At 34.2% G+C, this 72,089-nt stretch overlaps 5 protein-coding genes across 5 annotated transcripts; 3 read left to right on the top strand and 2 right to left on the bottom strand.

Annotated features, from left to right (window-relative positions):
- The first annotated feature begins 17,302 nt into the window (after window positions 1-17,302).
- On the top strand, window positions 17,303-18,794 carry LOC141664423 (putative F-box protein At1g47790). Its single transcript, XM_074470374.1, has 2 exons — window positions 17,303-18,365; window positions 18,452-18,794. The coding sequence occupies exons 1-2, from the start codon at window positions 17,303-17,305 to the stop codon at window positions 18,619-18,621; spliced, it is 1,233 nt and encodes a 410-aa protein (XP_074326475.1). The 3' UTR covers window positions 18,622-18,794.
- An 8,856-nt stretch (window positions 18,795-27,650) lies between these two features.
- LOC141668198 (protein ACCELERATED CELL DEATH 6-like) lies at window positions 27,651-30,982 on the bottom strand. Its single transcript, XM_074474972.1, has 3 exons — window positions 30,239-30,982; window positions 28,613-29,175; window positions 27,651-28,289 (listed from the first exon to the last, which is right to left on the bottom strand). Exons 1-3 carry the CDS (start codon window positions 30,837-30,839, stop codon window positions 27,675-27,677), a joined length of 1,779 nt encoding a protein of 592 aa, XP_074331073.1. The 5' UTR covers window positions 30,840-30,982; the 3' UTR covers window positions 27,651-27,674.
- Window positions 30,983-37,069: 6,087 nt separating this feature from the next.
- On the top strand, window positions 37,070-38,962 carry LOC141664422 (uncharacterized). The gene has a single exon (XM_074470373.1). It carries the CDS (start codon window positions 37,070-37,072, stop codon window positions 38,960-38,962), a length of 1,893 nt encoding a protein of 630 aa, XP_074326474.1.
- Window positions 38,963-49,315: 10,353 nt separating this feature from the next.
- On the bottom strand, window positions 49,316-49,702 carry LOC141663961 (uncharacterized). The gene has a single exon (XM_074469807.1). It carries the CDS (start codon window positions 49,700-49,702, stop codon window positions 49,316-49,318), a length of 387 nt encoding a protein of 128 aa, XP_074325908.1.
- A 20,850-nt stretch (window positions 49,703-70,552) lies between these two features.
- Window positions 70,553-71,884, top strand: LOC141663944 (putative F-box protein At1g47790). Its single transcript, XM_074469791.1, has 2 exons — window positions 70,553-71,315; window positions 71,697-71,884. The coding sequence occupies exons 1-2, from the start codon at window positions 70,553-70,555 to the stop codon at window positions 71,882-71,884; spliced, it is 951 nt and encodes a 316-aa protein (XP_074325892.1).
- The last annotated feature ends 205 nt before the right edge of the window (window positions 71,885-72,089 follow it).

The following is a 72,089-nucleotide window of genomic DNA, read 5'->3' as shown; positions in this document are numbered from 1 at the left end:
ATAAGCTTGCTTAGTTCATTGTTCTACTTGCTATACTTGGTTTATATATCACCAAGTTACATGACAGTAAGACAAGATAATAAAATAAAACTATATCTAGTCTAACTCCATGCTACTTCATTACTCTATTCCAGCATCTTTGAATATCTTAACATTTGCATGGAAATGGTAATGCTTCTTTCTTCTCAAAATCCTGCTTAACAGGCTGCCACATTTCTTTTACAAACACCCAACACATGTGACTGTGTTGTCACTATCAACAGCTATTTTGAATATGAACATCCTTCGGGAGTAAGTTGAACATTCGTTAGGAATATGTTGATCATCCATCGGGAGCCTTGTAGATCATCCGTCGGGAGTCTATCTGTCACTTGACTCTATTTTACTTATACAGAATTACAAGACATCTCATATTTACAATTGGCCAACCTATTCTACATATCTATCTAGTAGTCAACATGACTTAGAGAATCCTACATAATCTACTAGATTAAAACATGTTGTTTGCAGAATTGTGCTACATTTCTTATTTATTACATAAGTTACACTCTCGATGGATGTCAAATTGTCATCCATCGGGACTATAAAGTTCATCCGTCGGGACTATATAAGAACATCCGTCGAGAGCTACAAAATTCACTAAGTTAAATCTACTAAGGTGTTTTGTTTAACTTATCATCAAGTTCACAACATATTCCTAACAATCTCCCCCAATATATGTCTACTGGAATTGTAGCCAAAAATTAAGAGAAACTTGATGATAACAAAACACCCCAAAAGTACAGATTAAAATATAGTAGATAAAACTGATAAGTGCTACAAATTTATTGAAAATTGAACAAAGCAAAGTTTTCAAAGAGTTCTCACAATCATTATCAAGGTACTCCTCTAGACTGAGTAGATGATTCTATTTCCTTGATTGTCTGGATTTCTTCCCAAGCTTCCTGTTGTTTTCTTCTATTTGATTCTGGAGTTATCTGTGGAATTCAAGTTCATCAGCTTCAGATAGATCCAGCTTTTCTTGCATTTCCAATAGAGTCTCATTGCTAGAGATAATCAATTGGTCATTCAGTCTGAAGAATCTTCTAACTCCCTTATCATCCATGAATTCCATCAGCCAATGAGGCCTCAAATGCACTCTACTTCCTGTGAAGGGAATTGTTAGAGTTCTTGGAAGTGTATTCTTGGCTTTATCACTTTTTAGATCTTCTATCTTCTTTAGGACCAATTTCCTTGCAGTTACATTGAAACCAAAGTTTTTCTTGCAGGATGAGAAGATCTTTATTAGTACAGAGCAGCTTTCCTGAAGAATCATGTGAAGTGGCCATGTGATTTCTCTCCCTCCCTTGTACTTAAACACCAGTCTTTCAGGAAGATGTTTGTGAGCATCAATCGCTCTTACTTCTTCCAATTCATCCAAGGAGGTTTATATCTGAAAACTCCTTGATGTCACGGATATATAAAAGATCTCCCTTGTTGACTGTAGATTGAGATTTGGTTAGAGTCTTGTATCTGAGAGTCACAGGCTTGACCTTCTTGATTGCTTTAGTCTTTGTTTTCTTTGGCTTGTTGAAGATAGGTAAGTTGAGTTCAGGAACTGGCAAACTTTCCCAGTCTATTGGCTCATCCTTGGGAATTATAAGCTCACCATGAAAATTCTTTGTTGGATCCACCTTGAATTCCTCATGTACCACTGAGGGCTTGGATGTTTGAGTTAAAGTTGTAGACTGTTTGGGAATGTAGTCTTCCAGTTTCTCATCACTAAAGTCCAATTTTCTCTTGATTCTTTGCCTATATCTTGGTTTCTTTGTCTGTTGAGGTTCATTCTGCACTTTTTGATCCTGAGTTTCAGTTTCTACAGTTGGTTTTTCAGAGATATCAGTTGCAGCTTTCACAGCTTGGAGCTTGGCTACTATAGCAACTCGCTCTTTCTTTTGTTTGAGCTTCTTAGCATCTAAAGCAACTTGCCTCTTTTCTTACTTAATTCTTACTTTTTCTTCCCTTTTTGCTGCTATAAACTGAGGGTGTCCAGCCACCACACAAATCTCTTTTCCATTCCTGTAAATTTTGGCAATTCTCTTATTTTGTACTGAATCAGATGGATCTTTAAAAAATGTTATGGACCTTGCCAACAGCTTCTTTTCATCTGGCTTTAGAGTCTCAAACATGAGATCCAAGGGATTCTTGTCTGATGACTTTGGATAGTTCTTTTTAGGCTTCAAAATCAGACTGGCTTTTGGAGATTTGATGCATGAAGTTTGGCCTTTTTCCAAGCTACCTAGACTCATTTCATTCACTAAGATTTGCTTGACTTGAGAGTAGTGAAGAAAGATCTTGTCTAGTTTCTTTATCTGACCAAATTTCTTCTGAATTTTTTCATCAATTTGCTTCCATTTATCATCCAGCTCCTTCTCAATTGCTGCTACATCAATCTTTTTCAACTTATCATTTGATTCCAGCTTTGCTGCTTCTAGATTGATTAGATCAATACTATCCATAGCTGGTGGCTTAGTGAAAGCAATTGTTGGCACAATTACTTTACTGACTTGGATGTTGAGCACTTTCTCCCCCTCACTTGTTGAGTCCCCTTGACTAACTGGGATGAGTGAGTTTTTCTCCTCCTTTTTGTTAGCATCAAATTGATGATAAGTAGGGAGTTGTGCAGCCACCAACTGTTGAAGCAAGCTGGTTTGAGCCTCCTGATTTTCAAGAAGTTTGGCCACTGACTTCTCCACATTTGTCAGCCTAGAGTCCATGGCTTCAACCTTCCTGTTCAAATCAGCTTATTTTCTCAATTTCTGTGTTATCTCAGTCATAGTGGTTCCAGGAAGTCTAGCATTTAACCTTACTATAAAATCTTGTTTGACTTCTGAAACTTCTTGCTTAATTTCATCCACACTTTGACTATGTTGGAGAACCTGAATTTTATGCATCTGTAGAGCTTCCAGATGTGCTGTGAGTAACCTTTTTGTGTTGGCATTTGTGGATGCTTGAATGGCTGTTTGGGTGTCATGAATAAGCTTGAACAAGGTGGATTGGAGATGTGAATATAAACATTCTTTGGTTAGCATCCAGGAGGGAATATCGGCATCTCCCCCTATGCTCATGCTATCATCCCCATCATCCTCACCATCATCCCCAAAAGATTCTTCAGCCAATTTAAACTCACTACCAGTTGTGGATGACATAGCAGTGATGGCATCCTTTGCCCTTTGTATTGAGGCAGTTGTATGCACCTGGTTTAGCATCCTCTCAGCATCCTCTTTGCCCTGTCTAGCTAGAGTTTGATAAGCTGGAACATGATGAGTCAATGTCTCAGCATCCAAAGAGATATAATCTATAACAGCTTGATATTCTTGCTGAAATGGTCTCTCTTTTTCTGCTTCACTGACATCCATTGACTCACTAGCAATGGTTTCCACCCTTATACCTCTTGTCCCTGCATTTATCTCATTTTCTCTCTTTTGTTGCATCAAGGGCTCCCCTTGGCTTACCACCCTCACACTCTCACCTTCACCTACTAAGGTGGAACTCCTCTCACTCTCTTTTACCAGGCTGGAAGAAATAGCCTGCATTTGTTCACTCCTTTCCTCTCCTTTTACCTGAGAGCAACTCAGCCTCTCACTCAATTCACTCCCTTCCATCAGTCCTAAGAGTGATTGTACAACTACTAACTCATCTACACTTGTAACAATTGCTAAAATTTCAGTGTGTATAATGAGTACCGACGGATGAGGAACATCCATCGGGGTAGTAGTTAGGCTAGCCGACGGATGACTGCTGTTAGGCACATCCGTCGGGAGACAATCACTAACCGACAGATGAACAATATCCACCGGAATAGAAGAAATGAATGAGTTTGGAGTGGAGACTATTGTAGACTCTGTGCAGATTGATGAAAATTTGGGCACAGATGTCTCAATAGTTCCTGAAAGAATTGGCAAGTGAGCCAACAAATCATCCAAAAGATGATGCTCACTTGCACTAGATTTTGGCTTCCCCAAAAGAGTTAAAGAATGGAAATCAGGAATTGATGTGCTGATCATATCCACATCCATAGAATTTGTGGGAGAGTTTGGTGTTTGTGGTGATTCTATGATTAAGGATTTTGGATGTGACTCCATATTTATTAGAGCCACATCAAACTGAATTTGTGATGATGCATATACTGAGTCTTTGACTGTAGTAGGCACTGTGTGTGCACCCTGTGTATCTCCAGTTGGTTTGGATTTCTTCTTTCTGGCATATGTTTGAGGTGAGCTAGTGTCCCTTACCCTATTGGCCTGTGCTCTTGGCTGAGAGTTTTGTTCAATAGCTACATCCTTTTGGGAGGATGCAACTAGTAATGAGCTTAAGTCCTTTTTAAGCATTGTAGTTTGTTAGGAAACTGCAGTGTGGATAGGCTGGGAAACAGTCACCTCTCCAACCTTATCCTTAGGGTCTCTTTGATGTTCACCCTGTCCCTCACCTAACTCACTCACCTTCACACTCCCCTCTTGGTGTTTGGTAGATTTTGCAACTGGTTTCTTTTGAGAGAACCCATAGGGGGTTTTCTTTGATTTGGTTTTTGAAATTTTTGTTTTGGTGACTTGGGTAGGCATCTGTTTGGTCATTGACAAAGATGCCATGGCCACACTCAAAGGCAAAGAAATTTGAGAGGTTGAAATAGTAGGGACATTGGTGTTTACCTCACTTACCTGAGGGCCCTCCATGATTGGAAAATAAACCAATGGCATCTCCTTGTGGTGATCAGCTCTATTCAAGTCTGCAATTACCCTTCTTTCTTGAACCCAACAATCTAATTTGTTGGTTGGGTTCTCAATTACAAGATCTTCACAGATATGGTTAGCAATAATCATAAGGAATCTAGCATAATAGATATGTTTAGATTTCTTATTAACCTCTCCTAACTTATATCCTAACTCAAACATAACAACATCACTAAAATTGAAGTACTTATCAGTAAGAAGCATGTAAAGCATATTAATCATAATAATATTGACAGAATCAAAGTTACTCATCTTACCAGAAAACACTTTGGTAACTACTTCACACAAGAAACTCCACTATTTCCTAAGACCTAGCCTCATAATCTAACTTAATTTAGTAGTAGGAAGTGCATAGCCCATGGAGTTAAGCAAATTAACTATATCAGCATCCGTGTGTGGATTAGTGGTGGTGTTATCTGGAATCTTAAAGCATGCTTTGATAATATCACAGTTAATGTAGTATTCCTTACCTTTGATGGAGAGCGTGATGGTTTTGTCACTAGCATGATAAACAGCAATTGTCCACATCTCCTCCACAACTTCACAGTAGATTGTGGGTGATTCCAGCATGGCATAATTAAGCTTGCATCCCTTCATAAATTCCATCATTTTGTGATAATCTTCAGATGCTGGAATCCCTTTGTTCACAAGTGCCACAAAATTGTTCTTCTCATAAATAAATCCTGACTGAGACATGATTTTGACTACTGGTGCCATTGTTAGAGCAAGATAAGTTGCAAAAAGAGAGTAGTTAATTGCAGTAGAGAAAGATAAAAGAAATATATGAAAATGAATTTAGCTTTTATACTATCTCAGAAATAAACTGTCAAAAGTAATAAAGTAAAATAAAGTAATCAATCAAAATTGCCTAAAATAGCTGTTTAAAATAAAATAAACTGTCAAAATTCTGTCAATTATCCGTCGTGATATACTTACAGACTGTAAGTATATCCGATGGATAATGTTCAGTACTTTTAACGGCTAAGATGTAGACAATTTGACGGATGAGGATAATACAGTTATCCATAGGGTATAAAATAATCCAGAAAAGTAATTGATTTTTATTATGATATTCTATTTCGATGGATGATCAAACTCGATGGATAATGAGCATCCGTCGAGATGTAAATTTTGACTTAGCCAAAATTTCATCTAAAACAGAAAAATCAATTAAGTTTCTGGCTGCATCATAGCTTGTAAAATTATCAGAAAGGATTCAAGAATAATTAAGCATACCTAACTCACTTACCAACCTAGAAAAGGTGGATTCATCAAGTGGCTTGGTAAATATATTTGCAAGTTGCTTTTCACTTGGAACAAAATGAAGTTCCACAGTACCATTCATCACATGTTTCCTAATGAAGTGGCACTTGATGTCTATGTGCTTTGTTCTTAAATGTTGTACTGGATTTTCAGTGATGGCAATTGCACTTATGTTATCACAGAAAATAGGAATTTTGTCCACTTGTAGACCATAGTCCAATAATTAGTTTTTCATCCATAAAATCTGTGCACAGCAACTACCAGCAGCAATATATTCAACTACCAGGATACAAGCTTGTTTCCTAGAAATTGACAGGTTCATGTTGTACTTTTTCTATCTATTTTACAACCTGCATAATCTACATCTGAATAACCAGTTAGATCAAAACCAGAATCTCTAGGGTACCGAATGCCAAGTTTTGGTGTTCCCTTGAGATATCTGAAAATTCTCTTAATAGCTACTAAGTGGGATTCTCTAGGATCAGCCTGAAATCTAGCACAAAGACAAGTAGCAAACATTATATCTGGCCTACTAGCTGTTAAGTACAAAAGTGAGCCAACCATGCCTCTATAGCTTGAAATATCCACAGACTTTTCAGTAGTATTTAATTCAAGCTTAGTTGTAGTGGTCATGGGAGTTTTTATAGATGTGCAATCCATTATATCAAACTTCTTTAAAAGATCATAAATATATTTGGTTTGACTAATGAATATTCCATCACTAACTTGCTTAACTTGTAAACCAAGAAAGTAAGTTAGTTCTCCTATCATGCTCATTTCATACTTACTTTGCATCAATTTGGCAAACTTTTTGCAAAGTTTCTCATTTGTAGAGCCAAATATAATATCATCTATATAAATTTGAACAAGTATACTAGAGCCATTAACATTTCTAAAGAATAGAGTTTTGTCAACAGTACCTCTTGTGAAGTGATTTTCTAAGAGAAACTTTGACAAAGTATCATACCAGGCTCTGGGTGCTTCCTTCAATCCATAAAGTGCTTTCAAAAGATAGTAGACATATTCTGGAAAATTTGGATCTTCAAAACCAGGAGGCTGACTGACATAGACTTCGTCCTCCAAATCTTCATTCAAAAAGGCACTTTTGACATCCATTTGATAGACTTTGAAATTGGCATATGCTGCATAGGCTAAGAAAATTCTGATGGATTCAAGTCTTGTAACAGGAGCAAAAGTTTCATCAAAAACTTTTCCTTCTTGTTGACAGTAGCCCTTAGCAACCAATCTAGTTTTGTTCCTGACAACTATGCTATTTTCATCCATCTTGTTTCTGAATACCCACTTGGTGTCAATTGAATTCTTTCCTTTGGTTTGGGTACCAGCTTCCATACTTTGTTTCTTTCAAATTGGTTTAGCTATTCCTGCATAGCTAAGACCTAATCAGGATCTAACAGAGCTTCTTTTACTTTCTTTGGTTCTTCCTTAGAAAGAAAGCTTCTATATAGACATTCTTCTTGAGTTGCTTTCCTTGTTTGAACTCTATAGGATACATCACCAATAATGAGCTCAAAAGGGTGATCTCTAGTCCATTTTCTCTGTTGTGGTAGATTAACTCTAGATGAAGATGCCTCATTGTTGTCTTGATGTGTGACCGAGTTTTGATTATAAGAAACTCCCCCTGAGTTTGTGGATCTTTGACTTAAAGATGGGGTTCTTTCAGTAAGTGATCTTTTTTGACTTTCAGATTCTCTTATTGTTCCGAAGGATGATGCACTTTGTATCTTGATGGATGAAGCTGATTGTCTACCGACGGATGAAGCATTATTTAACTCGACGGATGTTGAGCTATGTGCTTCATTAGATGTAGAATTTTCTATATTTTCCTTAGCCACTATTTCTTGATCACTTTCATCATCACTGTCATCACTAACCATCTCAACATTATCGAATTTGAGGCTTTCATGGAAATCTCCATCTTGCAATCCTTCAATCGTTTTATCATCAAACACAACATGTATAGATTCCATAACAATGTTGGTTCTCAGATTGTAGACTCTATATGCTTTTCCCACAACATATCCAACAAAAATTCCTTCATCTACTTTGGCATCAAACTTTCCATGTTGATCAGTTTGATTCCTTAAGATATAGCATTTACAGCCAAAGACATGTAAGAAATTTAGATTTGACTTCCTATTCTTGAACAATTGATAGGGTGTCATGCATTTTGCTTGATTAACCAAAGAAATATTCTGAGTGTAGCATGCAGTATTCACAGCTTCAGCCCAAAAATATGTTGGTAATTTTGATTCTTCTAGCATTGTTCTTGTAGCTTCAATAAGAGATATATTTTTCCTTTCCACCACTCCATTTTGTTGTGGAGTTCTAGCTGCAGAAAACTCATGCATAATCCCATTTTATTCACAAATTGATCTCATCACAGAATTCTTGAACTCAGTTCCATTGTCACTCCTGATTCTTCTTACTTTGAAGTCAGGATGATTGTTGACTTGCCTTATGTGATTGATGATGATTTCACTAGCTTCATCTTTGGACTTTAGAAAATATGTCTAAGAGAACTTTGAGAAATCATCTACAATTACTAGGCAATATCTTTTCCTTGAGATGGACAACACATTGACTGGTCCAAACAAATCCATGTGCAACAGTTGCAAAGGTTCTTCAATTGTTGAATCAAGCTTCTTTCTGAATGATGTTTTAATCTGCTTTCCTTTCTGACAGGCATCCCACAATCCATCCTTGGTAAACTCCACTTGAGGAATACCTCTAACCAATTCTTTCTTCACTAGCTCATTCATGGTCTTGAAGTTTAGATGGGACAGCTTCTTGTGCCATAGCCAACTTTCATCTTGACTTGCTTTACTGAGAAGACAAGTTACTGGTTCTGCATTTGATGAGTTGAAATTAGCTAGGTACTCATTTCCTCTTCTCACTCCAGTGAGAACCACTTTGTTGCTTTTTTTGTTTGTCACAACACATGCTTCTGATTTGAAAGTAACTGAGTTGCCCTTATTACAAAGCTGGCAGATACTCAACAAATTGTGCTTGAGTCCATCCACTAAGGCAACCTCTTTAATGATGACATTATCCTTTGAAATCAAGCCATATCCCACATTATAACCCTTGCTGTCATCTCCAAAAGTAATACTTGGGCCAGCTCTTTCCTTGAACTCAGTGAGCAGGGTAGAATCTCCAGTCATGTGCCTTGAGCAACCACTGTCTAGATACCAAAGATTCTTTCTGTTTCCTTGCACACATCAAAACCAAATCAAGTTGATTTTGGTACCCAAGTTTCCTTGGGTCCTGCCTTGTTAGCATTTTTCTTTGGTTTCTTAGGTTTGATCTCATTTGACTTGGGGATCTCAGATTCATCCTTAGTCATTTGAGTTGGACCTTTGAAACCAGTCATTGAAACAAAATTATCATGCACATTTTGGTTTACATGAAAAGGCATGTTATTTGCAAACATGTTATTCTAGTAAGGCATGCTAAATGACATTTGTGGCATACTAAATGCAGCATAATAAGGATTAGGTGCAAATGACATATTAGCAAATTGTGCATTCATATTCTGAGCAGACATAGCATTCATAGGCATTATAGACATGGCAGTCATGTTGGTAAAAGAAGAAAGTGTAGTCATGGGAGTAGGCATAGCAAACTTGCAATTAACAGACAAGTGATTAACACTACCACACTTAACATAGATTTTTCTTGGTGCATATTTATCAGGTGTGTAGTTGTTATGTTTGTTAATCCCTACCTTCCCATTTCTATTGTTTTTCCTTTTAGCTTCTGTTTTAACCTCAATCTTTTCCAGTCTGTCATTCAATTGCTTGATAGATATATGACCAACATTAACTTTCTTTTCTTTTCTAACTTGACTTGATTCTCCTGGAACAAAGTTTTTAGAAACTGATCCATATTTCTCATTCAATTTAACTAACTTAGCTTTGCTAACTGTTTTACTCACAGCCGACAGATGTGGCTCCTTGTCTCTCGACGGATAATCCTTTTGATTATCCGACGGATGATTTTCATCATCCGTCGAGTCCACATCTGTAAAGAGTCCTTCAACCAGATTGGAATCAAGCTTCTCTTTGCTCTTTTTCCAGGCTGTATCACAAAAGGATTCTATACCTTGAACTTTAGTAATTTGAGCATGAACATCTCTAGATGATTTCCATGCTTTAATTACTTCATTTTCTCGTTCAAGTTGTTTTCTTAAAATCTCTTCTTTCTTCAAGGACTCAGTTAATTCATCCTTAGCAATTTTACACTCAATTCTCAATTTTTCAAGTTCAATAAATTGAGACTCTAGCACATTATTCCTCTCACTTAAAAACAAATTGTTTTTTTTAATTTTGGCATTTTCTTTAGTGAGGGATTTAAGTGTAACACACAAGTGATATAATTCAGTAGACATGTCATTTATTGCATCATTACACTCAGCTTTAGATAAATGTGCTAGGTTAGTGGTAATTACCTAATTGATTGATGAACTGGTCTCTGTTTCATCTGATTTGGCCATTAGGGCTAGATTGACATAGTTGATTTCTTCATCTTCATCCAATACATCTACAGCCCAGTCATTCCCCTCAGTTATGAAAGCCCTTTCCTTTTGCTTGAGTAACTCAAAGTATTTCTGCTTATAATCAACAGGCTCAAACTTCATTTTACTGGAATCAGACTTTCTACACTCACTAGCAAAATGACCTGCCAAGCCACATTTGAAACACTTGAATTTTGACTTATCAACCATGTTTCTATTTTTCTTGAATTTGAGCTTGGCAAACCTCGTGGATAAGAATGCTAGATGCTCATCAATATCATCCATGTCATCTTGACTCAACTGTTCTTCACTTTCAGCTACCAGCCCTTTACCTTTGCTTTCACAGACCTTTGATGTAGACTCAACAGCTTCCACCTTAATCTTTTTCTCCTTCTCTAACTCAACAACTAGTGCTATGGATCCTCCTTTCTTCCTTCATTTCTCCATCCTTTCATCTTGCAATCCTGTGAATTGTAATCCTTGTAATCCTGTGAATTTTTCAATGAGACGGTCATTGGTCTCCACTCCTTTGGGAGAGATCTAAGGAACTTAAGGTTAGAGTCTTTTGTTTGATAGACTCTTCCATGCAGCTTCAGAGCATTTAGTAGCTTTTGAAATCTACTAAATATGTCAGTGAGTGACTCACTTTCTTCACAGTGGAAATGCTCATATTGCTGAATCAGGAGCTGCATCTCATTTTCTCTTACTTGTTCAGTACCTTCACAAATAATCTGTATTGTATCCCAAACCTCTTTGGCTATTTTACAGTTAATGATGTCGTCAAACATATCACCATTAACACCATTAAGAAGTATGTTCATGGCTTTCTTATCTTTCCTGACTTGTTCAATGTCTAGATCAGACCATTCATGCCTAGGCTTTGGAACTGATGGTTCATTCCCTGTAGCAGCTCTCATAGGGACATGAGGACCTCTTTCAATGCAATCCACATAAGCTTCATCTTGAGAAAGAAGATGTAGGTGCATCTTCACCTTCCAGTGGTGATAGTTATCTTTGTCCAGAAATGGAATTTTAACTCCAACTTCCTTTTTGTTCATCTTGTTGATTGTTGTGATCTTTAAACTCTTTGTACTTCAAGAGCTTGCTCTGATACCAATTGTTATTCCCTAAACAACACAACAAGAATTACAGAAGGGGGGTTGAATGTAATTCTAGCTACTTTTTGAGATTTTAAAATTGTTCTAACCTAATATATATAACAGTGTTTGATTTGCAATAGTGCGGAATGAAAGAGTAATAGAAATCAAATCACTAAATAATAAAACACAAGCTTTAAAACTTTCTGGTGGATTTGAAAGTATCCACCAGAGATATATATATATATATATATATATATTAGATTGAGAACTCTGTGAAGCTTTGAATAGCTCATAGCTGCTTTACAAGTTGAACAAACAGAACTATAGAGAAATTCTTACAGAATACATCTTGATATGTTTCTCTGAAAATAAGCTTGCTTAGTTCATTGTTCTACTTGCTACACTTGGTTTATATATCACCAAGTTACATGACAGTAAGACAAGATAATAAAACAAAACTATATCTAGTCTAACTTCATGCTACTTCATTACTCTATTCCAGCATCTTTGAATATCTTCACATTTGCATGGAAATCGTAATGCTTCTTTGTTCTCAAAATCCTGCTTAACAGGATGCCACATTCCTTTTGCAAACACCCAACGCATGTGACTGTGTTGTCACTATCAACAGCTATTTTGAATATGATCATCCGTCGGGAGTAAGTTGGACATCCGTCAGGAATATGTTGATCATCCGTCGGGAGCCTTGTAGATCATCCGTTGGGAGTTTGTCAGTCACTTGACTCTATTTCACTTATACAGAATTACAAGACATCTCATTTTTACAATTGGCCAACCTATTCTGCATATCTATCTAGTAGTCAACATGACTTAGAGAATCCTACAGAATCTAATAGATTAAAACATGTTATTTGCAGAATTGTTCTACAGTTCTTATTTGTTACATAAGCTACACTCTCGATGGATGTCAAATTGTCATCCGTCGGGACTATATAAGAACATCCGTCGAGAGCTACAAAATTCACTAAGTTAAATCTACTAAGGTGTTTTGTTTAACTTATCATCAAGTTCACAACATATTCCTAACAGATACATATGAACGTGTTTTCTTATTTCAATTCTCTTACTGATTTAACAAATTCATACCCTGGTTCGCATTAATCTTAACAAATACAGATATTATTGTTTTATTTTGATAAGCATGTGTCTTTCATCCTTTATGATCACTTGACGCATCATAAATGAGCGAGAGAATCAGGGTTCGTGTAACTCACATGTGTCCTTCAACAATCAATGGCGGTTTAGAGTTAGCATGAATGAATATGATTTTGCTTGATGAACATGTAATAATTCAATAAATTTTGAACTCTCGACATTGTCATCAGTTCCATTATGTTTCGAACATTAAACTTACTTTGTTGATTTCATAGACATGTCAAAATTATGATCTTCATGCTTTTGCACAAACTCCAGTTTGAAGATTCTTTAAGAATGTTGTGGAAGAAGGAAGTCTATTAGACATGGTAGATTACACGACAGTAAAAGCAAGAGGATCTTTAATGTCCGTTTCAACGGATGTAAAATTTTTTATTTACAGACGAAACCATATTACAAATCATCATTAATCGAGCGTAAATATTCCATAACAGAAATTTGAACCGAAGAATATTGATAAATTAGGCGAGTATGTGTTTTCATATGCTCCCGAACAAGTTCTCACATTGGCACCAGGTAAGTAGTTATTGGCATTAAATGGTTTCAATTCATATATCGTTTAATGTATCTGTTGTTTTATAATTTTATAGATGTTGTTGTTATTGTTTCTGAAATCTAGCAACGAGATGTATACACAAAGTGGGGTCTAAAAGAATATGTTCATTTTAATGTTCATGATGAAAGGTAATGATAATTATTGATCAATTTTTATATTTATGCGAGGAGTTTTACATAATACGTTCGTGGTTATTAAAATTTATGTATCTTGGTTGACTAATATAAACATGTAAGAGTTCTGTAAAAAGTTACGATTTAGGGTTCATTGATTTCTGATATAGAACCTCTCATCAATGGAAATGTACCAACACCTGCTATAATTATTTTTGCAAGTGTCCATGTGAAACATTTGCGCCATAAGATTCTTTATTTGTTTCACTTAATAGATATGTGTTATGTAAATATTTTTGTACTGTGTTATGTAAATATTTTTCATTGTCCAACATACTAACACGAATGGTTTTAGATATCGTAACTTTATCAGGAGGCCCGTGGCCTAGGATATATATAATCCTTTACATGATAAGGTGGCAAGTTTCAGGGAGAGGTATTTTTCTATATATAAATTTATAAAAATATAATTGGATGATTTTTAAAATATGTTTGTTTTGTTTCATTATACGGTAAAATAAATTATGTAAAATAAATTAATATGTAAAATTTCAATAAAGTTAAACAATTTTATGAAAAGTGGAAGTTGATCAAGCTATGTTCTATAGCTCAATTCAGAATCTTTTTTTGAGGGAAAATGTTGATCACCATCTCACAGTTTTAGTTCATCTAATAGGTAACTATTTCCCATCTTTGTTCAATTATATTTTTTTTAAAGCTATTTTTAGAGGTCTTGAAAGAAGGAAGACTTTCCAGGAGATGATTGAATTGCTCAACAGAACTAATATAAGGTTGAAGCTATTAGAAATAATTACGTTGTACGTAGATATGTAAGCTTACATTACATACAGAGACTATCTTCTACATGTATACAAGTTTTTCCCAAACACACAAAATTTAGACCCAGTATACCAGTTAGAGGGTCATTCTTATGAAGAAGAATTGTGGCTATCACTTTGCTCTAAGACTGTTGAGTCCGACTTTCACATTGAGGGTGAATTTATACCAAAATTTTGAAGACGGCTCATATGTGGAAGAGTGATTGTGTGCATTGTGCTACACAACTCATTCTCTACAAGATTCCCCTGAGTAGTTTCAGAGATTAAGCATGTTAGATATAAATGTACTTTGGCAGTTGTAGTTTTGAATTAAATGTGTTAGCATGCACAATGGATGGACATGTTAATGAATTTTGGATTATAACAAGATGTTCAGATATTTCCAATGCTGATATTTATTTTGATATAAAGGTTGGTTTTTATAACAATCTCAAACCTATTGCTTTTAAATTGTTTTGTATTATTAGTTACAATATTACGCATCTCGGCTAAGTGTATTCTTTGACAAATATTTATCAAAGTTCAAATAATATGCCTTTTTTTATTCATCAATATTGCCCAGTATTCTAATGTTAATAACACCTTAATATGTCTTAGTAGCATCATTGTGTCCTAATGTGACATAAGTATCCTACTAGATTGAACAGGTGAAGAATGCAATGTTTTCTCACTCTTTCTTAAATTTGAACTTCTCATGAATGCGGTACATTGTCATGCCAATTATATTTAAGAACAGAATATACAAATATTTTCAATAAGTTCTTGCATTGCTCAAAGAATTCATCATCTGAAATCACCTGCAAACTAATATGTACTTGAAAATCCCAGTGTCATAGTAAAATCAATAGTTCAAGCGTAAAAAAAAAGATTAAAACAATATATTCGTTTATAATGTACAGTGTGTTAAATTGTAAACATATAAAGGTTCAATTCTCCTCTTATCTCTTACACGATAGACTTTATAGCTACCATTTTTTTAGTCTAATTTTTGTTTCCTTAGTCCATATGTTCACATTAAAATGTCATCAAACAAATCAACTTCAATCCAGCGCTTGCAGTCTGCAAGTGGAAGTTTGAGGCACCAGATTAAGGCCAAATTTTGGAGACATATATAAGTTAAAATCTGAGGCTTCAAGCGTCATTCGGTTAAGCACTACTCCATGATTATTAATTCTTCATGTTGTACCTTCTCATTAGTCTACTGAATTAAACTATATTAGCCAGTTATTGGGCCTCTACTAGAACACACACATGCTCTTCTGCATCTTTGGACATCTTTGGCATTGTCAAACATTTACAAAATGACCACTGACCATCAAACTCTGCATATTAAAGAGAGTATATCAAATTATTATGGCTCATTCAGATGCAACATTTTTGCGAGTACCTATACCTGTTAAGCAAAATATAAATGAGGTACTATACATGTTATACTATTGAACAAAGTTTTTCAATTGTTATGAAGGTCTCTTCTTATGATCCTTAAGAACACATGTAATCATTAAAAATATTAGTACACATTTTGGTTAATGCTCTAAACTTTTTGGAGAAGAAAATCCTTTCGTTTATATTCAAGTATTTTATCCAGCAATAGTTCTCGTAGTTTTCTTTGCATGGATCATGTAATTATTGGTGCATCTATATATTTTTTAATTGTTCGTTAATATAACTAAGAGGATGATCATTTCGGAATACAGTGTCGCGATTCTTTTCATTTATAAGAAGGAATATGGTGCATTTATATATTTTTATTGTCCAATAAAATAAATAAAAGGGCGATTATTTATTTATTTTTACGTTTCTAAAATATCGGATAATAAGCGTGCGTAGCGCGGGCAGAAAGTTATGACTCATGCAGATAAATATTTTAGCCACTAACTATACCTGTTATGCATCATAATTGAGGTAATGTACGTGTTATATTAATTAACAAAGCATTCGGATTGTTACTAAGTTCACTTTTATAATCGTCAATGGCTTAACGCTGAAATTATCTTGGCGAAGATAATCCTGACATTGATTTGAGATTTTAATCAAGTAACAGGTTCCGGTAGTTTTCTTTGAAAATGACTGATTATGGTTTTTGGTACATCTTTATGCATTTGTATTTGTTCGTTAATATAATTAAGAGTTCATCAGCTCAGAATACGATATACCCACTACTTTCATGTATATAACAGTTTACGTTTAATTAATTGTCGGATAACAGGCAAAAGTCCCTAGTTTTAAATAAAAAGTGCATTAGACTAATTATATATAAGAATATAATGATATATAATTAGAAGATCTTTTATATATTGATATATATTGATCATGGCATTCAGGGATTCTTAGAGCATCTCCAATGGTATTAGTTATAAATGATTAGCTAAATTGGACCTGTAGGCAAATATGTAAAATTTGTTGAACCTGTAAGGCATTGTACTTCGATGGTATTGGCTATATTGGTTAGCTATTTTTTAAAAATAGTATGTTATTAAAATTTTATATTGTTATAAATAGAATATATTACTTTAATATGATAATAAATAATTAAATTTCTTTTTTACAGATTTCTTACAAATCTGTAGTGGTTCAACAAATATAGTCAACATCAAAGAGGTTGACTATATTTATAAATAAGGAGAATGTACCATTGGAGATGAATATTTTTTACATAATCTCTATATTTTTTATTTATAGTATGTATTAATAATTTTTAGCAAAGGGTTTTATGTGGTAATTGGAGATGCTCTTATTAGTATAAATAAAGTTAGATTTAAGGAATAAACATATGTTGATTTCTATTCCAAATATGAATGTGTTTAATAAAAATAACATATTATAGGAGTACATATATAGATCAAGTACGTCCAACTTTATTCCAAACTTTCATGTTATCGCGACCTTAGGGTTAGGGTTTAAGAACATAATAACATATAGTCGATTAGCTGGGTGGTTGTTTGGGTTTCGATGGCGAGAAGAAGAAGGTATTGTAGTTATTTACCTGAAGAAATCATGTTCGAGATACTTTCATGGCTGCCTGTAAAATCACTTGTACGGTTCAAATCAGTTTGCAAATTGTGGCGATCTATTATATCTAACAATATATTCATCCGAACTCACCTTGCCAATTCCAAAAACAAAGGTGTTATACTAAACTATAGATCAGATCTTACAGAGATTGCAGGAATTGCAGACTATGATTACATTGAAGTTCATGATACCCATCAAGACTCCGTTAAGCTCTACCACCTGCCACCTCGTGAAACTAGTATAATTTATATTAATTCTTTTGATGGTCTCGTTTGTTTATACAATTATGATGGTGGTGTTATATACATTTGGAATCCGGCAACTAGACGGTTCAAGATACTTCCTAGTCCTAACAAAGAATTTTCCAATGTAAGGGCTTTTGTAGGGTTAGGTTTTGATCCTATTTGCAATGACTACAAAATTCTCAGGATTGTGTTTAGACGTCTTGTTTCTTCTTTTGGCCAACGACTGCTACAAGCTGAGCTGTACTCAGCAAATGCTGATTCTTGGAAAGAGATTCCAATTTCTGAATCACTAAGAGAATTCCATCCTTTCTCGACGAAAATTGTTCATGCTAAAACCGGGGTTTTGTATTTGGAAAGTCACACAGAACTACTGGCGTTTGATTTGCACAGAGAGGTGTTTCAACTCTACCCGTTACCCAAATTGTGTCATATTGTAAGATCACAAGTTCTGGATTATGAAGGTAACGTTACTATGATCTTTGAATCCATTGATAAATCGGTTAGTCTATATATTTTAGACGATGCGATGTCTTGGACTAAAATGTTCAGTTTTGAGGATGATTTAAAATTAATCTGGGTTCGTCATTATTTGGGTAATGGCCACTTTGTTGCTAATACATACCGTACTTATGACCATAAAATCAGAGAGACTAAGTTGAATCTTCTTCAATTTCCAATTGATGGAATGAAAGGCCCTGTCAAGTACAGCGAGAGTCTTGTTTCCCTCGACGGGTTTCAAGAACAAGATTTAAGAGGTAAGTAATTCACTAATGATTGGTTTGAATTTTATTCATGTCACCTAAGTGTAGGGATTAAACAAACTTTTATTTAATTGTTTCAGGTGCACAGTTTGACATTGATCTGAGTCCTAGAAGAAAAGAGGTACTGGATGTAGTGGAGGAATATGTTAAAAAGAAAATCACAGGGGATTGTGGTGACAAGGATGTTAGGGCTCTGCGGATGGTTCGTGAATACTTGTATGGTACCAGCCCTTTGAGTTTACTACAATAAAAGTAGCAGTTTCAGAACTACTTTAATGGGGGTGCATATCCTATGTGTGCCTATGAACATTTTGGACAAATCAAAGGTAGTTCAAGTTCTTCATTTTCCTTTTTATTTTGATCACAGTTTAATACGCGTTTATGTAATCCCAATTTGGTTCTTGTTTAAGTATCGGACTTATAATCTTCTAGGCATCCTATCATGATAAAAACTTGGATAATAATTTATATTTTCTGAAAATTATTATCTTATTTGCATATGAAATTCGTGTTTCATATAATACGCGTTTCATATATTTTCTGTGTTACGGCCCAATTTAATACGCGTATATGTGATTCCAACTTACGGGTGCTGTGCGGCCAATTATTTTTTCTATGTATTATTATCGTATTTGCATATTATGAAATTCCATGTTTTCTCATTCTTTTACGAATCTTGTGCTTTTATTTATTTTCTTTTTAATCCAAGATCGATCCCTAATTCAGCATGAAGAAGGGTCAAATAAACATATAATTGCCTTGTCCTAGAATGGCAAACACCCCATTTTCTCCAAACAATGGGCTCATACTCCCCCTATTCATTCCTTGTCTCTTTCTCCCTATCCACAAGCGCCATTTCATCTCACTAAGGCAAAGATTGGTTGTTTCGGGTCGAATTCGTGTTTGTAAACGAGTCAATTCCGGGTTGCATGCATGTGTGTTGTTGGTAAACTTAAGGAAGAATCATGAAAACCTATGTCTGGAACAAGACAAGAATGTAGCAGGCATACACACATGATCACATGGCTTTGCAGTTTGCACATGTATAATCTTTCAAGGGACCTATAGGACTATTTAGTAAACATATAAATTCAAACACATATTTAACACATACAGTTAGAAAAGGTGTGTTTTTTGTTCAAGATGCATACATATCCACTGTCCACAGAAATGGAGAACCATTGTCTTTCTCTGTGTTTTTTGTGTTGGACACGTTTGTCAATGTACACTTTCGATTGTTAATATCTTTAAATTTGTATTAGTATTAAATATAAAAATTTCACTGTACTGATAAATATTAATCCAACGAGATCACTCATGACTATGTTTGATATTATAGATTAGACGTAAATTAATAGTCAATCGCTTACCGTGAACAATACCGAAAGTCAATATAGGAAGAACAAAATGGGACGGACGGAGTAATTAACAGTAGTGATTCGAGTACTTAACGTTGGGTTTCATGCTATCTTTTTACTCCTTTTTGTTAACTTTACACCTGCCTGTTTATTTGAATGTAAGTATATTTGGGTGGGAGTTCAGTTCAAATCAAGGTCAGATTCATACACCTATCTCATATGCATTTTCCTAACCTTTCAAAAGTAGAAAAATTGAATTCTAGCACAGGACTGGTAATCCTGCCTTTGAGAAGACAAGTTTTTTGAAACATTTTGGTTGTTATGTGGGACCCACTTGTTACATAAATTCTCTTCTATGAAATAACGAAACAAAATATGTTAAATCAATTTCTTTACCAACCTATGAATTGATAGGACTCTAAAATTGTATAAATGTCGCACTTCTTAATCTTAATCGTTGTATATTGTTTCTCCGTCTCAAAATGAACTACACTTCTTTTTACAAATGTAATGTAGAAATATATAGAATTTGTGTTACCAATGGTCCTAAATTTTATATTTTGCACCAGCTAGCTAGTTCAATACACTATTACTCACTCCGTCGCACTGCATTCTTTATATCGGGGGACAAGTATCGGCACACATTTTGAGACTCTCGTAAAATATTATTTTCTAAATAATTAAAATAATGTTTAAATTTTTATCCAGAAAAAGAAAATTTTAAAATTAATTTACATAACTATATTTTATATAGTCTTAAAATGCAAAACACGAGAAAAATGTACGTAAAGAATCCTGTGAGACGGGACAGGGGAGTAATATTTCAACAATCACCGTATAATTGCAATGTAATTATATATTATATACTCTAATCAGTCACTCTTCAAGCATACATCTGGGGCTATAAATAGAGAAGGGTCATGTGTTGTTTACTACCATGCACAAAACCTTTCATATACACTCTCCAGTATCTTTCTTCCCCTCTAGTTTATAACTATTAAATACATATAATCTGGTACTTCATTCGACCAGTAAGAAAATGGTGTCGAAGGTGAACGAAGCGACGAAGAAAATGAGGAAGCAACAAGAAGAAAAAGGCAAGGAAAATCAAGAAATTATGTTCCAGATGTATCAGCATCACCAGAACATAAATACTCAGCAGCAGGCAGTTCTGCTGCAATGCAACAAAGGAAAAGCTAGCAAATTCAAGAGGAGTAGTTCTAATCTCGAAGAAGACGGTGTCAACTCTGCTATCCTCTTGCTAGCTGCCATCGTTTGCACCAGATAAATTTACTCGATCCCTATCCGTTTACGAGAGTTGCAGAGCAGTGAAGCAAAATTTCGGTACTAACTATTTATATTTGAGTCATTGATTCTGATCTCCAGGGTTGTATAAGTGATAATATTTAGCATACTTGTTTCGTTCTTCTTCATATGTAAGGATTACTCTGTTTTTAGCTTAATTCGAAGATTACTAGTTTCATGTATATGTGGAGTTTTAAAAATAATAATCAATTATTGACAGTAGTGGTTAATACTAGAACATATTTACGAGTCATTACTCATTAATAAGATTGAAGCGGCACACAAAAATGCATTCCCACGTCGGGTATGCGGGTAGCTCGACTGGTTGAGACAGGGAATTTAGAGTCTTACCACAAGGTTCTAAGTTTGATTTCAAATTAACGCTCAGATTTAAGTATAGGGTTATGCTGCCAAACATCTAGTCATCAAAAAATCATTTCCGCATCAAAAAGTGAAATTGAAGGCCGAGAAGGTCACAAAAGGTTACTTTCATGGGTTTTATTTCTTTGTCAAGAATAGTAGTTGCTATGCATTGTGAGTAGATATCATCCTATGATTCTTACATCTGAGATTAAGAGTTATTATGGTTCAATAGTTTTCAGAGACCTCACATTAAAATATCCTTGAGAGGATGATATTTTACAATTCTGTTTCTGAATATATCAGTATGCATATCATTTGTATGTCGAGTTTTTTAAACTTGAAGCAATGATAGAAAGAGAAAAAAAAAACACGAAAATAATACTCGGAGGACCTGCAAACTGTTTCTTGATCTTATATGCTCATGCTAATTTAATTGGGAAACTCAATCGACAACAATAGTTAACTTCCGAACAAAATATATAGTATAAGATTCGACTTTCTACACCCCTAATAGATTCTCAATATTGCTTCAAGTTTCCAGCTGAGACATTTCTTCGACACCTTAAAATTTTAGATAAAGTAAGATAAATCAAATTTCCAGCCGAGTTATGGTCGAGTACACTAAAACCGGATCAAAAATAGATCTGAGTACTCGTCCGAATACTCCTCAGTTTTAGAACACCGGGTGCCTCACCAACACTTGAACTCCTCACCTCCCTTAAGAGCGACAAGAGTTTAACCACTGCAACAATACTTTGTTGGCTAATAAGAAAAAATACCAACTATGAAACACCGCTGCATCAGACGACTCATCTTCAACTATTTCATTCTTCATCCATTTTTGTTACATGTGTTAAGTAGTCTACGACTTGCTGCTGCTTTACAGCTGTATTTTTAAATTTCCTTTTGTTACTGCATTTTTATCACTTTTATTTTTCATGTGATTGACTAAAACTTTTAGGCGCTATTGGAGATATTATGCATTATACTTATACATGTAAGGTTGATATGCTTGGTCGAGCTGGTTGTCTTGTCGAAGCAAATAATTTAAAACTTAAAAGCATTAATACTGATGCAACCTGGTCGTCTTGTTTGGGGTCTTCTTGCTACTTGTAAAGCTTATCTAGACATTAAACTAGGGAATTTTGTTGCTGAAAAGATATGGGAGCTTGATCCCCACAACTCTGCTCTGTACGTTCTTCTCTCAAACATGTACGCCGAGCTTGGAAAATGGAAGAAAGTGATAAGAGTCAGAAAACTTATGAGAAAGCGAGGAGTTATTAAGCAGCCCTGCTTGCAGTTCGATTGAGATTCAGTGTCAGGTTAATACATGTATGGTGAAAGAAGGAAATATTTTACTTCTGAATGTTCTTACAAAAATGATGAAAAGGTCTGGATACATCCCTCATACTACTGATCGAGAAGCTGATGACGAGGAAGACTAAACATACTTAAGTTTGTCAAAGAGTTTAATCCAGTGGCAGGTTCTTTAGTTCCTGCATTGCATAGTTTCTCCACTGCATAGCAATTCGAGAGCAGACCAAGAAAATGCCATCGTGCCACTGGTAGCTCAAGCCTGGAGGAAGATGAAGGCTGATGGTGACCAGTTAGCAAGGCAACTATTACTGAGATTTTGGATTATCGACTTCAGAGATGGTCTGGCTTGTTGGATTTAAGAAACACATCTATATCATGAGTGCTCTCTGCTAATTCTGCATTGTGATGTGAGATCAAACATCATCCTTATTCAAACTTCGAAGCTCATGTAGCTGATTTTGGGCTTGCCAAATTTGCAAGATTCGGGGATCCCAGAATGCATGTCCACTATTGCCGGCTTATATGAATACATTGCGCCTCAGTATGCCTACACACTCAAAGTTGATGAGTGACAAACTGTTGGAGATGTTTAAAACAGATTGCCGTAACCAGATTTGGTTTTTTTTTGGTTCTTGTGTTCCGTTTTCAAGCTAGCTAGTTTTGTTCCCCTTTCCTACACTGAACTATCTGCTTGAGGGGGAGTATTGGAGAATAAGGGAATAGTTAAGGGATATTTTTGTAATAAACCATCTTTGAATGTTTAATTTGTTAGTGTTCACTTGTACTATATAAACAAAGTATGTGCTACTGGAACTGCAGAGCTATCTTGAATGAAATAAAATCAGAGGCTTTCTATTCTCTCTTCTCTCTTTGGTTCCATTGCATTTCACAGAGTTAGCAGGGGCTGTAAATATGCAGCAGGGGCGATTATCTCAGATGACAAGTGCAAATCTCAGATGACTATATATAAGGCTTAAATCTCAAAATAGTCACTAAACTCAGGATCATATATCAAAAAAACCATTCTAATTATCGGGGACTCGATTGCACCACTCTAGTTGAGAGTAATGACCGCCCCGTTAAATTTTAACTGTTGACCTAACGGAAAGCTGTTGACTTTGACATGCATATTTGATTTAATTAAATAAGGAGTAGGTGGCACGTGACTAGATAAATATGGAATTTATCATTTATCTAAACAACAGTTGAAAACCCATTTAACTCATATATTACATACATACACATGATACATATAAGAGATACACACAAACCTATATTAACAGATTATGTTCTGAACGATAATCATACTGTATATATATGTTGGGGATGAATATGATATGGGATCATTAAAGGAGAATGTCATGATGTATGTGCAAATATTAGCGGCATTTCTGAAACTGAACAAGACAAGTGGCTGCTCAGGTGGCTGCTCATGAGATTGGAATCGTGATTGGTATTGTCCCGGAATGGAGCCAACCATTGATTGACTTGCTAAAGGATAACCGCTTTCATATACATGTTGTTTCTCTACCTTCATAGGCCGAGATCAGATCTTCCATCTATTTTGGTATACCATATAATCCACCTGCATGCTATTCTACTTCCTCATGGACAAATGTTTGTCCGATATTAATCATTCTTTTCTCTTATGCACGTGCAATTGTTTCACATTTTATCCGGAAGAACCTTTGCTCATTCATGCCAGGCAGAAATATCATCAAAGTTCCAGTTAGAGGTTTTCCAGGTGATCCTAATTTATTCTGCAGGTTTAACAACCCAACTAATAAAATTTCTCAAGATAATACTTATTTAAATCAAAACTCCATTAAAATCCGATAAAACTTTACAACTTCTCAAAAATACAATAAACTTACAATTCTTGAATTAAAATACACCTAAATTACAACCATGTCAACAAACTCTCAAAGAAATCTAAGAAAGGCCAAACTACTCAAAGTTCCATAACTCGCACCCTTCCCATAAGTAGCCCGCCTAAGTAAGAATACTTGCCGGAGGAATATAAAGAGAACAAAGGACCGGCAGTGAGCGAAAGGCTCATATACGGATATAAAATAAAGCATAACTGAACAAAGATTAAAAGATGACGATGCTAAGAACACAACTGAATATTTGAATGAAGCACAATAATAATAGTGAATGAGACAATATAAAAAAATGGATAATCAACTCACAAAACAAAAGTAAATGCTTACCACCCAAAACTTATCATACGTTTACACATATCCTTATCAATTTTATATAATAATCACAAATAATATAATCGAAAGAATAATGATAAAATAAAATCATACCCTTACACATACTCTTACACATATTCTCATATTTACAAAATAATACACAAAATAGCTTACATACGAACATGGGAGATAATCTTACACTTACAGGATGTCCTACATTTTCGGTAATCCAGAAATATGTAGTCATCAAAACTTACAGGGGCTTGCACAGCACAAAGCAAATGCTACCCAATATCTTACAGGGGCTTGCACGACAATAAGCGCGTGCTACCCAAAAGGCCAAATCATACACATACTAGCCATGGCTATACGTGTCTCACAACTTCGGCGACACGTCCATACAATTTAAGTACACCGCATAGGAGGTGCCAAACACGAGATTATCCACTCGCGACGGATGTCTTACAAACTCCCAAGTCATACAAATAACATAAATAACTCAAAATAAATACTTAAAGATCACACACTCAAATATCTTACATCTCCAAAATCATATATAAATTTATCAAATAACCTCAAAAAAAACTATAACCCAACATCACGAAACAAAATAACATAACAAACCACTAATTATTGATAAGCTCAAATCTGATCAGTTTCAAAGAATGTCAAATTACTGCATAAAGATGAAGTCAACTGAAAAAGTACGAAACACGAAAGTCGTAGAAAATTCCGAGACCTTTCCAGAATGGTACGGCTCGTCAAAAACGAACAAGTAACGAATTCAGAAAACAAATAAATGCGGACTGCAGAACAGAATCAGCCCCTGATTACAATAGTATTTTGATGTTTAAGACATCAAAATCACAGAATTTAGCAGCAGAATGCAAACGCAAATTGCAGATATCGAAAAGAGCTTTTCAGAATGGTATTACTCATGATATTTGAACAAATAGTCAATTTAATATGATTTTTCAAAGGTGGGATATTCAAATCCGGAAGTCAAACAGGCAGGTCATACAAATTACAGAAAAACACATATTTAGAGACCGAATTTCACAAACGGCAAGGAACGAAAGTTGTAGATAATTAAAATACCTTTCCGAAATCAACAAATTCTAATAGATAATGAATCCGATATGAATTTAACAAGAAATCAGATCGTATACAATAAATTAAGAATACGGAAACGAAGAACAAGAGAACAAAGAAAATATACGTACACACGAATTCGAATACGAAAATAAAGAGTACAAGAAATATATCCGTACCTCGAGATCTTAGCGACCGAGAATGACAATAAATAAATTCAGAACCCCAATCACAAGAACCCTAATCCCTTAAACTCCAAATCCATAATCTCCGATGACTTTGTTGTTCATCTATTTCTCCTTGTCTTGCCTTCTCTTTTCCTCCTTTTCTATCTATTTTACTCTCTCCTCTTCTCTCCATATCTTTTTCTCTTCTCCTCTTTTCATAAAACGTAAGTAATATCTTTTTGTTCTCCGTGTTATTTTTTTTTCAAACCCTAACTCTTTCTTCCTCCTTTCTTTTTTTATTAAAACCCTCACTCTTTTTTAATAAAGCCTTACTATTTTTTTAAAACTAATACTCTTAAAATAATATTCTGATTATAAATATAAAAATAAACTTACACAAACTAACTTAATTACAACACATTGACATTAATAAATAATTAAATCAAATAATCCAACTAAAAATAATTATAAAATATCAGGATGTTACAGCAGGCCTATAAGCTTATATCTCTCATCCGTGTGTATGCATGTGTTTTCTTTAATGAATGTACCTGGACATGGTGTGATTCACCTTGCTACTTGGTTCAAATTATTATTATAGAATCTTAACAAATTTTATCCCCCGGAAAGGATTTAATACAGTTGAGTTCACGACTACTGTCGCTTCCAATACATTGTCTGAAAATAGTGCGTAGTGGTATAACTTGGGGTCTTCTAGTTTTTCCTAATTTGGGAAGTGTCTTTCAGAAGTATTCAAAGTGAAGTAGTCCGTTGTAAGGCGCAGTGGGAGACAGTGAAGACCTTTGGGAAGCGTTTTTGTAGTTAGGTGTGTCAAAAACAAGGTCTGCTTCTTGTGGACTCGGAGCTGCTCTTCTATTGAGTTAATAATAGCACGAAGCTTCTTTAAAACAGCAAAACAATCATCTTGCATTTGCCTGCCCTTGACCAACGTCTCTTCCATTGCTTTTAACTTTTCCATTGTAACCCCACATTCACTTATAATTACAAATGTTAGCAGAACGGCTAACATAAAAAGGATTGCACCCCCACATTCACTTATCTGCACTACAGATATATACACACATGTCTGTATAATAATGTGTATATATATCATAACATAGCTGGATGTCTATTTTCAAAATAATATATTTTTTAATCATTTCAGGACAGTTAACTATGCCACATGGCCTTCCGTTAGGTCAACAGTTAAAATTTAACGAGGTTGTCATTACTCACAACTAGAGTGGTGCAATCGAGTCCCCGATAACTATAACTAGAGTGGTATTTTTGATATAGGATCATCAATTTAGTGACTATTTTGAGATTTAAGCCCTATATATAATTATACAAAATCGAGTACTAATTATGCAACATGTAATATTAGGGACAGGTCGTTATATATGATAATAAGCCGCACTAATAGAATATATATAATTATACAAAATCAAGTACTCGGAGCCAAACCGAGTTGTAGCCAATTCTTTACAACTATGAGAGATTATCCTAAGCTGCATACTTAAAAAACATTAGTACACGAGTATATATTTTAGTACACATGTACAGAACAAGGAGAAAGAAAAACGAAGAGATCACACACACGCTAATCCCGGTTGCTGGCGAGGGAGGAGCCAGCACAGCATAAGTTCCTGTAATGAAAGCCACCATCATTGATGTTATCGAGAAAATGCTGAGCAGTGCAGAGACCACGATGAAGACCTCTACTCTAGAGGCATCCTCGTACCATGTTGCTATGAAGTAAAGAAATAACGAAGACAGTGAGAATAACAGGGCTATTGTATCTGTCGCTATGAAAATCTTGAAAGCTGTCTTTTTTATAAGAATTGGAGATCCCTGAGTTGGTCCTTCGTTTCCGTCGAAGCCACCTGGCATGGCGAATCCTGCTGTTAAGGCTACCGTGGTTATGAGTGCAGCCACTATCATATGTGTGTTGATCGCTCTTCTATACCCTTCTATTATTTCATCATCTTTTTTGCCGTTTAGGTACTCCACTTCTTTAGAAGCATACACTCTCATCCTGTCAATATGTTTTCTTCGAATTATATTCAATAACCTCGAATTTTTTCCAAGGACAAGTCCTCTGTGGCTTCTTTGAATCAACTGCAATGGACGAGGCAAACATATATGGATATTGTTAAATGTTAAATGTTACTCTCTCTATCTCATTCATTTCTATACATTTCCTTTTTGGGCCGTCTCACTCAATTCTATACATTTCAAAAATAGTAAAGTTTTATAACACAAAAATTAACTATATTCACTTAAAACCACTAATTTCTTCCGTTCTTACTTTTTTTCACTAAATTACACTTTTTCTTAACCTCCGTGCCAAACCCCCTACGTATACTATCCCCCTACGTATACTATCTAATGGGACGGAGGGAGTATCAAGCAGACTATTAAGCAAGATGATGAACTTTTACCTTAGGTGGACTAGTCATGATATGTCTGTCATGAAGTACGTCTTGAGGAGTGACATGCTTGTTGTCTACTACATCCCAGTCTACTACCCAATCATACACGGCCGGTTCCATAAGCTCATGAGCATAAAATCCCGACTCTGCGATCATGTGGAGAGGTGTAATTCCATCATTGTTTCTTTGATTCAGAAGATTATTGCTGGCTTCAAAACCTCGCGACAATATATGATTGACCATCAATACTGCTCCTGGATTTGCAATGTATTGCTCTACTGCTAAGTGCAATATATTTTGGCCATTTCCATCTACAACCTCCCAACAATCTGGATAGCATTTGGCAAGTTCCATCAGCATACGAGGATAGTTTCTATATGCAGCTGCTATATGAAGAGGTGTTCTCTTGTATTCTTTTTCTACCAGATAGCCCACAGACTTGTCTACACTTACAAGAACTTCAACTATTCCATAAACACCATTGTATGCTGCATAATGAAATGCCGTCCACCCATAATCGTCTGCTATCTTTATTAGATCTTTCAAATTTTCCAATAAAAGTTTCATGCATTCTGATATATCATCATAAATTACTGTGAGTTAATAAAATGATCATAACATATATACATATTATATAAAAATTATTTCTGATGCAAGTGACAATCTTAGCAAAAAATATAAAATCATTTTTTTAAATAAGAGAATCATGTATCAGAGGATGACCTCAGGGTAGAGCGGGCAATTTGGTACACGACACGTGAGCACGACACGAAACGACACGAAAAATACGAATATGGGTTTTAATTTTTGGTACACGAAACACGAATGAACATAACACGAAATTACACGATAGATTTATTGTCGGATATAGGTTTCAATTTAGGTACACGAAATTACACGAGATAAATATATTTATAAATTAATATATATAACACATACATATATTTATGTATATAATATAAATATAATATAAATATTTATAAGTTTTTATAGAATACTATGTAAATATATATATATATATTTATATATACACTCTTCATATTTCATTCAATTATACATTAAAATAAAATTTTTTTATATATAATATGTATATATATTAGATTATTTTTTTATTTAATATACACGAAAAGTACACGGAAAGTACACGACATGATTCGAATCGGATATGGGTTTCACATATGGGTACACGAAATCATTTACTAGTATTTACAAAGATGTCATTAAATTATTATGGGAGAAGTTTATAATCTATGGAGTTATCTAGATCATCCTCAAACCCATTTTTCTCTTTAAATAAATATATATTTGGGATTGCTCGCCCTGAGTATGAACTCGGCAGACATATTTGAGGTTAAAAGAAAATAACTGTAACATAGGAGTATTTTTGTAAATACAGGGAAGTCGTGTTTATATTTACAGATTTAACCTTAAAATTTTACTTGATGAAATGTCTAAAACTCAGGTAATTTGTCCGAGAACATCATCAGGCTCGGTTTTCTCTATATATTTTTGGTTAATTAAGATTCTACTAAAATGTTTACATGCACGGGAGGAAGTCAATTAGCACAACTTAGCACTAGCAAAGAGACAAGTATGCATTAGCAAACAAGTTGCAAGAAACACAGAGATACGCACCATATCCAGAACGTCTCATAGCTGCAGCATGCAGAGCGGTTCTTCCATTAGGACCCCCAAAGCTTGGCGCTGCGCAATTCTGAAGAATCGTTTCAACTATCTGATACTCACACTTAAAAGAGGCCAAGTAGAGTGGAGTTTCTTGATATTTGTTTCTCGGATGTGAATGGCTTGGATCTTCTTTTAGTAATAGTTCAACAACTTCCTGGCGTTTGTATCTTACAGCCGCGTGCAAGGCAGTTTCAAGTTCCCCATTAACTGTCCTTATAAGAATTTGCACTATAGTTAACGATGTGTTTCGAAGATTATCATCAGCTTGTTGCATCTTAGCTGCGTCAATGAGTGCTACAACCACATCATTGTCTCCTTGGCTTGCTGCTAGGTGAAGCGCAGTCTCGCCTCTCGAGTTAATCTTCAGAAGAAGAGATTGATGGACATTCAGAATCTCTTTGGCGCAATCTAAACTCCCGTATTGGCAAGCAATGTGAAGCACCGTGCTATTTGTAGGCGTCAGTTGATCAGCTACTTTGAGGCTCTTCTCCATCTCCCTTAATGCATCAATGTTATCGCGAGTGACAGCTTCGTATAGTTCAGAATCCATGCGAGATTGATGGATGATCAAATTGAGAAGCAAGAAGCAAAACAAAAAAAATGTTTAAATAGATTTTTTCTTGACAAAAAACACTTGCTATTCTAGATCAGGCTGATCCACTAGACTTCAATTTAGTAAAACACTTGTGCAAATCTTCCGACTCTACCTAACAAGTTAAGTGAATCAAAATTTTATTATGTCTATATACTCTGGTGAACATGGAGCCCATGTGCGCGTTTCTGTTTAATACAGCTCAAAAGGTGCGTACTCCCTGTCTTTATCTGTCCCTCTTATTTATTTACACTTGTTCACTTCAATTATTTATATTTAAACTAACTTTATACATATAATATTAATCGGTCTCACTATTTACTCAGTTTTTTAACTTTAATCTACAATTTTATTATTTTACTTAAACTCAGTTTCGGAGGAAGGGATGGAGTATATGTAGTAGTACGTAATACACTCTCGGTTCCAAATTTCAATATAATTGTTCACTTTTTAAAAAATTAAGTATATTAAGAATAACATTGTAAGTAAAATTATATTTGTATTTATATTTATTGTATTGACTATATATGTGATGTATAATTTATCTTAAAAATATAAATTAAATTTTATAATTTGAATAGTAACATGAAAAGTGTAAATGGATAATTATTTTAAAACAGTTATTTTTTCAAAAAAGAGCATATTAATTACATGTTAAATATTTCTAAATTATCCAAACAAATAAATAACCTGAAATCTTCTTTTCACCTATAATTCAAATTACTTCTGACTTTTTATTTTAAATTTTACCCAGACACTTTGTAAAAAAAAAAAATTACCCAGACAGGCCAGCTAGCTAATCTGTCGTTGAAATATCTACCTGTTAAAATAATCAAACTAAAAATATAAAAAATTGGAACAGCTAAGGAGTTGACTTTAACAGCAATGCAAGTGAGAAATTAATTAGCACGAACAGTGACTAGATTTTCATTTAATATTACGTTTACCCCATCCTTTTTCTCTTCATTAAAAGTTGTCTAAAGCTGATACACTAGATCAACTCGTTGACTCAAATTCTCTGTTATAAAAATCGGCCGATTTTTTAAAAATCGTCGATAAATCGCTGAAAAATCGGTCAAAAATATTTGTCCGATTCAACCGATTTCCGATAAATCGCCGATTAATCATCCGATTTTTTAAAAATCGTCCAATAAATCGTAAATCGGTACCTCAACCGAATAGCTCCGATTTCCGAAATCTATAACCCTGCTCAAAATTGGGTTTATTAAAGGCACGGTGTGTCCTCTATATGCATGATGATTAGATTTAGATAGATCTCCCATAAAAGGTACAAACAGTTCTAAATCGTACTAATTTTGTTCCATTCATTTTTTTATAGTTTTTTCCACATATTTGACACGCATTTTAAGATAATTATAAAGTATATTTCCGTAATTTATTTTTAAAATTTTCTTTCTTTTGTATAAAGTTTGAACATGATATTTTTATTTAAAAGAAAATTCTAAAAAAATTTATGCAACTACATTTAATAAGAGGTATGTCGAGTCCCCGTCCCCCAATATAAAGAATTAAGGGAACGGAAGGAATCATATTCTTCCTCGGTACCCGAATGAACGAGACACTTCTTTTGCCAAACATGATAGCGGAAACATGTACACAGAATGCTCATGTGTTGTCTACTACCGTGCACAAAATACACACACTATAGTATCTTTCTTCCGTCTAGTTTAATTCTCTCCGTCCTAATTTATCTGAAAAAATTATAAAAATTATATTATTAGAAATTACATGTAATTTATTTTAATATATATTTTACAGTTTTTTAAAATAATTAAAAATTAATATTTAATTTACGGTCAAAGTTGGATCAATTTGACCGTAAAAAGTCAAATATGACACAAATTGGGACGGAGGTAGTAACTACTAACTACATATAACCTCCAACTTCATCCAATCAGAAGAAAATGGTGTCGAAGGTGAATGAAGGGCCTGTTTGGCAATTCCGATAAGCCAACTTATTGGCTTATAAGTCCGTAACAGCTTATTGAAGAGTGTTTATCGACCCAACTTATAAGTTGAATTTACAACTTATAAGCTGATAAGTTGAATGTTAGTAACGACGTACTTTTTCTCAACTTATATTTATTTTTCATTTTTTTATCAATTTTAGTTTAAAAATATACTTTTAAAATGTTAATCAAACTTAAATTATATAAATTAAGATAATTATATTTAAAAATTATTTATTTTAGTTCATTTAAATAAAAAAAATCTGACTTAGAAGTTAAATTATCTAAACACTTATATAACTTATAAACATTTATTAACTTATCACTTATCAGTCACTTATTCGATTTAAGTAATAAGTTACTTATTTTAAGATTTCCCAAACGGGCACGAAGCAACGAAGAAAATGAGGAAGCAACAAGAAGAAAAAGCCAAGGAAAATCAAGAAATTGTGAACATGTACACTCAACGGCATACAGGATCTTATATTAATATTCTAATTATTTATACCAAATAAAATTACTCGATCCCTATCCCGAAAAGTTTCAAAGCACTGAAGCAATGCTTCACTACTAGCTACTTGTTGAATTATTTGGTGCTATTAATTAAGCAATTTAATGTCATCGCTTATTAATAAAAATTATACCATTACACAACATTTCCGCATCAAACAACGAAAGCCAAGGTTCGTCCATGTGCACGAAATGTCACATTCATGAGTTTTGTTTCATTCTGAAGAACTCAGTTACCATGTAGCTTTGAGTGGGTATCACCTTCATCCTCCGATTCTTACATCAGAGAATCATATAACCATTAGAGCATATGCACCGCCAACATCAAAAAAGCAATTCATCACCATTTTCAATTTTGTCCTCCAAAAACAGAATGCACCGCATGTGTTTGTACTCCATCAATTATTGATGGAGCATTCATTCAGCCGCCTCTCCGTTAATTAAAAGGAGTGATTAATGGCCATCAAATAGTGGGGCCTACACAAATAAACTCCTTTTCTATCACTTTTCTTACTTTACTCAACTCCAGTACACATATATATAACGGCTATAAAATTGTAACGGCTATAATTTTATTCCTAACAGCTATAATTTTAACTTTTAACGGTCATATATTTTTGCCTATAAATTACAATTTTGTGATTCAATTGTAACATAAATTTTTACACACTCAAATTCTTCCCAGATTTTCTATTTTCTATAATACATATTTTACAGAAATGGGTACTAATTGGCTCCCTTCCGAAGATTTACAATTATGTATTTCGTGGGCTCGACAATCTCTTGATCCCATCACGGGTCGATATTCAAACAAGAATAATTTATGGGGGCGAATTCATGAGGATTATGCAAAACATTGGTGTGGAACTCTGGAGAATCCTCATGCCGAACCTCGTTCAAAAGTTGCTCTTGATTCGCACTTTGCACTGTTGAAGAGGCCACTAAAAAATGGCAATGTGCCAAAAATCAAGCTAGTAGGCTTAGTGTAAGCGGAACCAATTTGGTGGATGAGGTAAGATTTTTATTTATATATTTATTTAAATATGCTTTTATATTATTTGTGTGAGAACTTAGAATCAAAAATTTGTTATTTTTTCAGACAACTCAGGCTCAAGGACTATATTTCAAGGAAATGAATAAGACATTCGACAAATGGGAATGTTATGAAGCAGTTGCGGCACATCCTCAATTCACTACAAGAAAAACATGATCCTACAACCGTTTTTCACCGTTGTTTGATGTCAAAATTTTTGGTCGTCTATTGAGGAGCCGTGTGATTTCGATCAGACAACAGTGCATCGAACCATTACTAGAAGCTACAGACACAACAGGTTCATAACTGTTACCGAAACTGTCATTCAACAACAGGTTGTATAAAAGACTGTATTGTTGGAACAGTTTACCTGCAACGGTTTTCCTCAAGAAGACAACGGTGTATTACTGTCAACTAAGAGTGCAAAATTTCTATATATTATTTGTCAAACAACGGGTAGTTTGTTGATTGTTGTTTGAAAGGCTAACCACAATAGGTTTAGGACAATACAGTTATGTTATGATGTCTTAGACAACACCTTGAGCCAGAGTATTGTAAGGAAGTCTTTCAAACATCGGTTTGTGAAATGTATTTCCAATAATGAGTTGTGGTTAACGGCCATTTTAAAGCTCTTTAGACCACATTTTTTGTTTAACTCCTATTGTAGTGCACCCCTTGAGACAACAGCGTCGTATATAATGTTGTTTGAAAGGCTAACCACAACAGTTTTAGGTCAATACTGTTATTTTATGTTGTCTTATACAACAGTTTTAGGTAAATATTGTAAGGAGCTATTTCAAACAATGGTTTGTGATAGTATTTTAATACTAAGTTATGTTAACTGCCATCTTAATGCTCTTTAGACCACATTTTTTGTTTAAAGCATATTGTAGTGTTATCCTTGAGATAACACCATCGTATATTTTGTCGTTATGTGAACATGATAGACACAATATTACCATGTTTTAAAGTGTTGTGAATAGAGCTTTAGTCAACTGTTAAAACAATGTTACAGTGTTGTTCCAATTAGTTTGGTACAATGGCTGTTTTTGATTGAGAACACAATCATCTGTTGTATATAAAATTTTGCATATAAAATCCTGATTTCATCCAAACCACCTGTTTTCTAAAAACTAAATCCCAAAAATGAATCCACCAAAAATGAATCCACCAAACGAACAAACCGAGAACTAACTACCAATCACAAAAAAATCAAAATCCACCAAACCAACAAACCTAGAACTAGCTAGAACAAGAACAAGCCAATATATATAAATTCACCAAACCAACAAACTTAGAACTAGCTAGAACAAGAACAAGCCAATATATATAAATCCACCAAACACATATCAATCCAACAATCCTAGAACAAGCCAATATATATATATATATATCCACCAAACATCTAATATAAATCCACCAAACACAACCAATCCAACAATCCTACAACACTAGAACAAGAACCGGGCAATATATATAGATTGAGCACAATATATATAGATTGACCATGCAATCTACTAATAGATTGAGACAAATCTATCAATCTACCGACAATTCTGTTTGGATTGGACCAAAAAGTGCATCACCATGACCAACTGCATAATTTAAAGTTCAAATCCGACTACTAGTTCAAACAAAAGACCACAAATTTGGAACCTAGATTGCATGGCGTTTCATGAAATATTTTACAAAATCACAGCGGATCTCGTTAATGTCATCATCAGTGTAAACCAAGTTTGATCTGCGCATCCACTGAAAAATAACCCAAAATTTTACATAAGTCATACAATTAAGTACTGTACGAGTAAGAGTATAAGTCAATGGGAAAACCCAAAGTGAAAATCTCACCTTAGCAGCAAACTCAAGTTCTTTGTCCTGAACAATCTCCTTCATATAGCGCATCACAAACAGGCCACAATCCTTGGTTCCTGACTGCACTGGAACTCCCTGGATTAATTAAAAATGCATTACAAAAGCTGTGAATTGGAGAGAAAGAAGCTCTTGTATGTATATTGCAGAGAGATAACTATACAAAACAGATTTGGTGAATGTAAAAAATAAGTCTCTAAACTATGAGTGCAGTAGTGTTTATATACAAGCATTAATCTAACTAACTTCTATCCTTAACAACTAACTGAGATGTAACAAATAATTATTTAATTACAATATCAACTAACTGAGATGTAAGAAATAATTATTTAATTACAATATCCTTTATAGCATAGAAAAAATATGATGAGAATTGATTATTACCGCCATGTTCTCCCACAAAATTTTCTTCTTGACAACCTTGTTGAGATCCTCTTTGTAAATTTTAATGGCACTACAACCAAAATAATACCAGCAAAACCATTAAGCAACTGAAAAATGCGTGGTCTATCAAAGTTCAAGACTCCATACAGATATTTTAGAAGCTGAATCTTACTTGTCGACAACATCCAGCCATTCCACATTAGCGATTCGACGTTTTAGAAGGGTCCATGTGGTAGACAACCTCTGCCTCAGGATTTGCAACAGTTAAATTCCAATGGTTCCTACACAAACATGAATGAATTGAAGCCTTGTCATAAAAATTGAAACTTAGAAGCTCCAAAAAAAATCAATTTAAAAAGGCATGTGATCCTTATGTCCCTTCTTCTTTCAATGAAGCGAAGAAAACCTTATGTGCATTAGGAATGGGTTATGATAAGATACACGCATGCCCGAATAATTGTCTACTATATCGTGGGCCACAAGATGAAGATGAGACTACTTGTCGCATATGTAAGGCCTCTAGATGGAAACTGAATAAGAAAGGAGAAGAACAAGAAGGAGTCCCTGCTAAGGTCTTATGGTATTTCCCCTTGATACCAAGAATAAGAAATTTGTTCAATACACCAGCGATTGCGAAGGACATGACTTGGCATGAGACCGAACGACAACAAGATGGTAAAATGAGGCATCCAGCAGACTCGCAAACATGGAAGGATGTCGATCAAAAGTGGCCTGATTTTGCATCGGAGAGTAGAAACCTCTGGTTAGCTTTATCCGCCGACGGTTTCAATCCTTTTCGTGGAAACCGTACTGATCACTCAAGTTGGCCAGTTTTGCTATCGGTTTACAACCTTCCACCTTGGCTCTGTATGAAAAGAAGGTACATTATGCTTTGCTTGTTAATATCAGGACCGACCGAGCCTGGAAATGATATAGATGTGTTCCTTCAACCACTTATTGAAGATCTGCAGGAGTTGTGGCGCAGGAAACAAGTGTACGACGCATATAGACAAGAGTCTTTCGTACTTAGGGGCATATTATTATGGACAATAAGTGACTATCCGGCCTTGGGGAACTTGTCGGGACATGTAGTTAAAGGATATAATGCTTGTATTGTTTGTGTTGATAAAACAGAGGCTACTAGGCTGGTTCACTATCGGAAGACGGTAGTTATGAGGCATAGGAGGTGGTTGCCTCGTCATCATCCGTATAGAAAGCAAAAGGCAGCTTTTGATAATAGCGTTGAGACAGGTGCTGGTCCTATTCCATTAACTGGTGAGCAGGTTTTTGAAAGAGTACAACATCTAAGGGACCATGTCTTTGGTAAGACACAACGCCAACATAAACGGAAGAAAGGTGATGCTAGACCAGTTTGGAAGAAGTTATCTATCTTCTTTCAACTTGAGTATTGGAAATTTTTGCCAGTTAGGCATGTTCTCGATGTGATGCACATCGAGAAAAATATATGTGAGGCTTTACTTGGAACTTTGCTAAATATTCCCGGAAAGACAAAAGATAGGGAGTCAGTCCGTCTCGATATGGCAGAAATGGGAATAAGAATGGAGCTAAGGCCAAAAACTCCCGGAAAGAAAGAGAAGGTACCTTTGGCTGCATGGAACTTATCAAATGCTGAAAAGAAGGTAGTTTGCTCATCATTTCTTCAAATGAAGTTACCGGATGGATTTTGTTCAAATATCAAGAATCTTGTAAATATGGAAAAACTTCGGCTTGTTGGAATGAAATCTCATGATTGCCACACAATATTGCATCATTTGCTTCCAATTGCGATTCGGTCGGTAGTGCACAAAAAAGTCAGGTGCACAATAATAAGGTTTTGCCTTTTCTTCAAGGCAATTTGCAGCAAAGTCATCGATGTAGATAAATTGGAAAATATGCAATCTCAGTTGGTGGAAACATTATGCCAGCTGGAAAAACACTTTCCCCCTTCGTTCTTCGATGTCATGATCCATCTCTCAATTCATCTTGTGAGAGAGGTTAAGCTTTGCGGGCCAATCTTTCTACGTTGGATGTATCCTTTTGAGAGATATATGAAGGCGTTTAAAGTATATGTTCGAAATGCTGCTCATCCCGAAGGTTGTATTGCCGAGGCATATGTTGCCGAAGAGGCCGTTGAACGTTTGGTCAATTTTGAAGAAGCTACCATAGGTTTGCCAAAAAATGATAGGCATGAGCAAAATGCAATAAGCAAACCTTTATCTGGTGCGACAATGATCAAGCCAAGCAAAGAGGAATTGCATCTAGCACACTTATGTGTTCTGCAAAATAGCAATCACATGAGGCAATATTTTGAGTAAGTTACTAACATATGTGTGTGTGTGTGCATTTTGTTATTTTCTCATTATCTGCAATTCGGTAAATATATTGAAGCAATTGATTTTACTTGTAGTGAACATATGGCATCTTTAATGCTAAGATACCAGCAGCATGAAAATGACGAGGTGTGGCTAAAAACCAAGCAGAATGAACAATTCCCCGAATGGTTCAGGAAAAAGGTAAGTTTTATTTATGTGTTTATTACCTTGTTACGTAGTCCTGATTAAAAACAATACAGACAAGTAATATAAGAAGTCGAAGACATCCAATAAAAAATAAAAACACAGACCTAAAAAAATTGTTTAATTTTTTTTTTATTGTACAGATTGAGACGGAATTGCTCCATGACCATAATAGCATAGGTGATGATATAAGGTGGATGGCAGAAGGGCCTAACAAGAATGTTCCTACGTTTAGTGGTTATAAAATCAGCGGGGTTATTTATAGCACCAAGGAGCGTGATAATAATAGACAAGTACAGTGTAGTGGTGTTTGTGTTGTTGCAGATACATTAATGCTTTCCGAAAAATTTAAATCTGTTGAACATACTTCACATACCTATTATGGAGTTATAACAAGTATATGGGAGCTAGACTATAATAATTTTAGAGTCCCTATATTTCGTTGCAATTGGGTAGATATGAACAAAGGGGTTAAGGTTGATGAGTTGGGATATACATTGGTTAATTTAAATAAATTAGGATTTTCAAATGATCCTTTTGTTCTAGGGAAACATGTTAAGCAAGTTTGCTACATTGATGATACTCTTGAAAAATTTTGGTCTGTGGTGTTGAAAGTCCCGGAAAAGAACTTTTATGACCACTGTGATGATGAAAATGAAGGCTCTGTAGAAATAGAACTTGAGAATGAGCTGCAGTTGCCCGTGTTCCCGAATGTTGATGAACTGGACGATGAAAATACTAGCTATATGCGAGAGGAAGAAGAATGGATTCAACTTCCATAGTGGTAATATATATAATTATTTATAGATACTTGAGTCCATGTACCGCTCACTTTATTCTTTTTGTAGGTGAAGCTCCCATTATCCATGTGTACTGCTCGTGAACCCCTTGATGAGATTACTTTTGCCGTGATAAAATCATCATCTAGTTGACTGAGTTTTCAATTTGTGAATGCTGCTGGTTGATGCTCTTCTTATAATAGATGATGATTTTATCATAGCAAAAATAATCATTCGGCGGACATACAAGTATGGCTAGCTTCTACTGCAGAAACAGGGCTTGGAGATATGTTATCTACTGCAGAGGATAAATTATAAAATTTTCCACATCAAACTTGTGCAAATTAATGTTGATCACTTGTTTTTGTGTTTATGCAGAATTACCAGCATACGGCGGTTGTCAAGGCGTGCAAAATTATGGCTAAGCAGCATGCATGTTACCAAAGGCAGTAAACAAGGATTGTGTTTCCATTTTCATTGTAATATTCACTACTAAACAACTCTGTCTTGTATATATGGAACAATGTAATTTGAAATCTCTGTCTTGTTTAATTGAAAGTGTATGGTTTGCCAATTTTGAGGAATGGCTTACAATTTTGATTGAGGATCTCTAGTTTGTTGTTGGTTGGACCTTTGGCTGATTTATGGTATTATATCTGTTGGTTTGGGTTTATTCAGATTGGACATCTTATTGTTGGTTTGTGTACAGCAGGGTTGGGATATGTAATATGTGCAAGTCAATTTTTTTTTCCATCTTTGCTGTATAGACAACGGTTTCTTTTGCTAATCAGTAAACTGTTGTATGAACCTCTATTATCCCATAATGTTAATAACCATTGTCTATGAACTTTGCTTTCTACAATGGTATTTTAAATCCATTGTTTGATAGAGTCTAAGATATCAGTTTTAGTAAACCATTGTCTAAATTAGACAACGGACTTGTCAAAAACTGTTGTCTTAAGATGGAATGAATTTTTGTACATACAACATGCATGCAACATTATGTAAAAGGGTTACAAACAACAGCTCGTAAAATAACAGTTGTCTTAAGATAGAATGAGTTTTTGGACATACAACATTGGTTCACGCTTGTTTAAAATAGTCATAAACAACAGTCCATGAAATCACAGTTGTCTAAATAAGTCAAATCGAAAAGCTTAGACAATAGTGTGCAAAAACCTCTATAAACGTTGTTGGATGGAAAGCAAGACAACTGTTTTTTCATAGCGAAGAAAACCCCGTGGTTTGATTTTTTGGGACAACGGGTATATTTTGAACCGTTGTCTCATGACAGTTGTGTGAATGAGATTTTGGTGTAGTGATTTGTAGATGTTCTTACTACTTCTCCTCTATTTCAATGAAACTTTCCAACACAAGTGGAATCGGCAATTAATTTGAATAGTGATGATTGCATTGATGAAGAAGGTTTCACGACTCCAGATTCCAATCGAGAAATGGAAAGTCCTTCTAGTCCAGTTAGACCGATGGGAACAAAGGCATCCAAACATGCAAAAAAGAAAGGAAAGCAAGCTATGACCCAAAAAGAAGAGATATCTATAGCAATTTTCAATAGTATGCAATGTAACCAAAAACAACTAGCGGAGGCCAACATCAAAAGAGATGAGGAAACCCTTCAAATGTCGAGGGAGATCTTAGACCTTGAGAAACGAAAAGAAGCAAGGCAGGCAAGACTTGATGCACTAGAGGAACGGAAAGAAGAAAGATTGGCAAAACATGAGGCTATTGAAGAATTAAGAGAGCAAACAAAAATCATGACGATGGATACTAGCCAAATGACCCCTAATTCGAAAAAGTGGTTTAAAAGAAAGAAGGTTGAGATCATGGGACAAGTGAATGAGACTACTAGTGGTGGTGGTGTTGGTGGTGGTGATGATTATGTTCCTCGCTTTGACGATGATTTTTATGATTAGATTTAGCTATGTTTCTATTTATTTAGTTCAATTATGCATTCTGTTTTTTTTTAATTTTACTATGTTCAATGCTTTTAAATTCAATAAAAGAAATTTATTTAAATTATGAAATCGTATATTGCAAAAGATAATTATTTGACATGACAATTATTGATTGGCTTCTATTGCCCAGTTGTGCTCTATCAAATCATTTTGTAGCATCGTATGGATATAAGCTGATTCCAAGTTTTCAATACGGTCCCAAAATGCTTGTTGATTTCTTCCATCTCTTTGTACTGGTGCAAAAGGAATTCTAACTCCGTTACAATCTACAGGCCCATCATAAACCTGTGATGCCGATGGATTCATTAGATCTTCTTATACTGACTCTACAAATTCATCTTCCACGAATTCATCCTTAACTATCATGTTATGTAATATGATGCAAGTCATCATGATACTTCTAAGTGTGGAACGCTTATGCATCCGAGCACCGCGACGAAGAATATTGGACGATCAACGAAGTAATCTTCCATGAGATTTTTTCCTCTAGATAGTCTTTGTCTATGATGATTGGGAGATTTGTCAGGCCGTGGGCCGCTTCCTTGTGGTTCGTCTGAAGTATCGATGAAGTCCATCACTATTGCCGCTTCGGTCACCATGGTATTCATGATTTCAGACTCTTCTCGACTGTGTTGTTGCCTCTGACTCAACAATCTTTTTAATGCATTCATCACGATAAAAAAATGTAGTGATTTTGAGATACTATAATCAGAGATCATGATATTATTTATAGATAAGGTTTCTATCTATAGATTTAGATCAAGACACATGTCATTACGTGATTCAACAAAAATCTTATCAAGAATTTAAATTTATCCACAATCTTATCAAAAATCTAAACTTATCCGAAAATCCGTAATTCAGTATATTGTGTGGGACCATTAAATAATAGAGATGAATACGAATTTATGATATAAAGATATAATTATTTATTTGATGAATAGTAACCGATGAATTGATGAAGTTCTATGGGTGCATAAAAAGTAAGCAAAATAATTGATTTATCATGAATAGTAACTAACTTCATCAACTAAATCTATGAATTGATGAATTGATGGTCCTCATGGGTGCATATGCTCTTAGTCTCACATTAAAAGATCCATTATCCGTCTCTGAATACATCAATATGTATAAATATTTAAATTTGAAACAGAATAAGTAAGAAAATAATAGTCCGATGCAGAAGGACTGGAAAAAATTGATTAGGCGACACATTCCTGCTGAACTGCAAACTGTTTCTTGATAATACATATGCACACGCTAATTTAATCGCCCAACCCAATCAATAAATATAGTTTATTACTTTTGATGTGTATCTTATTGTATTCTCCGGTTGTAAATTTGTATAACCACAAAGCTCCGAAAGAACTTATTTTGTTGAATAGTATAAGATCTTGTCGCTTCCTTCATCGAACACCGTAAAGTTGATAAGCCGGTTACTTAACATGAACGTTGATGTTAGAATTAGAAATATTATAGATAATATTATAAACATATTCTCTATTATTTTGTCAAGATTTAGTTTCCATATATACTGACATGTACTGCTATATATTGAATGTGAATATACAACTCCAGAGGATAGGAGATTTATACCTTCTAACATGGTATCAGAGCTAACCCTAGCCGCCATATAATTTTTTTCCTCTTATTCAGCTGTTGCTTAATCATATGGGCAAGAATGATGGCTCTCCCTCCTCTACTCCCTCTTCTTCACCTCCTCCCTCACAAAAACCTACATTTCATCCTGCCCTTGCTGTAACAAATATAAAAAATCAAGTTCCTCTAACTCTTGATATTGAAAAAGTTCAGTACTCTTCTTGGACTGAATTATTTAAGTGCACATCTGGTGCATACAATGTTCTTGATCATATCGATCCTAAAATTCCAAAATCAAAGGACGTGGATGACTAATTATGGAAGCGCCTCAATTATATTTTCAAGCAATGGAATTATGGCACAATTTCTGAAGATCTTCTTCAAACAATACTAGTACCTGATTCAACGGCTCAAGAATGTTGGGATCGTCTTCGTGACATCTTTCAAGACAATAAACATACTCGAGCCGTGTAATTGGAGAATAAGTTTGTGAATAACTTTCTCAAGGATTTCCCCAATATCTCTGCATATTGTCAACAGTTAAAAAGTTTGTTTGATCAACTAGCAAATGTGGGAAACAGAGTATCAAACACCAAACGGGTACTAAGGCTATGTGCAGGTTTAACTCGCGAGTACCACATGGTTGCTACAGTGATACAATAATCTGATCCTCTTCCCATATTTAATAAAGCTCGATCAATGTTGTGTCTTGAGGAAACAAGTCGTTCTCAACAATCTCTCGACTTATCTGCGGGTTCTGTTCTTGTAGCACCATCATTACCAAGTGCACTACAATCCTCGTGGGTGAGTGACAAAAATAGCCCATTTTTTGTGAGAGAATGACAAAAATAAGTGGTTCTAAAAAAGTGGTCAATTTTAGCCGGTAAGATACGCATATGATAGTTGAGTAATGTTTAATACGCATTTTAAGGTGGCGTAATATATAAAACGCAATTGAGATTATAACAAGATACGTAACCTATATATGGTTATTGAACCTAATAAGCATTTTATAAATGCGTAATGCAATTATGTTATGCTCCCATCTTGTACCCTGGCCCACCTTGCATCTTGGTCCAGACTCCTTTGCACCTGAGTTGTTAAGTAAAATAGAATACGCATTTCATACTCATGTAATAAAACGGCCATTATTGGCCAAAATATTAAAAAAGGTTATTTTTATTAAAAAAATTAAAAAGAGACTATTTCTGTCAATTTTTCAATCCTCGTCTATGCCTCCACATACTTATATCCCCAATCATGCGAGTTATAGTTCTAATGCTCCTAATTATTCACGTGGTGGAGGGAAAAATCGTGGTTGTGGTAAGAAAAATAACTGGCGTGGGGGACGTTTAGGACGCAACACCGGAAAAGGGGCTGGTTGCTTTAATTTTCAACAGGACTACGGGAAACCCCTGATCAGCCATGTAGTATAGAGTCTTCCTCCCTTCTTATCACCTTGGCTTAATGCATTATTCATATCTTCTATCAGCACCCAAGGAGTATGATCTTCACTATAGAGTTGTAGAATAAGATCACAGGTACTTCTTCATCGCATTCTGTTTGGGTCACCATATAGGCCAGTTAACCGAAACTGATTGCATCCATGCACGGTGACTATGACATCCACATGATTATTATTATATGACTGTAGATCAATTTCCTCCTTATTTTTTCAGAGTATTGTTATTCCTCCTCCCTGACCTTGAAAATCTACAACAAACATTCCTTCAAACCCTATGGCTTTTTTTGCTTTTTCGACTTTCTCCTTTTTACATAATGTTTTACATAAGTATATAATATTGGGTTCTTTTGGAACACAACTTCCTTAAGGAATTCAAAGGTCCGCGGGGTCCCAAGCTCTTGGCAACTCCAGCTCTGTATACTCATGACTCTAGGCGGGCCCGAACTTCGGAACCCGCCACATATCCGTTTTTTGGCCCGTTCATTGCATCTTGATCCATACATTCTACGTCCTCAGTATCTGACCCATTCTCTATCTCTGTATCCCAGCTCATTACACTGTCATTACCCGAGTCTGTTCTCCTTTTTTTTTATTTTCCAAAGTAATACTTTTTATTCCCTTAACTGTTTTCCCTCCATCAGTTGGATTGCCTTGATTCAAAATTCCTGATATCTCGCGTATCCCCACATTTTTTCATATCATATCCCTTCCTTCCAGCCTACCTTCACCCGTTTCCACATATCTAGGATATGATTTCTCTGGCCTAACTGCACCTCTGAGATGTGAGCTAGACGCGCCTCCTACAACCACCACATTGAACAAACTATCATCAGTACCATTCCTCAACCATTTGGAACCAATCGTCATAGGTGGTCGACATAGCGGAGCTTTCATCCATGTTCCATATGGTCTGCTTATTTCATTTTCTGGGACTTCAAATAGCCTGCTACAAAACTTATCAGAATGATCGAGTACGTTGCATATGAAGCAAAAAGTTGGCACATTCTCGTATTTAAACTTGATCCAACTTCATTCGTTTCCAGATTTCCTGATCTTCATCCTTCTTTTTTAATGGTTTTGCAATGTCTAAGGTGACCCTAATCCACATATATAATTATAGTGCAATTATAACATTCCTAGCCTACAAGAATCACGTTAATTTTGGGTCATCACCAATAATCAATCATTTCCTAACCTACAAGGGTCACGTCTAATTTTATTATTCACTATAACCTATAATTGTAGTGCAATTATAACTTACCACTAATTATTATTCACTTCATTTTTACTCCCTTCAGTTTTGACTAGTTAATAATCAAATTATTTAAATTTTGACCGTAAAGTGTGCATAATACATATTTTACTTTTCATTTTCTTAAAATAATACACATATTTGTCTTAATTATCACCCTACAATAGTCAAAATAATACACATAATATAAGACGAAGGGAGTAGATATTGAAATTATATAAAATATGAACCACGAATTAATAGTAAGAGTAAGTCCAACAAGTGTCTTATATATAATACACATATTTATTTCATTTTTCATCATATGTATTTACAAATTTTAATTACCAAGTAAAAAACGAAGTTTCACAAATTTTTTTATTTATTTTAAAATTGATAAAATAGTTCAAAGTGGTTCGGTAGTACAATCACATGCAAAACTATTCTACTATGGAATCAAATTTAAAATTAATTTATTTATTCAAATTTAAGTGTTAAACTTTTTATAATATCTATATATAATTATTATTTTACATTGGCATTATATTTTAAATTTTTTAAAAATAAAATTTTACAATTTGTGATGAGATTCTATAATAGAAGGATTCTCCACAAACCTCGGGTCTCTCCGAAAAATTGGTCACTTTTATCAATATGATGATAAAATTTACGATTCTAAATCCTGAAATTCAAGTATATTTATAAATGTGAATTTTTTAACTATTTATTTTATTTTAAGTTTTAAAATTATAATATTAAATGTTTTATTTTATTTTTGAAAAAAAATATGATTTATAAGTTATGATTTACCAAACAGGTTACCAACAACATTATTCAAACACCTAAATAATATTTATCACCTTCTTAAAGTTGTTAGTAGCTTCTTTTTATAAGTTATACCGAAGGGCCCAAAATTACAAAAAGAGAACTAGAAAAAAACTTTAATGATTTAGTACATATGTAAAGGACTACTAGGAGAAAGAAACAGGAAGAGATCACACAAACGGCAATCGCGATTCCGGATGAGGGAGCCAGCACAGCGTAAGTCCCTGTAATGAAAGCTACCATAATTGATGTAATCGAAACAATGTTGAGCACTGTAAAGGCAATGATGGTTGTAGAATTTTAACTGATTATATATACATACGTATATATATGTTTACTTTTCACTAGTAAAACACAAATCACACACACAGATTTGAACACCAAAAGACCTACTTTTTCATTAATCAATGATATAATATATATAAAAAGGAACTGTACTAATAGCTCAGGAAAACTAGTAATGGGCCTAACAACTCCTACTAATCGCCTGCCACTTATTATGAGTCCTACAATTTCTCCACTAAGACCAAGTCATCAGAACAATTCAAATAAGAAAACATTATTAATTTACTACAAATAAAAATAAGTTTAAGATTATTTTTCAACAATGTTGACTCCTGCCTTATAAGCATCCTGAAACCATATTCCTATGAAGTAAAGGAATAAGGAGGATAGTGAGCATAACAAGGCTATTGCATCTGTCGCCATGAAAATCTTGAAAGTAGTCTTTTTTAATAGAATTGGAGATCCCTGACTTGGTCCTTGGTTTCCGTCGAAGCCATCTGGCATGGCGAATCCTGCTGTTAAGGCTACCGTAGTAATAAGTGCAGCCACTATCATATGTGTGTTGGCCGCTCTTCTAAGCCCTTCTATTTGTTTAACGTCAGTTTTGCCGGTTAGAGACTCCTTTTTTTTGAAAGCATGTGCTGTCATCTTGTCTCTTTCGAGTACACGCAATAAACTCGAATTATCTTCAAGGTCAGTTGCACTGTGGGTTCTTTGTACCAACGCCTGCAATGGACGAGACAAACATGGGACAACTTTCGCCATTAGAGGGTTATATGTAACTTGAATTCTGCATTGGGTATACTCACAAGCAAACTATATATTAAGCTAGATGATGAATTTTTACCTGATTAAGTGGAGTGTGAATATATAAATCTTGAGTATATCTGTTATGAAGTACGTCCATAGCAGTGACATTATTGTCGTCTACTACATCCCAGTCTACTAAAACCTTCCGACTTTGCGATCATGTGAAGAGGTGTAATTCCATCATTGTTTCTTTGATTCAGAAGATTGTTGCCTGATTTAAAACCTCGTGATAATATATAATCGACCACGTATATAGCTCCAGGATCTGTAATGTATTGCTCTACCGCTAAGTGCAGTATATTTTGGCCATTTCCGTCTACAACCTCCCAACAATCTGGATAGAAGTTACTAAGTTCCCACAACACTAGAGCTTTATTATTATATGCTGCTATATGAAGAGCTGTTGCTTTGCATTCCTTTTCTACCAGATAGCCCACAGATTTGTCTACACGTACTAGATCTTCAATTATTTCATGAATACCATTATATGCCACATAGTGAAATACCGTCCACCCATAATCGTCTGCTGTCTTGATCATATGTTCCATCTTTTCCAATAGAAGCTTCATGCATTCTAATTAATACATCACAATTGTTAAATTTTTAGTATCAAATTTATGAAAATAGTCAGATTTAACAGTAAATGTAAAATTATTTTTAGATTATGATTCAGGTCTGATCCCCCTCAACAATATATATTAATTAGTTTTTGTTGACGGAAGAATTTGGGAGTAACAAAATCTGAGGTTCGTAGATTTTACAACTTATGGTTTAGAGGGCATATTTCCTAGTACAATAATGGAATTCTGTTATCATATCATATCATGGATATCTTTTGTTGGTGTTTTACACATAACTTTTTCTTTATTATGAAGGAACTTTGTCTGACAGTTTTATATGCCAAGCAATCAAAGCAATTTGAAGCAACTTTTTCCTTTTATTGATAATGCGCTCTAGTGTAAAAATTACACCAGTCCCATAGCTACTATGCTATGTGGGGAAATTATTTGAAAATTTAATCTTTCTGCTAGTTCCAAGGTTCGTAGTAATGTATAATACCCCCCCTAGGTTAGGAGGAATTTATTTGCTACTAGTCTAATACCCCCCTAGGTTAGGAGGAATTTATTTGCTACTAGTCTATTACATAGGAATTAATCATAGAAATAAGGGGGCCAAAGCCACCCTCTACTGATAAGACTTCCGTAAATGCTCTGCATTCCAAGCCCGGGGAATGACTTTGCCATCCAAATCTTCTAAGCGATAAGTTCCCTTCCAAAGTATAGCCTTGACCTTGTATGGCCCCTCCCAGTTGGCTCCAAGCACCTCATGCTGAGCTACTTTGGTATTTGGCATGACTTTTCGCAACACAAGATCTCCCACCTTGTATGGCACATACTTCACCTTCTTATTAAAATACCTTGGATTTCTCTGCTGATATGCAGCAAGCTTCAACTGAGAGTTCATTTTGGCTTCGTCCAACAAATTCAAGTGGAGCATTTGGTTAACTTCCGCATCTTCTTCAACAAACAAGTCCCTTCGTAGGGATCCAGCTCCTACTTCCGCGGGAACCATAGCCTCATACCCGTAAGTCGGCAAAAATGAAGACTCTCATGTGGTCGATCTAGGAGTTGTGTTGTAAGACCAAAGGACCCTGGGCATCTCATCCGGCCAATCTCCCTTTTTCTCTTTCAGCTTAGCCTTTAAAGTGTGTTTGATAATCTTGTTATGGCTTCTATCTGACCATTGTTTTGCGGGTGATAGACCGCAGCAAAATCTTTCTTGATGTTCATGTCTTCTTAAAGCTTCCTTAGCTCTTTACTGTCAAACTGCTTTCCATTATCTGAGATGAGTTTATACGGAATACCGAACCTGCAGACTATGGAGTTGAAGACAAAGTCTTTGATTTTCTTTTCCGTGATTGTGGCCAGTGGCATAACTTCCGCCCATTTTGTAAAATAATCAACAACCACCACAGCGTACTTTACACCTCCCTTGGCCTTAGGCAATTCTCCAATGAGATCAATGCCCCACATGGCAAAAGTCCAAGGACTTGCCAGTGAAGTGATAGATGTTGTCGGGGCATTAAAATAATTAGCAAATCGTTGGCAGCGATCACATGCCCTAACAAACTTGAAGGCGTCTTCTTTCATGGTTGGCCAGTAATATCCTTGTCTGAGGACTTTTAATGCCAACGAACCACCCCCCGAGTGATTGCCACAAATTCCTTCGTGCACCTCCCTAAGAATATAATTCCCTTCTGTCAGATCCACGCAGCGTAACAGTGGTTGGTTAAACCCTCTCTTATACAACACTCCATCGTATTCAACGTACTTCGCAGCCTGGTAGCGAAGGCGTCGGTCCTGTAACCTGTCTTCTGGAAAAGCTCCCATTCGAATATAGTTATGAATGGGGGTCATCCAATTTTCTTGTGGGATCTCCTGCGTCTGGAATACTCCTACTTCTGGAATACTTGGGATTTCTTGGATCCCCAAAGGAATTTTCCCAAGTTGGACGCTGACCATTTGCGACCCCATCTTTTCCAAGGCATCTGCATTGCTATTTTCTTCCCTGGGTACACCTTCTAGCCTGGCACTTCCAAACTTTTCCAGTAGACGCTGCACATATCTCATATATAACTCTGTTTGAGGTCCTCGAGCGTAGAAACCTCCGTTGACTTGGTTTACCACTAACTCCGAGTCACTCCGAGCGATCAAGTTCACAACCCCCACTTCCAAAGCTATTTTCAAACCATTGATTAATGCTTCATACTCAGCATCGTTGTTAGTGACGTAAAATTTGAAGTGGATGACACTCATCAAATGATGCCCTTCCGGGGTGATCAAAATAATCTCGGCATCTTCTCCATTATTATTCACAGCCCCATCGACAGCAAATCTACCAAGGGTGTGGGAACTCCTCTCTCACGTCAACATGAGGATTTTCTTGTGAGGAAGGTTCTGCCAACACTATAGCCTTATTGTCTACTTCAGAGTCAAACTTAAGTATGAAATCAGCCAACGCTTGTCCCTTGATCGCCGTACGAGGGCAATATTCCAAATCGAATTTTCCCAGCTCTATCGCCCACTATAATATTCTTCCCGATGATTCTGGTTTGTGTAAAATATGTCGGAGTGGATAAGCGGTGTGAACCTCTATTCTGTGAGCTTGGAAGTACGGCCTTAACTTTTGTGCCGCAAGGATGAGGGCGTATACCAATTTCTCCATACTGGTATATCTAGTCTCTACATCTAGCAACCTTTTGCTCACGTAGTACATGGGCGATTGGTGACTCCCTTCCTCTTTCACCAACACCGTGCTGACGGAGTATTCTGAGACTGCCAAGTAAAGAATCAATATTTCCCCATCTTCTGGCTTGGCCAACATAGGAGGATTTCCCAACTGTTCCCATCTTCGGTTAGTTTATATATGTTAGACGATGCGATGTCTTGGACTAAAATGTTCAGTTTTGAGGATGATTTAAAATTAATTTGGGTTGGTCATTATTTGGGTAATGGCCACTTTGTTGCTAATACATACCGTACTTATGACCATAAAATCAGAGAAACTAAGTTGAATCTTCTTCAATTTCCAATTGATGGAATGAAAGGCCCTGTCAAGTACAGCGAGAGTCTTGTTTCCCTCGACGGGTTTCAAGAACAAGAGTTAAGAGGTAAGTAATTCACCAATGATTGGTTCGAATTTTATTCATGTCACCTAAGTGTAGGGATTAAACAAACTTTTATTTGATTGTTTCAGGTGCACAGTTTGACATTGATCTGAGTCCTAGAAGAAAAGAGGTATTGGATGTAGTCGAGGAATATGTTAAAAAGAAAATCACAGGGGATTGTGGTGACAGGGATGTTAGGGCTCCGCGAATGATTCGTGAATACTTGTATGGTACCTGCCCTTTGACTATACTACAATAAAAGTAGCAGTTTCAGAACTCATATCCTATGCGTACCTATGAATTTGATTTTTGTTTAAGTATCGGACTTACACATCTCTGACTTACATCTGTTTAGACATCTTATCACGATTAAAACTTGGTTGATAAGTTATATCTTCCGTATTTATTTGTTCTCCCTAGTCTGGATTCTTTACATAATTTTTGGTCATGTTTGACACATATTTTATAAAGACTATAAAGTATCATTTTTTAATATATTTTTAGAATTTTATTTTTCTGTATAAAAGTTTAAATATTATATTTTTATTTAAAAGAAGAAAATATTTAAAATTATTTAAATTCTTCATTTACCTTTTTATTTTGATCCCAATTTTTATGTGATTCCAATTTGGTTCGTGTTTAAGTATCGGATTTATAATCTCTTAAGCATCATATCATGATTAAAACTTGGATAATAATTTATATTTTCTGTGAACTTATTTGGTATAACATGTATTACTATAGGGCGAGGGGAGTATGTATTAATAAGTTAAATTCCAAAATAAGAATGTATTTAATAAAAATAACAATTTATATTTTCTGTGAACTTATTTGGTATAACAAGTATATATTATAGAGCGAGGGGAGTATGTATTAATAAGTTAAATTCCAAAATAAGAATGTATTTAATAAAAATAATATGTTATGTTATAGATCAAGTACGTCCAACTCTTTAATTATTCCTAAGTTTGATTTTGATATAATCTCAGCCTTACGATTTATAAGAACATAATTATGTCTGGGATTAATGGCGAGAACGATAAGGTAAGAAATCATGTTTAAAATCTAGCATGGTGCTAGTTTTATTGTTTTTTTTTCAATAAGTTTTTTATTAACAATTCCAAATCATATATTAATTAGTTGTGAAAGAAAGTATCACGCGACTGCTGTGTGATTAATTAGAGGCCATGATGTTTCCAAAAAATATTTTTTTTAATTATAGCATAAAAAATTGATTTGAAAAGGAATAATTGGTTTTGTATAATTATATTTTTATATAATTGTGGTAAAAATAAAATATAATTTCATATTTTTTTACAACTTAAATTTAATTTTTTTAGGTAAAACTCCTCGGACTTGCCTACGGCAAGATCTCAAATCTTTGATAAAATACAAATAGCATTATATAATGTTTTAATTTTATTAATTAATTTTGAGTAAAATATAGATGTTTTTATCATAAAAACTTTATTTATTTAGAAAATGTCAATTCACAATTTTTAAATAAATTTCATTGATTTTCAAAATTTTAAAACTAATGCATAAATATTTGAATAGTAAGACCGAACAAGTTTTTAATTATTTTTAAATTTAGAGCCTACCATAATTTTAATATTTTCTCATAAATAAAAATGTAGAACCGAAAGATTGTGTAATGAACCACCGGAGAGTTTATATTTAGTGTCCTTAATTGTAAGTGGGGAATTAAATGAATTTGAGTTTTGAATAAGTATTTAATTTTTATTATACAACTAAGATAAATATTAACAGATGTGTAAAATTATATAAATTGACAAAAAAATCATATATGAAAAAAAATATTTACAAAATTAATATCAACAAGCATATATAATCATATATTTACAGTTAAAGTTAGGAAACGATGAAATACTGCGGAGTCAAAGTCAACTTACAGTTTTATATTTACAGATTTGATACATTCAAGATATTTGTACGATATATTTTAAATTTCTATATATTATTGTGTTTGCATATTATGAAATTATATAATTTAATTCCTTTACGATCTTCAGCTTTTGTTTACTTTTTTTTAAAATCCAAATCCTATCCATTATTCACCTTGAAGAAGGGTCAAATACACATATATAACCATTTTCTCCAAACAATGGATTCATACTCCTAATTTAGTACTAATTACAACCGAATAAATACAACCGTATATATATATACAACCGTATACGGTTGAGTTTAGGCGTGCTCCTAAATTTAACCGCATTCGGTCGAATTTAGCTTTACTAATTACAACCGGATAAATATAACAGTATTTATATACAACCGTATACGGTTGAGTTTAGGCGTGCTCCTAAATTCAACCGCATTCGGTCGAATTTAGCCTTACCAAAAAATGGAGGGAATTTCCCTGCCAACGAATTTTGTACTAACTTCAACCGATTCGGTCGAATTATTTTTAAAAATGGCGGAAAATTTCTGGAAAAAAATATAGAATAAATTTACACGAAATTTATATTTTAGTTCTTGCAAAAAAATTATTATGGTAGTTAGATATTTATCGTTCAATTAATAATTATAGTTTGAATTTCAATTTATTTTGTATTTGTTTTAAATTATAATCCAACCATACGGATATGAAAATTGTCAAAAAAACAGTTTACGGAAAAATGTAAGTAATTTTAATATTTAAATTTTAACTATTTTGACATCCGTACGGTTGGATCATTTATTAATATTTTTAAAAATATCGAAACATCAATATGGGATTAAACAGTAGTTAAAAGTATTGGTCAAATTACTAGTTGACTGTTAAAAAAGCAAATCAAATAATTATTTTTTCCTAAAATTTTTGTCATATCACTAAAATATATTGCTCTTGACATCCGTACGGTTGGATCATTCATTAATATTTTTAAATATATCGAAACATCAATATGGGATTAAACACTAGTTAGAAGTACTAGTCAAACTACTATTTGACTATTAAAAAGGCAAACCAAATATATTTATTTTTTTCTAAAATTTTTGTCATATCACTAAAATATACAGATCTTGACATCCGTACGGTTGGATCATTCATTAATATTTTTAAAAATATCGAATCATCAATATGGGATTAAACACTAGTTAAAAGTACTAGTCAAATTATTAGTTGACTGTTAAAAAAGAAAACCAAATATATTTATATTTTCCTAAATTTTTTGTCATATCACTAAAATATATAGAGCTTGACATCCGTATGGTTGGATCATTCATTAATATTTTTAAAAATATCGAAACATCAATATGGGATTAAACACCAGTTAGAAGTACTGGTCAAACTAATCTTTGACTATTATAAAGGCAAACCAAATATATTTATTTTTTTCTAAAATTTTGGTCATATCACTAAATTATACAGATCTTGACATCCGTACGGTTGGATCATTCATTAATATTTTTAAAATATCGAATCATAAATATGGGATTAAACACTAGTTAGAAGTACTGGTCAAATTACTAGTTGACTGTTAAAAAAGAAAACCAAATATATTTATTTTTTTCTAAATTTTTTGTCATATCACTAAAATATATAGATCTTGACATCCGTATGGTTGGATCATTCATTAATATTTTTAAAAATATCGAAATATCAATATGGGATTAAACACTAGTTAGAAGTACTGGTCAAACTACTATTAGACTCTTAAAAAGGCAAATTAAATATATTTATTTTTTTTCTAAAATATTGTCATATCACTAAAATATACAGATCTTGACATCCGTACGGTTGGATCATTCATTAATATTTTTAAAAATATCGAATCATCAATATGGGATTAAACACTAGTTAGAAGTACTGGTCAAACTACTAGTTGACTGTTAAAAAAACAAATCAAATATATTTATTTTTTCTAAATTTTTTGTCATATCACTAAAATTTACTGATTTTGACATCCGTACGGTTGGATCATTCATTAATATTTTTAAAAATATCGAGACATCAATATGAGATTAAACACTAGTTAGAAGTACTGGTCAAACTACTCTTTGACACTAGTTAGAAATAATTAAATATATTTGGTTTGCCTTTTTAACAGTCAACCAGTAGTTTGACCAGTACTTGTTACGAATGTAAGTCTAATACCGATGTTTTGATTTTTTAAAAAATGTTTATGAATGATCTCACCTTAGAGATGTCAAGATCTATATATTTTAGTGATATGATAAAAAAATTAGAAAAAAATAAATATATTTGATTTGCTATTTTAACAGTCAACCAGTAGTTTGACCAGTACTTCTTACTAGTGTTAATCTAATACCGATATTTCGATTTTTTAAAAAATGTTTATGAATGATCCAACCTTACATATGTCAACATATATATATATATTAGTGATATGATAAAAAATTTAGAAAAAAATAAATATATTTGATTTCCTATTTTAACAGTCTACCAGTAGTTTGACCAGTACTTCGTACTAGTGTTAGTCTAATACCGATATTTTGATTTTTTTAAAAAATATTTATGAATGATCCAACCTTACAAATGTTAACATATATATATATTAGTGATATGATAAAAAATTTAGAAAAAAATAAATGTGTTTGATTTGCTATTTTAACAGTCAACCAGTAGTTTTACCGCATTTCTTACTAGCGTTTAGTCCCGGATTGATGTTTCAATTTTTTAAAAATGTTTATAAATGATCCAAACTTACAAATGTCAATATCTATATATTTTATTAATATGATAAAATTTTTAAATAAAATAAATGTATTTTATCATTAAACCTCAATTAAATTAACAAATAAAGTATAATTACACAAAATTCTATATTTCACTGCACCCTCTTTTGAATGAAATTAATCATAAAATATATCAAAATCAAAATTTCAAATTTTTTATTAAAATAATGAGTATTTAAAATAAATTATACAATTATAATATTTTAAGAAAAAGTTTAACAAATAACAATGTTTTTTTTATAAAAATTATTCAAATTTAATTTTCATAACAGAAAATACGTAATGTGTGAATTGAATGTATAAATTAATACTCCTAAATTCAACTGACTGCGGTTGTATTTAGCCTTGCCACTTCAGCGATCCGCGTGATTTAGATCCAACGTGCCAAATTTAAGCAGCATAGTTAATCCAATGGTTGGTATCATATTTTATAAAAAAAAGTAAAAACAATATTTTATTTATCTTCTAACCCCTACCCCCATCACCTTCGCGGCTCCGCCCCTCCTCACCCCTGCTCCCCTCTTCTCACTCATTCCTCCCTCCCTCCCTATCTCTTCACTCGCAGCACATGTACAATCTAAAAAACTCTTAAACCGAGGCAAAACTTACAGCCTTACACCCTATCTCTATTTATACTTGATTTAGATGCTCTAACCACACACACTATATAAACATCTACTCATCTACATGTAATTATATGCAAGTAGATAACAATAATAAAAAATAGAGAAGAAAAATGGGGTTGAAGTTTGAGAAGGAAGAGCAAAAAAATGATAAGAAAGACATTAGTACAATACTGAAGATATGTTTGTACAATTTTCCGAGCAAGAAAAAGGAGCCACTGGGAATGCTAATGCCACCGATGTCAAGCTTCGCGTCAATACCGTTAAAGTGGGAGGAGGCGTCGGGCAAGCCAAGAATCATTGATGTTGTTGCTACCAATGCAAGAAGTAGTGCAGTGCCCAAGTCCCAGGCTGTAAGGTGTTTAGTCCCACCTCCCATGTTGATGAATATTGGTACTAGTAAAGTTACCATTATGTACAAGGTTGTAGTTAAGGCTGTAAGGTATTCACTCTCCAGGGGGCTCAATTTCGAGGCGAATAAAAATTCGACCGAAATGGTTGCCGGATTTTTTGATCGAAATGGTTGCCGGATTTCTTGAAACTCAACGGAGAATTTTCCGACGAGATTTTTTTTTTTAAAACTAGTGCTCGTTAATTCGACCGCATTCGGTCGAATTTAGAATAATATTTTAAACCATATACGGTCGAATTTATATTTTAGGTGGACTTTTCAAAAAAAAATCAAAAATTCAATTTTTTGGGCGGGATTTTCAAATTGAAATTGAAAAATCAAATTTAAATGAATACGGTTATATTTAAACGGTTGTATTTAAGCGGTTGTATTTAGACGGTTGTATTTAGGCGGTCGTATTTATTATAAATACAACCGCATTACTAAATATTACTCGAACATTTACAACCGGTTCAAAAACCGGTTGTATTTAACTAAATACAACCGGATCCGGTTGTATTTAATTAAATACAACGGGTTTTTGACCGGTTGTATTTAGCCGTTTTTCTTGTAGTGCAAAGAGTGGCTGTTTCGGGTCGAATTCGTGTTTGTAAATGAGTCAATTCCGGGTTGCATGTGTGTTGTTAGTAAACCTAAGGAGGAATCATGAAAACCTATGTCTGGAACAAGACAAGATTGTAGCAGGCATATACACACATGATCACATGGCTTTGAATTTTCCACATGTATAATCTTTCAATGGGACCTATAGGACCTGTGAAGCATAGGTGCGGGTGCGGTGGTGCGCAGTGCGGGGATACGTGAATTCGGCGATTTTCAAAATATGGGGATTCGGGTGCGGTGGGATACGGCACAATAAAATATAAATATATTTATTATATATAACAAAAATATTAAATAAAATATATAATTTTATTTTAATTAATATATTTACATAAATAAATAATTATTTAAATATAAAATTTTCAAATTCAATTTTATTTTCAAATCATGGTTTCTTGGGTCACCCAAGTTGGGTGGAGGTACTGTGGTGATCTGTATTTTAGATGTAACCTTCATATGTCCACTAAATTTTTAATAATATTATTATAACCTAGAAAGTTGTGCATAGCCCATGTGACCTCTTTAACTCACTGTATACTTTCTTGCTCCCTTTCCCAACATATTATACACCCATATATACACACATTGGACATTGTACTACGACCACAGATCGACAACATTTGAACGCCGGAAAAATGAACATCGGAAAATGCCGACGAGAAGATGACGGTAACGACAAAAACTGTGTCTTTTTCTCATCTCACTCTTGTCTTGTTATTAAGATTCATGCCATTACCGCACCCCCCACGAATCGGAGCAGCAATGTACGGTGACACGCCAGGTGGCGAATCCCGTACGTATTTGGCCGCACCACCGCGTACCCCCGCACCCGAACGTATCGGGTGAGCAGTACGCTGGGTAGGTGCCGCACCCCTGCTTTCCAGTATAAGACTATCTATTAAACAAATAAATTCAAACACATATTTAACACATACAGTTAGAGAAAGGTGTGTTTTTTGGTCAAGATGCATAAATATCCACTGTCCACGGAAATGGAGAACCATTGTCTTTCTCTGTGTTGATCAATTATAAACCAAATATCGATTGGTTGGTTGGTTCAGCAGCTTTTAACTAATCTTTTCCTAGGACTGGCAACTCATAATTCATAAGCTGCACAGGGCGCCGCTAGAAATACCACTGTATTTAATCTCGAAACCAGCTCATAGAGCCAGGGCTACTTGATTCTAATTTCAAGCTTTTTCTTTAATATGTGAGCTGCGATCACAGTAATTTTTTTCAAGAGAAGACTTACATTATTACGATAATTGCACCATATTCGTATACAATGACCTATTATTTCAGTGGTATCAATTTTGCTGTCTACGAGATGTCGAGAATTCAAAGCTTGTTAAATATAGGGATACATCTGTGTGTTTAATTGTTGCGTGTGAAATATGGGGGGGTTGCAGGGGTTATGCAACACAGATTTGAATATATGATATAAAATTCTCATCAGATTCATGAACTACATATGGATTGAGGCATGCTCATGCGTATGCAATGAACATGAAATGAATAAGGTTGAAACGATGGGGATGGGAAGTGGCCTCCATGTTACAAGTTGTTGCATTGTTCTCATAACTTCATCTTGACCACATCCATGATCCATCCCCCCTCCCTCTAGAACACATCCAGAACAAAACACGCACTGATACACACAGTTTAGTTACTTAAAAATACATATTAACATAGTTTTGCTTGTACTAACATAGTAACAGTTTCATCACCCACTTACAAAAATCTATAAAATAATGATATTAAAAAAGTGGTTTAAACACTCTCTAGACCCTTAAATGTTGCATGTTAAGTAACCATCTTTCCTAAAATCTCAAGGTTATAGATCCGGTTGGTCTTTCTCTAACACTTTAAGGTTTTAGGAGAGATGATTTCTTAACATTACATATCGATAATCTCCTAATGATAAGCAATAATCTGTAATGGACCAGCCCATGACTAAATCTGTGGACCAGCCCAATACCAAATTAATTACGTATGCAAGAAAATAGCAGAGGGGCAAAGACGTCATTATACAGCCAAAGTAAAGGGTAAGAAGGGAAGTGAACAAGAAAGGGAAGGGGAGATATTAGAGAGAGGAATTAGGAAAATATCTTATCGATGAAATTGTAATTTTCTGTTCTTTTAAACCCTAGGAGAGCACTAGACCTCTCAAAAGTCCAGATATCTATCTTTATGCAGTTTTAATCATTGAGAGTGGTGTTTAATCGAGTTATATTTATATCAATTAGCGAGTTTCCTTTTTATTTACAAGTCCAAACATCATAAGTGGTATCAGAGCCCCTTCTTTCCGATGGGACCTCCGACGACGGCGCAACGCTTGGATCTAATAGAAGAAAGGTTGTTGGCGGTGGATGAATCAGTAAAGGAGATGGTGTCGAAAGCAGTCGAGAAGGCGATTGAAGCTATAAAACATTCACTAACAGAGGTGTTGATGAAGGGTCAGGGGGTGGCGAATTAGAAGATGGGGGCAGAGTTTGAAGCCAAGTCCAGCCGGTTGGAAGGACGAATCAACCGCAGCCGAGAGTACAACGAGACACTCATCAACACGATACGCAATGAGCAACTCAAATTCCAATCAGAGGTACGTTCCACGCTCACAAACCTATATTCCTTTCAAGTACCTGTTCCAGAGAAAATAGATGCTAGTGTGAATCAACTAGGGATCACAGTTGAAAAATTAGGTGTAACCCCGTTGGGTAAAATGGAGATGAATGGGGGGCTGGTGGTTCGCAATTTACAAGGAGGCAGTGTTGTAGGAGGGGGATCAGGTGGAGGTACGGGTGTAACGTATGGTGGATATGGAAGAATGGGGAACTTGGGTGGAGGTAATAGGAACTGGAGGTATCACAAACAAGATATGCATATCTTTGACGGAACAGATCCAGATGGGTGGGTGTTGAGAGTCGATAGGTATTTTGCATTTTACCATCTTACAGAGGAGGAAATGTTGGAGGCAGCTGCGGTGGCTATGGAAGGCGATGTCTTACGGTGGTACCGGTGGAAAAATAAACGACATCCCATTCGTAGATGGGCGAATTTGAGGATGTTTGTTTTGAGGCAGTTCAGATCTACAACTGGTGGCTCCCTGTACGAACAATGGTTAGCGAATGTACAAACATCTACGGTTAAGGAGTATAGAAGAAGGTTTATTGATACAGCTGCACCATTGGATGGAATCTCAGAAGATATTTTGTTAGGACAGTTCATAAATGGGTTAAAGGATGAAGTGAATGTGGAGGTACGGATGTTACATCCCGTCAGTCTGGAACGGGAAATGGAGTTGGTTGTTCGAGTAGAGGAAAAAAATCAAGTGGCAAGTCACAAAAGAATTGGGAGCAGTTCGTTTAGGAGTGGGTCTTATTCAGTTTATAGCAAAGGGTCCTCAACGGTTCCACCTTACTCTTTGGGCCCTCTTAATCCACCTGTATCAAGGTCTTGGGGGCCCAGCTCATCGGAATCTATTATCTTAGCACATAGCCCAAAGTCAACGATCAGTGCCACTGGATCCACAGGGGAGGTGAGGCGATTGACTGAGAAGGAGCTTCAAGAAAAAAGGGCCAGAGGATTATGTTATCGATGTGATGATATATGGGTCATGGGTCATAGATGCAAGAAGAAATAGCTAAGTGTAATGCTTATTGAGGAAGAGGATGAAAGGGACTTGGAGGCGGAAGAACGTGACTCACCAATCACGCAAGCAGAAGAAGCTATTATAGAAGTATCTCTTAACTCGGTAATTGGTCTCTCAAACCCCAAAACAATGAAACTCAAAGGCTTAAATGGTAATCATGAAATGGTAGTGATGGTTGATCCCAGGGCTACTCACAACTTTATTTCATTAAACACGGTGTCCTCGATAGGAATTCTAATTTCGGAGTCAGGTGGATTTGGGGTGTCACTGGGAAATGGGGAGTCAATTTGAGGAGAAGGATTGTGTCGGGAGGTTTGCTTACAATTGGATGGAGGAGTTGAAGTGGTAGAGGACTTCCTGCCTTTAAAATTGGGGGGCTCAGATGTGATCTTGGGGATTCAATGGCTTGAGAAGTTAGGGATGATATAGACAAACTGGAAAACTCAAGTGATGAAATTCGAGTTAAAAGGGGAACCTGTCACCTTGGTAAATGACCCAACTTTGGTGCGAGCATAAATCTCTCTCAAGGCCATGTTGAGGATGTTGCGCAAGGAAGGTGGGGGGTTTAAGGTGGAGTGTAACCAAATGGAGACAGTTGAGTGCATAAAAATAGATGATGGCAGGTTAGAAATTCCAAACTTTCTAACAAGGATCATTGAGCAACATAAAGGGGTATTTAATGAGCCTACTGGTCTGCCACCGGTTCGAAATCACGAGCACTCCATTGTGTTGAAGGAGGGCAGTAATCCGGTAGGGGTAAGACCTTATCGATACCCGTAATGTGAAAAGGATGAAATTGAACGAATGATTGGGGAAATGCTCGCAGCTGGTATCGTTAAGCCCTCAACTAGTCCTTTTTCCAGCCCCATTTTATTAGTTAAAAAGAGGGACGGGTCTTGGAGATTCTGCGTAGATTACCATGCACTCAACAAAGAAACAGTGCCCGATAAATATCCGATCCCTGTCATAGATGAGCTTTTGGATGAGCTCAATGGAGCAACCATTTTTTCTAAACTAGACTTGCGTGCGGGTACCACAAATTCGAGTAAAGGCAGAAGACACCTACAAAACTGCGTTCAGAACACATGATGGGCACTACGAATTCTTAGTCATGTCATTCGGGTTGACAAACGCCCCAGCAACGTTTCAATCTCTCATGAACGATGTTTTCCGGCCTTATTTGCGGAAGTTCGTCTTGGTATTTTTCGAATATATCCTAGTGTACACCCGAACGAGGAAGAACATAAAAAATACCTGCAACATGTACTTGAGAAACTAGCAGAAAATTCACTCTATGCAAATTTAAATAAATGTGCGTTTGGGTAAACAGAGATAGGGTATTTAGGCCATTTGATTTCTCGAGATGGAGTGGCAGTTGACCAGGAGAAAGTACAAGCAATAATTCTCCTTCCGTGGGATTCGAACATGTGACCAAGAGAATAGTTATCCCCTCTTTAACCAACTGAGTCAACCCTTGTGGTAAAGTATGTCATTTTTTAAATTCACCTGAACCGACTGTGAGGTCACCGAAATTGGAGGTGTAATCGAGCCGAGCCGAGTCAAAACACTTTCAGGCTCGGCTCAAACTCGATTAAAATAGTTCTGACTTGAGCTCGACCGAGCCTTTAATTTCAAGTTCAAAGTTCGACTCAGAAGAAATTCGGTAGGCTCTAGTTCGACTTGAAAGCTCTAATTGATTTCACTAAAATTAATAAAAACTCGAAATATGATCAATTAGGCTCAAGTTCGATTCGATAATAAATAAATGATTTATATAAAAAACTTAGCAAAAAAATGATTTATATAAAAATATATTTATAATTGAAATAATTGAAAATAATGAAGGTCGATACGGCTCGCGGACCTTACGATCCGAGTAATTTGAAACTCGAGTTCGGTTAAAAATTCTAAAAGCTCGAACTCAGACCGATTATTTCCAAGCTAAATTCAAATTTTCTACGAACTGAGCGCGAGTAGCTTACGAACTGTTTGTGGTTTATACCCTAAACCGAAACTATCAACCCGTTAAAATAATAAAAATAAAATTAAACTGGAACAGCTAAGCAGTTGACTTTCTTTTTTTCACACGCAGGAGGTGAGCAGTTGACATTAAACACAATTGCAATTGGGTACTAGATTCATTGTTTAATTATAGGCTTATATATCCCCACTCTTTATTGCTTTCTTTATTAAAATTAAGTTGTCCCCGATCAACTCGTTAACTCAAAATTAGGGGTTTTCCCAAGAATATTAGGTTTTTTAAATGAGAAGAGTAGTTGAAACTAGGGGTGAGCAAACAAAAACCGAAAAATCGAAACCGGACCGAAAAACCGAAAAACCGAAACCGATAAAAACCGAAAAAATCGTAACTGAACCGAACTGATAGAACGGTTTGGTAACGGTTATGGTTTTAACATTAAAACCGAACCGAAAAACCGAACCGTTTTATATAGTTTAATATTTTTTATTTATCATTATATGCTAATAATATAATTATAATAATATAATATAATTATATATAATACTTTACTTATCATACAAGACCTAGCTATAGTAATAAACCGAAGGCTCTTTCTTATATGATGGTAGTTGTCTGTATGGATTAGACTGTCTAGTTAACTCTGATACACTGATACAGAAGTTGAGTAGTAATTACTAGCTTAGGTTTTTAATTCTGCATCTGAAAGACTACTTAATAAATATAATAATAAAAAGTGCGTGATTATGAATTTTAAATCCATCTTTTTTATCTTATAATTTTGAATCTTATTATTATAAAATGTGTACAATATTTTTTAAATTCGTATAAAACCGAGAAAAACCAAAACCGACAAACGGTTAACCGAACCGAAAAAAATCGTTCTGAACGGTTCGGTTACGGTTAATAGATAAAAACCGAACCGAACCGACATATACGGTTAGGTAACGGTTTTCGGCAAAAACCGAACCGAACCGTTCTGTGCACACCCCTAGTTGAAACACAATATAAGGACCTCGTTTGGTAGCCCGTAGGTTGTAACCCAGCTCAGTAACCAGGAGTTCCTGCGAATATGAGCAAGTTACGGCGTTTGGTTCCTCATTGATAAAGTAACTCATACTTCCAAGGTATCATGAGTTACTGCAAAATAGGGGAACTAGTTACCTAGGTTGAACGTGGTTTTTTGAAGTTACTTAGTGATTGTCTATTTTATTTATATTTATCATTATTTGTTCTATTTTCAAAATATAATATATATATATGTATATATAATTGTGTGTATACAATATTATAATAATTTTTATCGATATTCAAAATATTTTGTAATTAGTTATTTGTGTTTAAAAGTTTATAATAAATACTTTTCCTCAACAATAATTTTAAATATTATACTCTCAAATTTCTATGTACCGTTTTTAAATTAGTTATTAATTAATATATTTAATTTAATTTTATATTAATATGATCTTTTGTCCCTAATATTTATAATTAATATTTCGCTATATTTATAATATTTTAAATTAATTTTATTATTCTTATTATATTAGTTTATAATAGATAATTTATAATAATTTTAATACTTTTATTTTTATTTTTATTTTCTTTTTAGCATCTAATAGGTAGTTTTTAAATAATATTTTTATCTATATACAAAATTAATATTGTTAAAAATATTATATAATCTGAAATTGGAAGTTATATAGTGATCAACCAAACACATGTTTTTAGTAAATCTTGGATATTTTAAGTTTGCAACCTAGTTCCAAGGAAATATAAATTCCTGTATAGTCTTAGAACCCAACAAACGAGGCCAAGATCCATTGTGTAATATTTTTTCTAATATTTTAAAATTTTATAAAAAACTTATAATTGACCCGATACAAAAGTAAAATGATTTCTTCAACTTTTTATTTTCCGGTAGCTTGTTTTATAGCAAACGAATGAAGTTACGTTTCTCAGTGGGCCGGAGAAAATCTTGAACTCATTTCGAATTGACCCGTCTCGTCCCACCTAAATAACAAATGAATTAGCAAACTGGAGCTGAATTGAGTTATTTTTCCAAACGTTTTTTTCAAACACTAATATCTTCAAAAAAATCTATTTATATATACTATATTATAATATACTATATTATAATAAAAGAAACATTAAAAATTTGACATCGATATTTGTAAAAATTACTCAATTATCATTATTTTATTGACATTAAAGTCTATTCTAATATATCTATCTATACTATTATATTAAAAATAAAATAATAAAAATTTGGTTGTTAGTCGGTCTAGTGACCGTAATTATAATAATATTTAAAATAAAACACTTTCATAAATATCATAACATAATTATAATATGTCTAATGGTTTTCATTAAAATAAAAATAATATATAAAATCCACCCGGCTGGACTAAACAAAATTATATTATTGATCCAATTTTAAATAAAAAAATTTAAAAACTACATATAGTTAGTTGAATTTAAAGAATCAGACTAAAATAAAATAATAAATATTATTGATCCAGCTAAAAATATTATATCATTAGACCAGACTGTAACAGCTCGCACTTTCAGACTATTAATTCTAAATTGAAACTAATACAAAATATATTTTTAAGAATGTTGTGGAAGAAGGAAGTCTATTAGACATGGTAGATTACACGACAGTAAAAGCAAGAGGATCTTTAATGTCCGTTTTAACGGATGTAAAATTTTTTATTTATAGATGAAACCATATTACAAATCATCATTAATCGAGCGTAAATATTCCATAACAGAAATTTGAACCGAAGAATATTGATAATTTAGGCTAGTATGTGTTTTCATATGCTCCCGAACAAGTTCTCACATTGGCACCAGGTAAGTAGTTATTGGCATTAAATGGTTTCAATTCATATATCATTTAATGTATTTGTTGTTTTATAATTTTATAGATGTTGTTGTTATTGTTTCTGACATCTAGCAACGAGATGTATACACAAAGTGGGGTCTAAAAGAATATGTTCATTTTAATGTTCATGATGAAAGGTAATGATAATTATTGATCAATTTTTATATTTATGCGAGGAGTTTTACATAATACGTTCGTGGTTATTAAAATTTATGTATCTTGGTTGACTAATATAAACGTGTAAGAGTTCTGTAAAAAGTTACGATTTAGGGTTCATTGATTTCTGATATAGAACCTCTCATCAATGAAATATACCAACACCTGCTATAATTATTTTTGCAAGTGTCCATGTGAAATATTTGCGCCATAAGATTCTTTATTTATTTCACTTAATAGATATGTGTTATGTAAATATTTTTGTACATAGCTTAATATGTAGTAGTTTTCATTGTCCAACATACTAACACGAATGGTTTTAGATATCGTAACTTTATCAGGAGGCCCGTGGCCTAGGATATATATAATCCTTTACACGATAAGGTGGCAAGTTTCAGGGAGAGGTATTTTTCTATATATAAATTTATAAAAATATAATTGGATGATTTTTAAAATATGTTTGTTTTGTTTCATTATACGGTAAAATAAATTATGTAAAATAAATTAATATGTAAAATTTCAATAAAGTTAAACAATTTTATGAAAAGTGGAAGTTGATCAAGCTATGTTCTACAGCTCAATTCAGAATCTTTTTTTGAGGGAATATGTTGATCAGCATCTCACAGTTTTAGTTCATCTAACAGGTAACTATTTCCCATCTTTGTTCAATTACATTTTCTTTAAAGCTATTTTTAGAGGTCTTGAAAGAAGGAAGACTTTCCAGGAGATGATTGAATTGCTCAATAGAACTAATATAAGGTTGAAGCTGATAGAAATAATTACGTTGTACGTAGATATGTATGCTTACATTACATACAGAGACTATCTTGTACATGTATACAAGTTTTTCCCAAACACACAACATTTAGACCCAGTATACCAGTTAGAGGATCATTCTTATGGAGAAGAATTGTGGCTATCACTTTGCTCTAAGACTGCTGAGTCTGACTTTCACATTGAGGGTGAATTTATACCAAAATTTTGAAGACGGCACATATGTGGAACAGTGATTGTGTGCATTGTGCTACACAACTCATTCTCTACAAGATTCTCCTGAGTAGTTTCAGAGATTAAGCATGTTAGATATGAATGTACTTTGGCAGTTGTAGTTTTGAATTGAATGTGTTAGGATGCACAATGGATGGACATGTTAATGAATTTTGGATTGTAACAAGATGTTCAGATATTTCCAATGCTGATATTTATTTTGCTATAAAGGTTGGTTTTTATAACAATCTCAAACCTATTGCTTTTAAATTGTTCTGTATTATTAGTTATAATATTACGCATCTCGGCTAAGTGTATTCTTTGACAAACATTTATCAAAGTTCAAATAATATGCCTTTTTTTATTCATCAATATTGTCCAATATTTTAATGTTAATAACACCTTAATATGTCTTAGTAGCATCATTGTGTCCTAATGTGACATAAGTATCCTACTAGATTGAACTGGTGAAGAATTCAATGTTTTCTCACTCTTCCTTAAATTTGAACTTCTCATGAATGCGGTACATTGTCATGCCAATATCTTTAACAACAGAATATACAAATATTTTCAATAAGTTCTTGTATTGCTCAAAGAATTCATCATCTGAAATCACCTGCAAACTAATATGTACTTGAAAATCCCAGTGTCATAGTAAAATCAATAGTTCAAGCGTAAAAAAAAGATTAAAACAACATATTAGTTTACAATGTACAGTGTGTTAAATTGTAAACATATAAAGTTTCAATTCTCCTCTTATCTCTTACACGATAGACTTTATAGCTTCCATTTTTTATTCTAATTTTTATTTCCTTAGTCCTTATGTTCACATTAAAATGTCATCAAACAAATTAACTTCAATCCAGCGCTTGCAGTCTGCAAGTGGAAGTTTGAGGCACCAGATTAAGGCCAAATTTTGGAGACATATTTAAGTTAAAATCTGAGGCTTCAAGCGTCATTCGGTTAAGCACTACTCCATGATTGTTAATTCTTCATGTTGTACCTTCTCATTAGTCTACTGAATTAAACTATATTAGCCAGTTATTGGGCCTCTACTAGAACACACACATGCTCTTCTGCATCTTTGGACATCTTAGGCATTGTCAAACATTTACAAAATGACCACTGACCATCAAACTCTGCATATTAAAGAGAGTATATCAAATTATTATGGCTCATTCAGATACAACATTTTTGCGAGTACCTATACCTGTTAAGCAAAATATAAATGAGATACTATACATGTTATACTATTGAACAAATTTTTTCAATTGTTACGAAGGTCTCTTCTTATGATCCTTAAGAACACATGTAATCATTAAAAATCTTAGTACACATTTTGCTTAATGCTCAAAACTTTTTGGAGAAGAAAATCCTTTCGTTTATATTCAAGTGTTTTACCAAGCAATAGTTCCCGTAGTTTTCTTTGCATGTATCATGTTTTTATTGGTGCATCTATATGTTTTTTAATTGTTCGTTAATATAACTAAGAGGATGATCATTTCGGAATACAGTGTCGCGATTCTTTTCATTTATAAGAAGGAATATGGTGCATTTATATGTTTTTATTTTCCAATAAATAAATAAAAGGGCGATTATTTATTTATTTTTACGTTTCTAAAATATCAGATAATAAGCGTGCGTAGTGCGGGCAGAAAGTTATGACTCATGCAGATAAACATTTTAGCCACGAACTATACCTGTTATGCATCATAGTTGAGGTAATGTACGTGTTATATTAATTAACAAAGCATTCGGATTGTTACTAAGTTCACTTTTATAACCGTCAATGGCTTAACGCTGAAATTATCTTGCCGAAGATAATCCTGACATTGATTTGAGATTTTAATCAAGTAACAGTGGTAGTTTTCTTTGAAAATGACTGATTATGGTTTTTGGTACATCTTTATGCATTTGTATTTGTTCGTTAATATAATTAAGAGTTCATCAGCTCAGAATACGATATACCCACTACTTTCATGTATATAACAGTTTACGTTTAATTAATTGTCGGATAACAGGAAAAAGTCCCTAGTTTTAAATAAAAAGTGCATTAGACTAATTATATATAAGAATATAATGATATATAATTAGAAGATCTTTTATATATTGATATATATATTGATGATGGCATTCACGGATTCTTAGAGCATCTCGAATGGTATTAGTTATAAATGGTTAGCTAAATTGGACATGTAGGCAAATATGTAAAATTTGTTGAACCTGTAAGGCATTGTACTTCGATGGTATTGGCTATATTGGTTAGCTATATTTTAAAAATAGTTTGTTATTAAAATTTTATATTGTTATAAATAGAATATATTACTTTAATATGATAATAAATAATTAAATTTCTTTTTTACAGATTTCTTACAAATCTGTAGTGGTTCAACAAATATAGTCAACATCAAGAGATTGACTATATTTATAAATAAGGAGAATGTACCATTGGAGATGAATATTTTTTACATAATCTCTATATTTTTTATTTATAGTATGTATTAATAATTTTTAGCAAAGGGTTTTATGTAGTTGGAGATGCTCTTATTAGTATAAATAAAGTTAGATTTAAGGAATAAACATATGTTGATTTCTATTCCAAATATGAATGTGTTTAATAAAAATAACATATTATAGGAGTACATATATAGATCAACTGCGTCCAACTTTATTCCAAACTTTCATGTTATCGCGACCTTAGGGTTAGGGTTTAAGAACATAATAACATATAGTCGATTAGCTGGGTGGTTGTTTGGGTTTCGATGGCGAGAAGAAGAAGGTATTGTAGTTATTTACCTGAAGAAATCATGTTCGAGATACTTTCATGGCTGCCTGTAAAATCACTTGTCCGGTTCAAATCAGTTTGCAAATTGTGGCGATCTATTATATCTAACAATATATTCATCCGAACTCACCTTGCCAATTCCAAAAACAAAGGTGTTATACTAAACTATAGATCAGATCTTACAGAGATTGCAGGAATTGCAGACTATGATTACATTGAAGTTCATGATACCCATCAAGACTCCGTTAAGCTCTACCACCTGCCACCACGTGAAACTAGTATAATTTATATTAATTCTTTTGATGGTCTCGTTTGTTTATACAATTATGATGGTGGTGTTATATACATTTGGAATCCGGCAACTAGACGGTTCAAGATACTTCCTAGTCCTAACAAAGAATTTTCCAATGTAAGGGCTTTTGTAGGGTTAGGTTTTGATCCTATTTGCAATGACTACAAAATTCTCAGGATTGTGTTTAGACGTCTTGTTTCTTCTTTTGGCCAACGACTGCTACAAGCTGAGCCAGCAAATGGTGATTCTTGGAAAGAGATTCCAATTTCTGAATCACTAAGAGAATTCCATCCTTTCTCCACGAAAATTGTTCATGCTAAAACCGGGGTTTTGTATTTGGAAAGTCACACAGAACTACTGGCGTTTGATTTGCACAGAGAGGTGTTTCAACTCTACCCGTTACCCAAATTGTGTCATATTGTAAGATCACAAGTTCTGGATTATGAAGGTAACGTTACTATGATCTTTGATCCATTGATAAATCGGTTAGTCTATATATGTTAGACGATGCGATGTCTTGGACTAAAATGTTCAGTTTTGAGGATGATTTAAAATTAATCTGGGTTGGTCATTATTTGGGTAATGGCCACTTTGTTGCTAATACATACCGTACTTATGACCATAAAATCAGAGAGACTAAGTTGAATCTTCTTCAATTTCCAATTGATGGAATGAAAGGCCCTGTCAAGTACAGCGATAGTCTTGTTTCCCTAGACGGGTTTCAAGAACAAAAGAGTTAAGAGGTAAGTAATTCACCAATGATTGGTTCGAATTTTATTCATGTCACCTAAGTGTAGGGATTAAACAAACTTTTATTTGATTGTTTCAGGTGCACAGTTTAACATTGATCTGAGTCCTAGAAGAAAAGAGGTACTGGATGTAGTCGAGGAATATGTTAAAAAGAAAATCACAGGGGATTGTGGTGACAGGGATGTTAGGGCTCCGCCGATGATTCGTGAATACTTGTATGGTACCTGCATATCCTATGTGTGCCTATCAACATTTTGGACAAATTAAAGGTACTTCAAGTTCTTCATTTACCTTTTTATTTTCATGTGATCCCCGAATTTGATTTTTGTTTAACTATCGGACTTACACGTGTTTAGACATCTTATCAGGGTTAAAACTTGGTTGATAATTTATATCTTCCGTACTTATTTGTACTCCCTCGTCTGGATTCTTTACATAATTTTTGGTCATGTTTGACACATATTTTAAGACT

Source organism: Apium graveolens, chromosome 6, assembly GCF_009905375.1.
Source record: "Apium graveolens cultivar Ventura chromosome 6, ASM990537v1, whole genome shotgun sequence".
Lineage (NCBI taxonomy): Eukaryota > Viridiplantae > Streptophyta > Magnoliopsida > Apiales > Apiaceae > Apium > Apium graveolens.
This window is presented reverse-complemented; position numbering and strand designations above follow the sequence as displayed.

Coding starts and splice junctions, on each gene's coding strand:
- LOC141664423 (XM_074470374.1), top strand. CDS start 17,303: ATGGCGAGAAGAAGAAGGTATTGTAGTTATTTACCTGAAGAAATCATG. Junction 18,366..18,451: donor TCAAGAACAAGATTTAAGAG/GTAAGTAATTCA, acceptor TAATTGTTTCAG/GTGCACAGTTTGACATTGAT.
- LOC141668198 (XM_074474972.1), bottom strand. CDS start 30,839: ATGGATTCTGAACTATACGAAGCTGTCACTCGCGATAACATTGATGCA. Junction 29,176..30,238: donor TATGAGACGTTCTGGATATG/GTGCGTATCTCT, acceptor ATGATATATCAG/AATGCATGAAACTTTTATTG. Junction 28,290..28,612: donor TCATGACTAGTCCACCTAAG/GTAAAAGTTCAT, acceptor CGTCCATTGCAG/TTGATTCAAAGAAGCCACAG.
- LOC141664422 (XM_074470373.1), top strand. CDS start 37,070: ATGGGTTATGATAAGATACACGCATGCCCGAATAATTGTCTACTATAT.
- LOC141663961 (XM_074469807.1), bottom strand. CDS start 49,702: ATGGTTCCCGCGGAAGTAGGAGCTGGATCCCTACGAAGGGACTTGTTT.
- LOC141663944 (XM_074469791.1), top strand. CDS start 70,553: ATGGCGAGAAGAAGAAGGTATTGTAGTTATTTACCTGAAGAAATCATG. Junction 71,316..71,696: donor ACAAGTTCTGGATTATGAAG/GTAACGTTACTA, acceptor TGATTGTTTCAG/GTGCACAGTTTAACATTGAT.